Raw genomic sequence first — 72,089 nt, forward strand, 5'->3', positions numbered from 1 at the left:
AATTGAGGGCAAAATAGCCATAACTTCTGTTCCCAATCCGTGCGGTGGCTCAAATAGGCTTCGTTGGATTCCTCGGAAAAATCACATAGGATACAACCCATTTGGTTCAAAATTTGCAAGTCCGAACATGCCTTTTTCTGAAATTATTGAAAAATGTAGGGGAATTGAGGGTAAAAACAGCAATAACTCCATTATCCAAAACGTGCGGTGGCTCAAACAGCCTTCATTGGATTTCTCGGAAAAAATCACACAAGATACGTTCCAAAAGGTTCAAAATTTTCAAGTCTGAATATGCTTTTTCTTAACAATTTGAAAAATTGGAGGAATTGAAGGTAAAACAGCCATAACGTCATAGTTTGAAGTTTGCGGTGGCTCAAATAGGCTTCGTTGGATTTCTTGGAAAAAATCACATAGGATACAACCCATTTGGTTCAAAATTTTCAAGTTCGAACAAGCTTTTTTCAGAAATAATTGAAAAGTATAGGGGAATTGAGGGTAAAAACACCCATAACTCCATTTTATGAAGCGTGCGGTGGCCAAAACAGCCTTCATTCGATTCCTCAGAAAAAAATACGCACGATAGGTCTATTTTCGTTTAAAATTCTCTGGTTCAAATCAGTGTTTTTCTGGAATGTTTACAAAATATAGGGGAATAAGGGGTTAAAAAGGCCCTATATCTCCGTCCGTATGCTTGTGCGGCGTTTGAAACTATGTCCAATCGATTCTCCGAAAATTTTCACAAAAGGAAATTATAATTTTATAGATTTGGATCATGTAGGAAGAAAGATGTTGAATTACTTCGCGGTTTGTACACTTTTTTCCCCATTGTGCAGTGTGTTAGAAAAGGAAAACAGGTAATCAGTTTGAGTTAAACGGAATATAATCGTTCTGCAAAAAGGGCAAAGTGTCAGTATGTAGACTCGCGATTTTATCATCTCTGTGACGAGCTTTACATACAAAAAGTTCTGACCTTAAAACGAACTTTATTGTTTCACAATACAGCAATTTGGAACTTTCTTGCACTTTAAGATATGAAGATTATACTGTTTTTTTTTAAATTTAAACTAACGTATTAGGATGTCATCCCTTGGACGCGAAGGAAATAAATAAAGGTTTTAGTATATTGATATTTTGATAGCCCACTTTTTGAGAATCGAAGGTGGCAGCAAATATCATTTTGCTATTCCAATGCAGGGTGGCCAGCGAGTTTCCGTTTTCAAATTCCCGGTTTTTTCCCGGTTTTCCCGATTGAGATTTCATGGTTTTTCAAAATGCACAAATAATTATGCCCATAAGGTTTTTTGACCAAAAATTAAGATATGTTTATGCAAGTTGAACGTAAAAGTGTGAAATGACCTTATTTTTTTTAGCTAATCTAGAAACGCAAAGCTTAGTCAAATTACAGTCATGGAAACACAGTAAGAAAATAATTCTAGTTGTCCTAACCTTAACCGCAAATTGTTACCTTCTTTTCAGTCATTTGCACCATCTACGCTTATAAGGGAGAATGCTTCATTCTTATTGTTTGCATGAGATAAACTATAATTTTGATATATGCCATGTAAATAATACTTTTAAAATTTCAAGTTGAAATACTGAATTTTACTATTGAAATCTCCTGATTGGTATTACGTATTACATATTACGTATTACGGTATTACAATTCTACTTCTAAAGTTCTAAAACAGATTTCGATTAACCCGTTTAAACATTCAGGCTAAGCCTAAAATTTTATTTGAGAAATGTCTCATATTGGACACTGAATCATGTTTTTGATTGGATACATTTAAAAAAAATTGAATGCGCTAAGTTCTAGTTCTGAATCTCTTTACCTAGATTCTGGTAAATTTATTTAGATTTTAAGTCTGGATTTTCAATCCTATATCAAAAATGCATGTTTTTATTCGATTTTCAAATTAAAAAATTCTATTAGTTTAAGAGAAAAATGTAAACAAGAAACACATAAAACTAAGTATTTTGTAACATTTTTACCAATTAACAGAATAAAATTGTGGCATTTTATTAATTTTTTGTTTACGGTAATTTTCCCGCATGAGACGATTCCTGATTTTCAAAAGTTATAATTGAGCTATGAAAATATGTTCGAAACCAAATAAGATAAGTACTTCGAGGTTATGCCGTTTCTCAGCAATTTGATGTATGATTTTTGAATTTTCATTTTGATTGTTTTTGAAAACTATTAGTGTGCTAGTAAATAAAACACAAACAAGAAATTAGTTTTTTTTAGATTTTTTTTTAAATAGTTTATCAATCAAATAAAAATTCAAAGTAACGATATGATTAATTTTGATTCTTTGATAAAGGTATTGTAAACTCAACTGAAAATAAGTAAAGTCACGTCAAAAAATCTCATTGTTCATTTTTTTTAAGACAACCCCCAATACCTTGGTAAAAAATAGTTTTTCATAAAATTAGTCGACCGAGTTAGGTCTTCATGTATGAATAACTGAATTTTTATTTCTCTTCACACGTTCGTTCAACATTTAAATTTTTGCATCAAATTTATTCGATATTTTAGTCGGACTCTTAACTCCCACAGTTTAAATGTGTTTGTTAGATTTTTGCTAATTTTCTCAAGTTTAGCTTCAGCATAACAGTTTTTCTGAAAAAAAAAGCTCCTGATGCAGATTCGAACATCATCAATTCTGGACTAGTGTATAATAATTCCAATCATATGATAGATTAAATTTTATTTTCAAGACGTGAATTCAATCGAAAACTGTCTTATTTCAACGTATGAATTCACATCAGAACTATAAAGTCGCAACATTTAAAAATTTTGTGAATTCCTTTCACTTTTTTCTTAATACAGATTCTGAAAGTAAGTGATTCCACGATGTTTCTTTGCTCGACAAATGTATGCGCTAATAATTTTTTTTATATATTTCCGGCTTTTCCCTTACCAATATGAAATCCCGACATTTTCCTCGCCTTCCCGAATGGCTAACAATCCTGAAATAAGCGACTATAGATTATAAAGTTTCTGAGAAAAAGTTACGTTATTATAAAATGAATGAATTTAAGGAATTAATAAGTTTTTATATGGGGCAACGTAATCCATAAATAATTTCCCCGGTTTTGATTTGAAATTCCCGTTTTTTTCCCGGTTTTCCCGGTCCTATTTTAAATTCCCGGTTATTTCCCGGTTTTCCCGGTTCGCTGGCCACCCTGCCAATGGCCTACGGTAATGTAATTGTTTAAGACCCCCAAGTGTATGCAAAAAAAAATTCTTTTATTTACATAAACTACCTACAGGTTACTGCCAAACGTCGCATCATGCAACAGCGGGGTTAGATGCAATCTTGCTCAAATTATATTTTCATCTAATTGGATATCAAATAAGCAATTTCAAATAGCTTGGCACCTGTATCGACGAGTTTTTTTTCAGATTTCACAGGAACCCATCTCTTTGTTGATAAAGTCTGCTTCATTTAATATTGGAACAAATTCTTTTGCTCATTGTGGCGCTCCTAGTGGACGGATTTGGAAACTTTTTTCACCCACGTGTCGGGAAATTCATTACCTTTCACCATGTATTTATGTCATAACACCAAACAATAGCATTTTGTAAACAACCGCCATGGAAGCCGAACGGAGAGATCAAATTGTGCACAGTTTTCTTGAAAATCCATTGTTGTCGGCATCGAAGCTAGCTAAACAGCTTAAAATGCCCAGAAATACCGTATGGCGTGTTATCAAGCAGTACAAGGAAACATTGACGACGGCTCGGAAGCCGCATTCGAAGCGTCGGAGTGGAACTGTCGACCGGAAACTGCGTGGGAAAGTCATCAAGGCCGTCAAGAGGAATCCCAATCTTTCAGACCGCGATTTGGCCAATAAGTTCCAGGCCGCTCACAGTACGGTGCGACGAATTCGTCTCCGGGAAGGAATAAGGTCATTCCGAGCCAGCAAACAGCCAAATCGGACGCTGAAGCAGAACAATGTGGCCAGAATCCGTGCTCGAAAGCTGTACGACCAAGTGCTGACCAAGTTCGACGGATGTATTCTGATGGACGATGAGACCTACGTGAAGGCGGACTTTGGGCAAATCCCAGGTCAAAAATTTTATTTGGCGACGGCTCGGGGGGTTGTACCTGCAAAATTTATGTTCGTGTTTGCGGATAAATTCGCCCGCAAGTACATGATTTGGCAGGGGATATGCAGTTGTGGACAGAAAACCAAAGTCTTTCTCACTGACAAGACAATGACATCAGAAGTCTACAAAAAAGAGTGCCTACAGAAACGGATTCTGCCGTTTATTCGTGCCCACGACCGTCCAGTAATGTTTTGGCCGGACCTCGCAAGCTGCCATTACAGCAAAACGGTTATGGAATGGTACGCAACGAACGGGGTCAGCGTAATACCGAAGGACCTCAACCCCCCAAACTGCCCCCAGTTCCGGCCGATAGAGAAATACTGGGCAATCACGAAGCGGAGGCTTAAGGCAAAGGGAAAACTTGTTAGGAACATGACTCAAATGAAGAACTGGTGGAATCAAATCGCTAAAACGGTGGACTAAAAGGGTGTGCGCCGCCTAATGTGCCGTATTACGGGAAAAGTACGAGAATTTCTTCGAAACAGCAATGAATAATTTTTTTTAATTTTTTTTTATGAAAGAGTAAAGAAAATGCTACATTTGTATGAAAAACAAATTATGAATTCGTTAATAAATGACTGAACTACACGCAATTGTTTGTGTTCCAATATTAAATGAAGCAGACTTTAAACGCTCTTGAAGCGTCAAGTCATCTGATGTAGTTAATCTGGAACAAATGTCAATTTGGTCTTTTGTCATCCCCCCCTTCGAAATTTCTCAAAATCCCGAAGGGGAGAATAAATAAAGTTAGAAGTATTTTATGTAAATTTCGAAAAAAAAATTCAAATATTCCAAAGATAACAAGATCAAAAACCAAATTGTGGAAAATGGGAGTTATTTCACCTTTTGTTTTCTTCATTTTATTGAATTTTTCGTTAAAAAAATACATGATTTATAAGTTTTGTGCTATGATATTGTATGCAATTTTGATGTATACAAGCGTTCGTTTATTCCAATTTATTTGTTTTTCGCATTATTTCTTATTAACCCATCCCCCTCGCGATGTTCCAACTCCAAGTGACAAAAGAAGGATTTGAAATTTGTTCCAGCCATTGGTGTAATTTTTTAAATCAGAGAGACCCCTACTTGAAAAAAGATCTTGTGTTAAATCATCTGGTTGAAAATAATCGACTCAAAAACATGAGGGACATTAAGATGGAACAAATAGAATGTAATTGAAATAATCGCTAATGTATTTAAAAAAAACCAACAGAATATTCGGTATTCGGCCGTTCGGAACATCTCTAGTAAAGACTTTAAAAGTCTTGAATAGCAGCTTATCCAATATTATTATTTCTGACAAGTTAAAAAAGCGTTTTTGAAAAAACACTGAATAAACCAAAATATTCCTTTTTAATACTTAGTAAGTCAGTGGCAAAAGTTAGTAACCAAGAAGAATTTCTACCATAATTTTGCTAATTTGTCTTATGAACTAAATGTTTATGAAAACTTTTGTTCTTGGAAAGCCTTTAAAAATGCTCTTGGGAGTTGATATTTTTGACGTTATGTATTTATTTATTTACATGGTTTTCCGTCTCACGACATAACCTAATAAACAATATTCCTCCACTTCAATCGGTCCATGGCAATCGTTTTCCAATTTCTCAAGCATCCCACATCACGCTCCACTTGTTCTAACCACCTCGCTCGTTTCGCCCCTGCTCGTCTCGTTCCTACGGGATTCGCAGCGAACACCTGTTTTGCAGGACAGTCGTCCGGCATTCTCGCAACATGCCCCGCCCAGCGTATCCGGCCAGCTTTCACCACCTTCTGGATACTGGGTTCGCCGTAGAGTCGCGCGAGCTCGTGGTTCATCCTTCGCCTCCACACTCCGTTCTCCTGTACGCCGCCAAAGATGGTTCTTAACACTCGTCGCTCGAATACCCCGAGTGTACGCAGGTCCTCCTCGAGCAATATCCATGTCTCGTGCCCGTAGAGAACAACCGGTCTAATGAGCGTCATGTACAGGTTACATGCCATGCTTCGTGCGAGGGCTTAGTCTTCTCGATCGCAGTTGCTTGTGGTGTCAATGTCAAGATAGACTATCTCCAGCTCGTCGCCGTCGATCGTGACCTTGTTATTACTGGACAAGCAGGTCTTGGACGTATTTATCATCAACCCAATACTTCCTGCTTCGCGTTTCAGATTGTGGTAGATCTCCTCAACCACCATATTAGGCGGCATCCATTAATTACGTAACGCAAAAATGCACTTGTATTGAGCAAATCGGAACGCTGCTACGCACCTCCTATGAAAATTACTTAACGCTGATTGATACCGCCTTTTCTATTTTTTTAGTTTGATTTTCGAAGTTGGGAAAAGAGTTTTATCATAATATTTTTCAACGTTCTTCAAAATACATCCTCTTAGAATCTTTATGAGAGGAAAGGATACAAACTAGCTATAACCATTTCGAAGCTTACACATTTCATCATAGTTCAGAACCAACAACTTTGAAATTGAAATGAGAGCTGCAGCTAGAGTTCAGAATTTCAATTCAAAGATGGTATATATTATTTACTCAAACTTAAATTTGTACTCTGTTTGAAAGCTTCATAATGACTTAAATAATGTCATAATTAATGGATTTTTCACCTTTTTTTCCCAAAGTGGAAGTTACGAACTTCCATAAAAACATTTGTCACATCTATTTTTGAGTTATGCCAAGTATCCCTCTTATAAAATATGGTCCCTTTTTTGAAAAGTTTTGTATCTTAAACTTAAATGGGAGCTCCCCCATTTTGTCCAATTTCGTCCCCCACTGCTTGAAGAAGGTAGGCTCGAGTTTACATAAATTTCTTATTGAAAGAAAAAGATTCGCATATTGGAATTTATTGCATATTGTACTTTATGGAGATAGAATTTTGAAAACCGATCAATAGCGTGAATCGGGATAGTTTTTAGAGTATATTCCTAATATTCTGTATTCCAGCTTCCACTTCCAGCTCCTGATTAGCTTTAGATGGTGTATTTTTTGGAGTCGAAAAAAAATTTGAAAAAAAGATGAAAAGGATAACCATTTTCAAACAACTTTTTTCACCATCCTCGCCCTTCGAAGCAGTTTGAATATCTATCCTTTTTGCGGCAAAATTATGTTAAAAAAATGTTTCGCTATATGCCAAACTCGTGGACATGAGACATTACAGCTTGAAGTTTTTCCAAACAGCACTTGTCATGGTATGAAAAGTATCGATTCTATACAGTGGATTTTTTTTTTATAAATTTATTAAAGCAAAAAATATAAATATTTAAAAAAATATCAGTTGCATCACTAAATAGATTCTCGGCGTTTTTTTTTTCTCTTTGAAAGTCAAATATTCAAAAATGTTGGCAAAAACAAATTTCAAAGTTAACATTTGTCCCGTATATTGAGGCAAGTGTAAATGCAAAGCTTATTTTCAGATGCGTAGAAGTAATGGCGTTAAAATGGATTTAAAATGTATTTCTGTTTGTTTGTTTTATCAAGTTTCATTGATATATCTGCAGTATTCCTGCAGTATAAATTTATGTTTGTTACTCTACTTTTAACGAATGCTGTTCAAAGCAAATGACCTTCATATACAAAGACATTTAAGAATTTTAAATATCCGCTTCAGTTTCAACATCTCAATACCTTTTCTGGTCTTTCCAACATATTGAATCATTTTGAAGATGAATTTCTCAAAAGTTCGACGTTTGCCCTTGCCCAACCGTGTAAGTTGACAGGAGGGAATATTGTTTTTATCACCTCAAGGGTATACTAAAAATTTCTCATAAAAATCAAATTCAAAATTCCAGTATCAGTTCTAAAGCCTCACTTTTCAAAAAAGAAGTGGATCAAAAGTCTCTTTTATGCAGCCATGTGACACAAAAACAATTTTCATATTAAGTACGTACTTGAACTGGTATGTAAGCAGAAAGTACGATGTTTTTTTCAGAATAATTTAAAATAAGAAGCTCCCATTTTCAATTCTAAATTCGTTTAAGTTGTGTATTTGGGCCGAATAACAATTTCTAGAAAAAAACATTTTTTTTTTAATTTTTTGAAACAGAGACAAGTTGAGCGTTTGAACATGCTCTAGTGTTCCTTGAATGAAAATTCTTTTGGAAAATGAATTCCCTCACTTTTGGTCAATAAAAATCAGTTTATTTCACTGATAGGTATCTTTCACTTATGCGCACGTCAGCCCTATCTTATCTAATTTAAAGAAAAGGCTCTTGATCAGTTCATGTGTCGGATCGGATTTTTGTATCTTCTTTAAATTTAAATAGCGCTTGATAAAACTTCAGTTAAGAACATTTTTACATGTTAAACAAAATGTTTCCGATCTACCTCTGTAGAAACATCTTATTCATATTTTTGTTATCAATATGATTCAAATGGGCTAAAAAATTGTATGTAAATTCTTTACTTTCTGTATTTTGTCATACATTATTTCATTAGCATCAGAACTAAATTTATATTTTTTAGACAACAAATGCTATCTACATTAACACGGGCCCTTATTCTGCGCCGCGCATGAGGTGACGATTGTCACCTCACCTCGAGTCACCGTGAGATTTGTCACCTTATTCCCGGAGTCTGTGTGGGTGAAGTGACAGGTGCTCATTTGTGGGTGAGTGACCAAATGAACTCATGTGTCTAACCGGCTTGGTTTGTTTGGTTTTGTAAGCGCTTTCAAACTTTTAAATTAGTTTTTAATTCAACTAGTAAGATTTTCGGTTCGGAAAAGGCTACCGTCGAATTGCACGATCTAAGCAAGGCATTCAAGCTAGATAAGAAGTTCAGAAGTGCAGCGGATGGAGTGAAAACATAACCATGTAGTTGGCTGATACGACGATACCTAGAGGAAAATATGCAAGACGAATGCAGCAGTCGTCGGCTGCTGTCCCGACAAAATGTTATTATATTGTCCCTTGATAAGAAAGGATTTAACAACAAGTAAGATTAAAAAAAAACAGAAATGATCCGAGCTAATCCGGTTATACTTTTAATGCACTTTTCGTAGGGGTGAATTAAAGGTGGCAGGTTTTGTTAGCATAATGGAATGCGGCCGAAAATTGGAAGCAACCGGACAACCTATCGTCTATCAGATGCGGATGCGACCCAGGAAACATGTTCGTCAGAAAGCCTCAGTTCCAGGCTTCTATGGATCCAACTGGAGATGATCACTCGTTGAAAGGATTATCATCAACACCTTCATACCAATATTGTGCTATTATTGTAAAATTTAAATTTGGATTTTGATTTCTAAAATAAATAACTTTATACATGCAGAAACAAACTTTAGATTTGGATTTGAAAATCAGCTCTTTAAATCATCTTCATTACAATCATCTTTTTACAAATCATCTTTTTCATTACAATTTTTTTTCACAGGGTGAAAAAAATTGATTTTCTTTAAAAAGGTAAATAAGTTTATCTGGGTTTTCTAAAAATTGCCATTGTTATCTGTGATGAACTATTTAGAGCCTAACTAAGTTTGCTGTATAAAAAATTTTCATTGAATTTCTATCTTGTCACCACCTGAAAAGGTACCGACAATTATCACCTAAAATCGTCACCCGAATGCGACGATTCTCACCCACGGTGACTACGAGAATAGGGTAAGAACTCACAAAGTTCATCCGAAGTGACGTTCCTCACCTAAACCGACTACTGGAATAGAGTGACTTGGGTGACTCGACTATCATCACGTCACGCGCGGCGCAGAATAAGGGCCACGGACCAGGGATGCCAGGTGGTTTCGTCAAAAATCAGGACAACGCGAAGTTAAAAATCAGGATTTTTCAGGACACCATTTGATTCATGAAAATAATTAGGATTTCTGCTTAAATTGCATAAATAAAGGCACAATACAGGTGCTGTAAACGCCTTAATTTATGCAACAACAGTGTGCAGCTTGTTTGCTGGCATGTAGTTCATATCAAAAAACACCATTCAAATATCATCTGAATCGAAGATTACCATCAATTAAATGGGTTTATCTATTTTATAACATATTTTTTCGATTTTATCATAGTATAACTACGAATTCGACCATATTAAGGAATTTTTCATGAAAATCAGGACAAATCAGGACATTTCAGAGACAAACTTTCAAAAATCAGGACAACTCGACCGTTTTTGAAAAATCAGGACGGTCTCTCGAAAATCAGGACAAATCCTGATAAATCAGGACACCTGGCACCTCTGCCACGGACTAAACATGGAAGTGTTTTTGCAAATCTTTCGATTGGTTTTAGTTCGTTTTTTTGTACGTTTTATTTTACGAGGGATCAACCATTTGTTTTCACCCTCACCAATTGAAAAATTATATCGTACATGTCAAATTTCACTAATTCCACACATTTTTATAAACTTCAACACTTTTTCTTCACTTTTTTTGTCGTTTTGTAGCACTGCTTCCATAGTTGTACTGTTTATCATTTCCGCTCTCTGGGTGTTGAATTTCATGCAATCCAAAAGGATGTGTTTAACTGTGATGACCACGTTGCAGGCATCACAAATTGGTGGTTCTTCTTTTTTTAGTAGATAGTCGTGCGTCATCTTTGTGTGGCCTATCCGTAATCTCGTAAGGATGCGTTGATCATTTTTGTTTGTCACGTCGTTCCATTTCCCGGTAGTTGGCTTTATTTCTCGTAATTTGTTCGTCATGTTGATTCTCCATGCTTGTCTATGCTGTTCCCAAATTTTTCAAAACATACAGGTTGTTTTCAAAACACAAGGATTCTACAGGTGATGTACAAAAAGCTCCGGAAACAGTTCTGAGAAGGTTGTTATAGATAGACCGTTTCTAGTTCTATTAGCTCCTGAGGTTCAAAAATTTCCCATCCATAGAATAGTCTTGAAATAACCGTGGCAAATCCAATTTTTAATAGCGTTTCACGGCTGCCTAAACTGGCTAGAACATTTAGGAACCGAGTTCTGCGAGTGCATTCTTTTTTTAAGTTTTCGATGTGGGTGTTCGCATTTCCTGCCTGGTTGATTTCTTCTCCTAGAATTTTTGCTGTTCTAGCACCATCGGCTGTTAATTTCTTCTGTTGGTAAAAAAAATGTTTTTTTGTTCTTGTTCCTGAACACATGTGCAACAATGTGCTTTTTCGTGCGTTAATTGTGAAGCCATTTTTGTTCGCCCACTGTAGAATACATTCAATTCCGTATTGTAGTTTTTTACGACACACAGCTATAAATTTGCTTCCCACTACTAGCAAGATATCATCAGCGTAAATAAGTACTGTGATATTTCTGGGGATAGATTCAAATATCCCATTCATTACTAGAATGAACAGGGTGGGTGAAAGTACTGAGCCTGAGAATTCTGTTCCCCACTCGGGCTTTTTCTAAAGCCCTTAGAATTCCGGGGCGCCATGTTCGGTCGAAGGCTTTAGCGAGATCTAGTGAGACTATTTCAGAGTGCATTTTTTCGTGCCGATGTTCAGTGATGATATCTTTAAGTTTACTTAGGTAGCTAGTGGTGCCCATTCCACTTCGGAATGTATGTTGATTTGGATGAAGGAAGTTTTCTGTTTCGAGGTGCTGTTACAATCCTCTGTTAATCAGCCTTTCATAGACTGCCGGCCAAAAGTTTGGGATCACCCGCTGAAAAACATGCAAATTTTGATCGTTCATATCTCAGCCGTCTTGGGACATATTGCAAATCTTCTGAACTCATTTGAAAGATAATGAGCAATAGCTATTTCGGAGTTATTTTGCCCATAAATAATGTTTTAGTTTTGCACCTAAAACTTAGCCTAAAGTTAGAGCAATTTCAAAAAAACGCGCTCAATATTCAAAGCCGATCATCTCGCGATAGGGTGGACCAAATTTCAAAATTTGAGTTGCATTAGAATCCTTATTCTATACTTCTCAAAACACAATCAAAAAATTTTGTGCAAAAATTTAAGAATGTACTACAAATTAATAAAATAGACACTTAAGTTATCGTCCAAAAGTTTGGGATCACCCCTAGTATGGTGTATCGACCAAAAGTTTGGGATCATTTTTTCAAAAACATGCAAATTTATCTCATTCATATCTTTCTTATCTAACATCGTATTGCAGATCTGAAGGGTGCATTTGAAAGCTTATGAATTGTTGTTTTTTCATAAATTCATTAAAAAATTATAATTTAAATCCATAACCATAAAAAATTCACAATCATAAGTGTGAATTTTGAAAAAAAAATTAATTTCAAGTAAATTGTTTATGATTATCACTTTAAAATATAATTTTTGTATGAATTTATGGAAAAACAACAATTCCTAAGCTTTCAAATGCACCCTTCAGATCTGCAATACGATGTTAGATGAGAAAGATATGAATGAGATAAATTTGCATGTTTTTTGCCGATACACCATACTGAGGGGTGATCCCAAACTTTTGGACGATAACTTTAGTGTCTATTTTATTAATTAAAAGTACATTCTTAATTTTTTGCACAAATTTTTTTGATTGTATTTTGAGAAGTATAGAATAAGGATTCTAATGCAACTCAAATATTGAAATTTGGTTAACCCTATCGCGAGATGATTGGCTTTGATTATTGAGTGCGATTTTTTGAAAATGTTCTAACTTTAGGTTAAGTTTTAGGTGCAAAACTAAGACATTATTTATGGGCAAAATACCTCCGAAATAGCTATTGCTCATTATCTTTCAAATGAAATCAGAAGATTTGCAATATGTCCTAAGACGGCTGAGATATGAACGATCAAATTTTGCATGTTTTTTAGCGGGTGATCCCAAACTTTTGGTCGGCAGTGTATATTTTCCCTAAACAAGAGGTGAGTGCAATCGGCCGAAGGTTGTCGGCTGCTTCTGGTGCTCCTCCATGTTTTGGTATTGGAATAACTTTGCTTATTTTCCATTCTTGAGGATATTTCCCGTTTTTCCATAAGTCGTTGAACATTTCGATAATAATCGTTTTGCCTTCCGGGGGAATGTTTTTTATCAGGCAGTACGGAATATCGTCCGGACCAGAGGACTTACCAGAACATTTTCTTAAAACGATATTTAGTTCGTTGGTAGAAAAGTTCCGATCAATGCGTTCATTGGCTGGTATGAAAGGACGTGATGAGTATTGATTATCTAGAGGAGGACAATCTATGGAAAACGTTTTTTGAAAGCTATCGGCAATATGGTTGGCGATGACAGTGGGATCATCTGTATAAGTACCGTCTATTGTCATCCTTCTTGTTCTTGTGGATTTTTTGATTCGATTGATAAAATAGATTGTATCCCATTTACCCGAAAACCATTGCCCAGAACGAATTTTCCCCAGAATGATAAATACCCGAAATCAAACCCCAGAATGAACCATTTCCCAGAAATTTTTTTCCCAGAATGCACTATTTACCTGATTTTTTTTCCAGAATGGAACATTTACCAGAATGGCACAAACCCCAGAATTCTTCCTTTAGTTTTTTTTATTTTTCTAATGAATTCTTGTAAATTTTATGTGATTCGAAATTTAATTTTACAAAATAAGTTTTTACATGAAACCACAGATTTGAAAGTTTCCAACTAAGCTTAGTTTAGAACCAATTTGTGTTTTGTTTAAGGATTTGGTACTTTAATTGATTTAATGCTAACCATGGACCTTAAAAAAACATGTTTTGGTGTCCGACTCCTTACGCTGCGCGTTCGAACTTGAAAGATATATTGTCCTTCACGCTGTCGCGTGGCGGACGGGGCTAAGGGATCACCCCTAGCTTTCACGCAGACCTAAGAAGCCCCGGCAGACATAGACAAATGTATTAGGGCCACCGCTTCCGACGGCGGGTCAGCGGCCACCTCGGATTTGGCAGCTTCGGCGGCTTTGTGCCGCCTCGGCCCCTTCATCCTCGTTGGTTGCGGCTTTGCCGCAAAAGAATAGTATTATGTGAACCCAATTTTTGTGGAAAAAATCTTTTTTTTTTTAATTCCAGTTTGGATTTATATGTTAAATTTTCTGGGAGATGGCATTTCTGGTGAAAATTTTTCTGGGAAATGTTTCATTCTGGTAAAAAAAAATTCTGGGAAATGGTTCATTCTGGGGAAAAAAAATCTGGTAAATGGGGCATTCTGGGAAAGTGGATTTGTGGTGATTGGAATTCTGGTAATTTTTCATTCTGGACAATGGATTTCGGAAAAATGGAGTACAACCGAAAAAATACCAATCCGCTGTGTACAATTAAGCAAGAAAAAACACATCTAGGTTGCATATCGCCCCCACATGTATAAAAAATAGGTACTTGGTTGAGAAACAGGCGCTTAATTGTTAAATTTTACTATCCACTTGCGACGACACGTTTGCTTGACCATAGAGACGAAAAACAAACCCCTCAAAGAAAAGAAAATCTCTAAAAATGGATATGACTTTTAAATTTCAGATTTTGGCAAAAAAAAAGTATGTTTTATTTGATCGGCAAAATGTCAATCTGGGTCACATCTAGGCGTCTTTCATAACCATGTGCTGTACAAATGAGCTAGGAATAAAGTAGAAAAAAAATCACATCGAGGTTTCATATCGCCACCACGTGCATTAAAAATATGCTTGGTTGAGAAATACGCGCCTAAACGTTCCCACTGATCAGATTGCTATGCCATGGTTACTATCCTCTCGCGAAGTTGGCTCGCGACGCCTCGACCATGGAGACGAATAACAAACCGCCCAAAGGAAAAAAAAAATCTCGAGAAAATGGATGCCATGACTTTAATTTGTTTCGAAAAACTACAACTTTTGTATGGGAGCCCTCCCTCCCTTAAATCGGATGGGGTTTTAACTATTATAGAAACCATTTCCGGCCCCAAAAATCCTCAGATGCCAAGTTTCACGATAATCGGTTCAGTAACGGAAAAAATGAGAATGTTTTCAATACCTTTCAGTTACTCAAATAAAGAGCGTAAAATATTCTTTCTCCAAGAAATTGCTCTTTGGGCTCCCTAGAAACAGTAGGCGTGTTTGGTTTTGCTAGTTGGAATTTAGTCAAAACAAAGATGGCGTCGAAACACGTGCTGTTTCGACACGTGCTTTGCGAACGCATTGTACGGTTCTACGAAACGCATTTCCAGCAAGGAAAAAAGTTCACGGTGGCACATTTTAAGGAAGAAAATGTACCTGTCAGTACGGTATATCGTATTCTGGGTTCCCTGAACGTAGAACGTGAACGTAGAGGTCGGAAGTGGTCGTCCGGTGACGATAATGACGAAGCAGAGGAAGACATCGTTAAAGAAGCTGTTTGACAACAAGGATGCACCCAGCCTGCGTGACGCCGGTCGGAAATATGGCTGCTCCCACGTATTGATCCATCGTACCCTCAAGATGGAAGGAATCGTCTGCAGGAAGACGACGAGGTCGCCGGAGTACACGGGGGAGCAGATTGAGACGGTTGAATCACAGTGTCGGTGGATGACCAAAAAATACCGCGGGACGTCATTTGTTCTGGATGACGAAAGCTATTTTCCGCTGTCCAAAACGCATATTCCAGGAAATGATAATTACTACTCCAACGACAAGTCATCCACACCGCCTGAAGTGAAATACAAGTTCAAGCACAAGTTTGAAAAAAAAAGTTATGTTGTACATCGGCATTTCCGACCGGGGAATTTCAAAGCCTTGGTTTAAGCCGAGCGGTCTGGCAATCAACCAACAAATCTATCAAGAAGAGTGCCTCGACAAAATCCTGCTGCCGTTCCTGAACGAGCATCACGCGGATGGGAAATACGTCTTCTGGCCGGACAAGGCGTCTTCTCATTACGCCAAGAAGACGCTGGCATACCTTGAGGAGAAAAAGATACCGTTCGCGCCGAATGATCGTAACCCAACAAACTTGCCCCAGTGCCGCCCAATAGAGGATTCCTTTGGCTCACTCAGTGCCCTAGTGTATAAAAACAATTGGAGGGCCAAGGACACGAAGCAACTGACAACAAGAATCCGGAATTGTATCCGGAAAATGGACGTAAGTGCCGTACAACGTTCTTGTGAGAGCACCGCGACAAAGTTGCGTCGAACATCAGACCACGGTTCTTACTCAAACATTCACTTACACTTTTTTGAAGAAAATACATTATGTTATTAATAAAAAATACTGAAAATGATGAAAAAAATAACAATTTTTTAATATGTGATTGAAAAAATTCTCAATTTTTATTTAACACCCGTTAGTTTCCGAGTCTATAGGGAACAGACAGACAGACAAACATTCATTTTTATATCTATAGATAAAAAGAAAAAAATAAATGGAAAGGTTTTCTACCTTTTTAAGTTATGATCGAATAGTTCGTAACTCCTGGCTCGCGAACGTTTCGGCAAAATTCCTTATATAGGATTTATGTTCGTCTCTATCGCATTGGGAAAAATGGGCAAAATATTTTTCACAACTCTTTATTTGGCATGAGAAAACTTTGCAGATAGGAAAAACGTATTTTAAGTTCTGAATGTATTTAAAAACCCCAAAATAGAGGTGGCCCAAGATACCCCACAAAATGTGGCCCACGATTCCCCACAAGCCATAATTTGTAAATTGGTCGCGTTTGTGTGACTTATTGATGTTTCATCAAATTTCCAGTAGACCCGAATAACCCGGGTGGTTAAAGGGTTTGAAATAAATAATAATAATCAAAAATTCCTTTTCCACGTGAAAGAACATGACAGAACTAACATCTGAAGCGTATGAGCATATTTTTGTTATGAACGGATGCATAAATCCATAAAGGTCTGATTAGGGAGTTTTTTCCCTGGGCTTTCAGGGTGCGTCCATACAAAAAGTAATGGTGTAAATTTAAAAATTTCAAGAATTCATTGAGGGTCCTCGGAAAAATTATATTATTTGGATGCACCCGAATAAAGTAACGAGCCGCCAAACATCCAATAGTGTCATATTGATCCTCAAGACGGGTTAGGGTTAAAGGGTCAATATCCGAATTATTTGTGAATATTAGAATTATAGTATATATGTTTTTCAACGTCAGGACGAAAGTTGTTCTGGAAGAAAAGGGATATATTATATAACGTTTCGTCGTTAGGAGGAGCCTTTTCCCTCTGGTTTTGTGAATCTGTTATAAGGTATCGGCTTGTTTTAATGTATCTACTTGTGAAATTGTGATTAGCGTATTCGATTTATTTTGGGATATGAAAGCAAATTGATAAAATAGTGAAAAACACATGATTGTTGTAACTCAAAATCAACTAAAAAAATGTACGTAAAGCACAGTAGCTAGAACGATTATTTCGGAATGTTTAGAGGGCAATATTTACGGGATATGTTTATTGTTGTTTTTTTTCTCAATCAGTACGGAATAACCACCAGAAAAAAAGTAAACCATAACCAACCTCTGAGTACACGCTCTTCCTGACACCGGAAGAAGTCCCACACGCGTACTGTTCCGTCGTCACTGCAGCTGGCAAATTTCGTATCCGATGGACTGAAGCTGTTTTTATTTATTATCGTTTCGTTTTTTTGGGGCAGGGAAGATGATCATTTTTATTCAGAAAACAGGGGGAAAATAAGAAATAATGTACATGTATCGTTATTGTTGCTGTAATATAACAACCACCGCAGAATGCCATCAGGGATAGATTGTGATTTAATGGTGAGATAGTTTTTATTTGTCATTATAAATCTCAATGCACCCCACTTAGTAGTATTCACGTGGTCACGAGACAGGGACTTTTTATTCTCTTAACGGGATTTTTCTTTATTTGATAGAAATAGAAAAAGGTTGCTGGTATATCGTTGAGAAAAGCTAACAGCCTAGGAGGTGAATCCGTTACGCAAAAACCGAATGCAAAACGCTGGGTCGTCTGTCTATGTTGGTTCTTCTAGCAAAATGCCGGCCACATTCCATATCTTCGGTTGGATCTGCGGAGGTCCAGTTGTAGTGATTGAGCCGAGAGTTGGAAGACATCAGGGACAACCCCAGTCACTACTCTAGTGACCGGGTGCGGTAACAAGTCGAAGTAGTTTAAAATTTTATCCTTTGTCACTCTTTATTTTTCGAGAGACAAATGGTCACGCGGCCCTAGGGCGGAAAATTTATTGGTTGTGATTCTTCGGAATTTCATGAAAGATGAAATAAAAAGGCCAGTAGTTTTGTTGGGAAAGATAAAACATTGGCTTTATTCAAAATCATTTCCGATGGGGGGTAGTTTTTTTTTGTCGAGACGGGACTTTTCAGAAAAAATACTGAGCAAACTTTATTCGGTATATCAAGAAGCCAAAATTACAATCAACAGCTTAAAAATACAATCAAATCTATCTTGTTTTTCTTACGAGCTTAAGGCCTTTTTATTTTTATTTCAGTTTTATTTCAGTCTCATATCGGTATCACAGATTCGGTTTTTATTATTTTGGGAGTACGAAACCTATTCAATCCTTTCAGACGACACATTCACACTTAAAAATAAAATTTATAATTTGAACATAAAAAAATGCTTTCATATCCTTATATAGTAACACAAATGCAATCGCCATAAGTTTTTTTAAAAATAACAACACATGATATTTCCGATAAAAATTCGGCATTACAAGGTGATTATGAAAGAGCTTTCTGTAATAAACAAAATTTGATAATATATTTTTTAAATATTCTTATAGTAAAAAGTTTCTCTTTTTTCATATATTGTTCACTCATATTTTACAATAATCACCAGGGTGGTTCTAAGCTGAATGGAATTTTGCTGCTTTCATATTATAATCTGTAAATAGCAAAATTTCAATTAAATTGACAACTCATGGATGACCCTTTATCTCCTTTAAGCTGATTTTTTTAAATTGAAAATTTTTATTAACAAATCAAAAATGTTTCTGGCAACACTTTGCAAAGTTCCTGCATTTTTTTTAATGGAAAATCTACATCAGATAATAGATAATTTCTAGAGAATACAATGTATATTTGTACTCAACGAAAAAAAGGATTATTCTTCATTTTTGAATTTTCCACGTTTTTTATATAGAAGTATTCGCAAGATGGCCAAACAATTTTGACCAATACTAATAACTTAAATGATACAAAAGTTGAACATCTTTAAACAGTCTTGTCAGAATTCAATATGAATTTTTATTGATTTTTATTTTTTACACATATTTCCTTGATTTTAAGGAATGTCATAAAGTTATTCATTTGAGCTGAAATTTCACGATTATTGTTTTGTTATACAGATTTACAAATGATTATTTATTTCCATTGGTTTAACAATTATCAAGGATTAGTTTTTCCTTATCAGCTCTAGTTTTAAATCAATTTAAAATCTCTTAAAAAGTATGTGGATATTTCCAGTGACACTGTAGAAGATTATCAAGTTTTCAAATAGAAAGATTATAATTCAAAAACCAATTTTCTCGAAGATCTCGAGTATTTTTTTATTTTTAAGAAACAAATAACGAACACAATAACCGGGAAACTACGAGTTCGGTTTTTCATTTTACCGACTAGTTATTTACCGAACTTTCTCAAAGTGTTCGTTAAAACTACCGGTTCAGTAATAATATATTTAATTATTTGGTTTTTATTACTGGCTGTTCGATAAAAATCACCGAACATTCAGTAAAAACACCGAACATTCAGTTGTTTTACAATTTGTTCAGAAAATACGCGGTATTTTCTAAGTAATAACTACGAACAGCAGTTACTTTTGTAGATTTTTCAGTGTAACTTTTTTGTTGCATAGGCAATTGTTACTTTGCCTAACTACAGTCACTTGGTCATAGAAGAAATTGCCGAACTAATTCACGTACTCCACATTCTATTAAAAAAAATCTATCTATTTAGGTAGTTCCCATTTACTATGAAGGTTATTCTACTGCGTTCGGTAGTTGAATTATGAAGTGATATGAGAAAAAAAATGAGATTTTTATGAACAAAATCTCAAAACGTGTTCCAGTGATGCCAAAAATAATTGTGATTTTATCTAAAAAATTAATTAAAAACTATGGAACTTTAAAGGGGAAAAAATCGAAAAAAGTTTTAGTTTTTGATGTATGTTTGCCTGATTTCACCCAAAACAGATTACCTTTATATTGATTGGATGGTAGGTTTTGAACAATTCGAGAAATAAGGACCACCTTAATACTCACTTTGAATTTTTATTAGCGTTGATAACAGAAAAACGATGGTAAAAAGTTAATTTCTTCATTTTAAAAGGTTGTTTGAAATTTTTTTTAAATTGTTTTTATTTGCATTGTGTGCAGAAGCGATTCAAATAATTTCCAGTTATAAATTTGTTAAAGACCTTCAAGGCATAATTCAGTTTTTGTTTAATTACTTGATTTACTAATAAGTATAGCAGAAAAGTATCACAAACTTTTGCTTAGTGCCTTTCGGTCTCAACAGTTTAAAGGCAAAGCGGGCGATTTTCATAGTAGGTGATTAGACAACGACACCATAAAAAGGAGAAAAAAAATTCTGCAACGGCAGCAAAAGGTAAATTGCAACATTGTACTTTTCCAAGAACCTTGAGTGAAAAAAATACACATTCAAATTCATCCATTCAGCACAATCATACCTACGTCCGAGGGAAAGAGTTAGGGAAGACACCGTACTTTATTTTGTTTATTTCAGATCCAACCCCCGCTCCAGAGACAGACAACGAGAGACTTTCGAACGAGAACCCACCCATCAACGAATTACTGTCGTTATTCTCGCGGTCCTAAGCCGCGCTTGGCCTCTAGTGGCGTGGTCGTGTCGCAACTTCAGGGACGAGACAGGGACCTATCATTTTTATTGAACTTCTAAACGATCATCATCACCCGACCCGAGAGTAGGGGGCGAGACACACAGCCAGCTTTTGATTTTGATGTAACCATCATTAGTAGTTTTCGCTTTTCGATTGATTTTCGGTTTAACCAGCAATCGGATTTCAGTCAAATATGGGACATTTCAATATACAAAATACGAGTTGTGGAGTAAGAGAATAAAAAGGGTATACTTAATAGTGAGCATTTGGGTGGCGATTAGGCGATACAACAGAATACCGGCCGTCAGCAAAAGCCATCCAACGGTGTCTTCTGGCTGGTGCGACGTCGGGTTCCGATTGCAGCTATCGGTAGGACAGCGGTAGCAGTACCTGATTCCACGGATCGGCTCCTTGTGGGCCTGGAACATTTTCACGTTGTTCATGTTGGACTGCCAGTACTTGACGAAGCCACTGTGGTCTCCGGTGACCATCCAGTTGTCGTTGTGGGACCACACCATCGTTCGGACTGACACATCGTGAGCCTGGAACATAGATGGAAAACATTTAGAAACAAAAATCCCAACACAAAAATATTTTCTCCAGCCTACCTGAAGGATGGTTTCAAAATTGAACGTCAACCCGTTCCACAGGGTAAACTCCCCGGAGCTAGCACCGGTGACCAGGCGCCGCCCTTCGGGAGTCCACGCCAGGGTGAAGATCGGGCAACGCATCTTATTTGTAGCCGTTTTGACGAAACGCGTCGTGACGGCATTGATGGGATTATCCATGTAGCTGGGCGGGGGCAACATTTCCGGTATGTAAATGCACTCCGGTTGCAGTGCCCGCCGATCCCGATAATCGCGCTGCCAGGTGCGAGTCTGTAAAAAAAATTAAAACGTTAACAAAATACACGGGTTTTTTTTACCAACATTCTAGAAATGTTGCTTCCTTCTTCATGTGTTTTTTTTTTATTAAAAATTGTTGTTTTTTTCTGTAGCATCATCACTTGAAAACAGGTTATAAAATTGATGTATACACCCAAAGAAGAGGTTGCAAAAATTCAATGTCTATTTAGCAAATCTCAATGCCGAAAATACGCTGAAAAGTGTACTGCGCTAAGGACATGATTGAAAAAGCACTACTGCAGGGTGGCAACTCAAATTCAATTTTTGATTTCCCGAATTTTTCTCAAGCAAAAAAAAACCGTCCTGAAAGCTGTATTTAACGGTTTTCTACCTTTAAGAAATGTTTAAATTATAATTTTTTAATCAAACCCAAAAACAATGGCATATTTAAGATAGTTTCAATTTTTAAAAAATATTTAATTTTTAGTAGATATGTACCGAATACTCGGTCGGCCGAATACCTCCCAAAAACCGTGAAGCCGAATATTCGGCACACCGAATAGTAGAGCTAAGTATTCGGCCGAATATTTATTTTTAAATTTTTATATAATAACGAATTTGTCAATGGATTTACTGAAATCTATGCAATGGAGCAGCCGAGCCTGAAATTCCCGATTTCTTGAATGATTTTTCGACTTTTTCCCACATTTTGCAGATGGATTTTAAATCCCAACTTTTTCAGCATTTTCCGACTATCCTGAATGAGTTGCCATCCTGCTACTGGTATAAAAACTCGAGCTCTCGTGCAAAATAATTCACAACTACATTCAAGTAAAACAAGAAAATTTGAAAAAAAAGGATATTTGTCATAGTCCTTCTGCCACCGAGGCAATCACCAAAATACAGGGTTGCTAGCGTTTTTTCGTTTTGAAATTCCAAAGTTTTTCCCGGTTTTTCCCAGGTTTTTTCCCGGTTGAAAAAGATGATTTTCCCGATATTTGTTATACTCAATTTTTAATAAAGCATGGATCACTACAAATCTGCACGCATTAAAAAGGGTCTATCTCGGAGCTATATTAACGAAATAAAAATGTTTTGTGCTCAAATTGTAGGATTTTTACTGCACTTTTAAGGAAAAATAATAAAAAAATTATTCCGATGTTGTTTTGATGAAATTTCGTACTTTTCGTGTGGTTACGAGTGGTTCATCTAAGTTTGAACACCCTATTCAATAACCTCAACGGCCATTCACTGCCCTCAGCGGCCATTTTGTTTCACAATCTCTTCATCTCTGTTGCATCCCGAGTCGTCCTACCATTCTTCTTCATCTTCTGATTAACAATTGCCCAAAATTTTTCGATAGGGCGGAATTGAGGGGAGTTGGGTGGGTTGATGTCCTTTTCGACAAAATCCACCCTTTGGCCCGATATCACTGTAGTACCTCTTTGCTGTAGTGGCAGCTTGCCAAATCTGTCGAAAACTTTACTGGTTCTTTGTAAGATCTAATAAAAGGAAAAAAAAACATTTTTCAGGCACTCCTCCTTGTACATTTCGGTGTCCATGGTCTTGTTTTTCACAAAAAAAAACGGGGTTTTTCGACCGCAGCTCCAAATATCTTGCCAGATCAAACACTTTTCTGCAAAGTTATTGGCAAAATCGAATTTGAACTTGATGGGGACATCACTCCGACCAGTGACTTTGTAAAATTTTTGGTCAGGAAGCCTCTCAAAATCAGATTTCGCGATTTTTGAACCAGACCACATCGGGTTTTTTATCGTGGGTGTTCAAAATTAATTTTCGTCTCGCGGCTTCTATCACGTGAAACTTTTTTGGAACAAAACGAATCGTAATGAAATTTTCAGCACTGATAGAGACAACATTTCCAAACAAAGTACTGTCAAAAAATTCCAGATCCGACAACTAGGAGCGCTATGGTAAAATAAACAGTGCGTCCAGATTTCTGATGATCCATGCTTTATAAAATCATAGTAAAAAAAATCAATGTAAGGCCCCCAAATTTTTTAACACTTGTTTCCCAAAACTTGTTAATCGGCAAGAAATCATGACATTCACATTGATGTCTTTTAATTTGTGGTCTTTTCGTGTAAATTGCGGGTTTTATAAATTTTTGGAACGAATCCAACGAAATGGTCACAATTTCAACAATTTTGGAAAAGCAATTCCGGTTAACTTGATCTTGAAATTATAATGTGTTTCTTTTGAGCCACTGTGAAAATTTAATTTTTTATAGAATTTGTATAGAAGTGTAATAAAATTAAATAAAATCAGCTGATCAACTTGAATAGGGATTTATCTTACAAAACTTGAAATTTCCAGTTTGCAGGAAAAATATATTTTTTTGTACAAATCTAACACATGTTTAAGAAAAAATAGTTTTTTGTATACAAAACATAAATTACTTTAGTAATGTCCTAGGTATTTGAACTAAAGATTCGTGAAAATATAGAAAATCGTGAATAAGACAGAGCTAAATTTTAATCGTATGAATGTTAAGGTCACGGTACACCTCACGTTAAAATGGTAATGAAAAATCTTATTTTATGAACAACTCAAAAAAGCGACAAATACTGGCTTTGTAACATGATGGAATCAATGAGGAATAGTGAAAACATAAATTTTGAACCAGTCTCGGATTTTAAAACCTATTGAAAATGTTTTAAATTTGATTCCCACAATATGAGGAAATTTCCGCGATGCAAATCGGGGGAATCGAAATTAAAACATTTTGAAGAGGTTTTGAACACCAAAACCAGTTCAAAATTCATTTTTTAACTATTCCCCATCGATTCCACCATGTTACAACAAACTTATGTCGATTTTTTGAGCAATTGTCGAAATAAGATTTTTCATTTTCATGTCACCTGAGGTGTATTGTATTCTTAAGATATTATTTTGTTTCAGGGTAAAGACATTCAATTTTGATAGGAGCTTGTTTTCGACACAATTTTTACATAAGACGTATATTCCAGTGTAGGAAACTTTGAGCAAATTTAACGTAGGAAAATGAAAAATAAAACACTGGCGATATAAGGCTTTGTTCCTCAGGCCAATTCAAACACACAACAACAACATTAAAAATAATATATATTTTTCTGGTGATAATAATTTTATGAAACATGTATATGACGTCGGAAACTAAAACTGATAGTCGGAAACTAGATAACATAAGAGGTTATTAAGTATATAGGTAGGTAACACGCGAAAAAAATCAGTGACGAGAAATACAGAAATTTGATACTTTATATATTTTTCAGAAACCAAACCAAATGTACAAAATTGGAATCATTGAATTACCGAAGTTATTTAGCTTTGGCGATTATAGTTTCATTATCAAATTTGTAACATTTGAGTTATACTTGTGAGTGTAGCACATTTGCGGAGAGCGAAAAAACAGATATCTCATATTTGCACCGCAATTAGTTAAAAAAGCGATTTAAACTCCGTTTGTTCACTAATGAACAAAAATAAGCGTTTATGAGGTAAATCAATGTCGAGACTGTCAAAAACTACTCTTATGTTTCGAAATTAATTTAAAAATATTTTTGAAAATCCATGCAAAATTTTCAAACATGACTATTTTCCCGGTGAGGTGATGAAATTCCCGGTTTTTTCCCGGTTTCCCGGTGACGCATTGAAATTTCAAAGTTTTTCCCGGTATTCCCGGTTTTCCCGGTTCGCTAGCCACCCTGAAAATACGTACAGCGCTTGTATTTTGGAAGCAAATTGTCCTGTAAAACGCAGTGAGTAAAATGCACTCATTGCGTGTTAAAACGAAAATTTACCACCGAAACACAATCTTTGAACCGCCATAACTTTTGTGTTTTATTTATTTATTTATTTATTTATTTAATGTCTTCGAAGGATAATTTCGCACAGACTTATTGAGCTAAAAATTGTCTTAACCTATTTTTATACATTTGTTTTGAAATGCCAAAATCAAAAATGCTGGCACACTCACTGAAGTAACGGCTGCACGTGTCCATTGGGTTGAAATATCCATACGTTGTTCGGTGAGCGGGAATCCAAAGGAGCTGTTGAGTTCGAAGTGGGCGTGTAGGAGCAAATAGATGGACATTTTGTAACAACTCACTATTTTCGATGTTGCCGCTCAGAATGTCATATGTGAAAAGACACTGTAAGAATTTCCTTCTACGGGACAGCGTTTCTAAGTGTATAAGGTTACATCGGTGTTCGTAAGGTGTTGCGATTTCTGGATTCCATCCTAATTGCCGTAGAGCGAAGCGAATAAAGGCTCGCTGGACACCTTCGATGGATTGGCTAAGAGTTGATTGATACGGGGCCCAAACAGGAGCTGCGTACTCGAGAATGCTTCTGACAATCGAGCAATAAAGAGCTTTGTAAGCATAAATATCGTTGAAATGAACAGTGTTTCGACGAAGAAAGCCAAGCATTGCGTACGCCTTTGCGATTGTGGTGGCAACGTGTGTGTGGAATCTCATCCGACTGTCAAAAATTACACCTAGGTCCTTAATTGTGTCGACCCTTTCCAAAGAGCAATCATTCATGACGTAATTATGGAGAAGCAAGTTGCGTGATCTTGAGAAACTCACTAGTTTACACTTTTCCACATTCACCAACATCCCGTTCAACTTGCACCACCTTAGAACAGCGTCTAGATCATTCTGCAGTAAAATACAGTCAAGTGGTGTCGTGATTTGGCGAAAAAGCTTTAAATCGTCTGCGTAAAATAGCTTTTGTGAGGTCAGCTGATAGCACAAATCGTTCACGAACATGATAAATATAAGTGGCCCAAGATGACTACCTTGGGGAACACCAGAAGGTATCACGAAGTTCACAGAACAGACGGAGTTTACTCGGACGTAAGCTGAGCGGGAGTTTAGATACGACTCCAGCCACTTAATAATCCATTCAGGGAGTCCCAAGTGTCTGAGTTTCTCTATCACAAGTTTATGAGGCACTCGGTCAAATGCTTTAGAGAAATCTATGTAAGCTACGTCAACTTGTTGACGTCTTTCGAGCTTTGGCAAAACGAGATTAGTGAATGACATCAAATTGGAGGTGGTTGACCGTTTTCTCATAAATCCGTGTTGAGCATCGTCAATTAATTGTTTAGCGGATGGGTAAACAGCATTGTACACTAAAATCTCCAGAACTTTTGCTAAACAGTTGAGGATCGAGATTGGCCGATAGTTTTCTATACAATGTGTGCTGCCGCTTTTATGTACTGGTGTAATCGACGCCGTTTTCCAAACTAGCGGGAATGTTCCGGAAGACAGAGATAAATTAAAAATCCTAGTAAGAGGCATCGCTATAGCAGATGCACAATTTTTAAAAAACAACGGTGGCAGATTATCAGGTCCTGGTCCTTTGGAGGAGTTCACTGCAGTCAGTGCATTGTAGACATCAACAACAGATAAAACAAGTGGAGGCATGTTTACGCTGTATGACGGTAAAGATGCTGCAGACGGAGGGAGAAGTCCATTATCATTATGGAAGACCGATCGAAAAAATTCAGCGAACAAATTTGCGCAATCCGTGAGACATTCTGCGGTTTTGCCGGAGTAGGTAACGTCAGTAGGGATCCTATTCGTATTTTTGCGGCTACGGATATACGACCAAAATGCAGCTGGATTAGTTTTGAGTTCGTTTTGAGTGCGATCAATATATTGACGGAAATAGAATTCCTGGGTACGTTCGTACTCTTTTTCCACTTCCGAAAGCATGAGTTTGTCCTCATTTGATTTTGAACGGAAATAACGTTTTCTTGTTTTGCGTAGGCGGTTTCGCAACAGCCTGAGATGCTTATTCCACCACGGCTTTCGGGTTGTCGATTCAGGTTTTGTTATTTTCTTAGGGACAAACATTGCTAAGGTATCATATATGTGTTCATAGAAACAAGAAACGGAGTCGTCAACGTCTGTGTATGTTAGCAATGTGGTCCAGTCAATTTCTTCAAGAGCGTTGGTCAAAGCTTCGAAGTCACAGTTACGGAAGTCATATTGTTGAGATACAACACGCTCGGGGTAGCTGAATGCATAGCCATTGTCAAGTTTTAAAATAAACGGTGCATGGTGCGTGTCAATTCTTAAAAGTGCTGACGGTGAATTGCAAACATCGAACGAACTTGTGTCACTGACGAAAGCGAGGTCAAGTAGTTTACCATGAACATTATAGTTGTCGTTTATCTGTTTTAATCCAGAACCTAGAATTTTCTCAGCAAGAATGCATTCGGATTCAGTTGATGCGTTGTTTGGGATGAAAGCGTCTACATCTTCATCCAAGGTCCATACAAGATTCGGTAGGTTGTAGTCCCCCAAAACCAAAATTAAATCATCAATAGAGGCTTTGTCGGAAATTCGCTGAATAGCTTCGGCGTGAAGGTCATAGAAAACAGGATCACTATTGGGGCGCAGATACACTACACACAAAAATAATACCTGATGATCCAGTACAATACGGGCAATTACTTGTTCCAGTCGGTTACAATGGACTAGGTTGACGGATTTACAGACAATGTCATGTTTAACAGCAATGAGTACTCCACCACCACGGCTTAAATTGCTGGATTCAGGATTACGATCACATCGAAAAACTGTGTAGTTGGCGGCAAATTCGGCATTGTTAATTTTGGGATGGAGCCATGTTTCTGTCAGAACAACGATATCGTAATCACATCGTTGAAGCGCGAGCATAAGATCGTTAGTTTTTGTTCGAATTCCACGGACGTTTTGGTAGTATATCAAGAACTCGCGCTGATTGGCATGACTGCGCGGATCACTGATTGGTTGTGTACGAAGTATTGCAGGCTGGGTATGAACGATATCTTGCACAACGGAAGTCGTAGAACCATTTACTGGGGCAGAGAAGTTGTCTCCGTATTCCCGCTCGTGGTCAGATTCAGCGATATTGGGTCGGAAGTTTTCGATAGAGGCTTCCAAAAAACCCTACGAGGAGCAGTGATCGACTTGAACTCTCGGAACACAAGTCCAAGAGGCCAAGTAGAAGGCTTCATAGCTTTTTCCTTTAGATTCAAACTCATAGAAATTTTGTATGAAATGTAGGAAAATCCACTGGTGTCCCTGCCACGAGGAACGAGCTTAACCAGTTTTAAGTCTGAAGTGGTCAAAGCTCCTTGTGCAAGCTCCAACACTTCTGCATCGGTTACTTCTGGAGAAATTCCTGACAGATACAAATGGAAACAATTCTCTTCGGAGTTTTCTTGCGGTGGTGCAGAATGTGCCGTGTCTGTACCGCGTAAGAGCTTTGCCGGGCGACGGGGCGTTGAGTCATTAATTTCGTTATTTTCTTCAGACTCCCTACCTCGCTTCACTGAAGCGGGTTGGCCCATTCGAATATTGGTGAATTCCGCTCTACGAGAAGGTATTGGTGTATTTTTTGCTATTGCGTCAAAATTTTTCCGCAATTCTTGCAATAAATCATTGCGAACATGATTGCAAATTTCAGTTTTGATCTCTTCAAGAATTCGTGCGTTTGAGCTTTCGACGGACAGCAGAGCATTGCGAAAACGGGCTTTTTCCATCAAGGCTTTGCATCCGCGGCATCTCCAAGTAACAAGATTATTGGACGATACGGCTGCAAGCATTTGCTCATCCAGTCCTGAACATCTCAAACAAAAGGTGACGGAACAGAAAGCTTGACATTTGACTCTTATAGTTGAATCTGTAAAACTTACAGAGCAACTTTCGCAACAAGTGGACATGGTTCCAACAGAGTTTTTGACAACACTTCTTTTGAAGAAAGTGATTGAGCTACTCACTCATAGATGGCGCTTCGGTCGATAAAAATGTGCGCAGGGTTGTAGAAAGTTGAAGCAAAAGAAATTGACGTTTGTTCTCTGGGTTACCTTGTTCGCCTCACGGTGTATCGGGGTGTACGGTGGTCCGATGCGGTCAGCGACGATGGTGGCGGGTGGTGTAGGGATTTGTTGCGGATGATCGGAAGCGAAATAAAAACACAGGCAGCGAAGGTTGTTTTTATTCTAACCGATCGAGGTTTACACTTTTACAGTCGGTTTACGGGACGTTTTGTGGCTTCTGTACGGATTTCGGGTTGAATGGTGAGTGTCAGGTTGCGAGCAGGATACGGCAAATGGCTGTTTATGCGATTTAAAATCGGCGGAGCGGATGGATGGCAGGTATTGGTGGCTATTTTATATTTGATTATCTACGCTGCAAGTCGGTGATTTTTGGCGAGGTGGGAGAGTGGGAGGGTGGGCAGAAGTTTCTCGAACCACACTCCAGCCAGTTCGTATTTTTACGTTAATCAAACCTTTTCCTTGCGAGCGGGTGATGGACTGATGGCGGTAGCGATGATGTGGTCGGTTATGGTCTTGGTGGTATGATCACTATGGTTTTTAGAAATATTTGCGGTTCGGGAATCGGTAAAAATTACGGAGCGAAATATTCACAAAACAATTTCTTAACAGTGTTGCCGGTTCAAATTTAAGTTCAATCGAGTTGCAGTCTTCAGGTGAAATGTGAGTCTTAATTAAAATTTTAATAAAATCAACATAATTAAGCAATTGATTGGTACGGTGAGGCATTGGTATTAAAAACGTTTTACGTTAGGTACACACTTTGGTCAGTTGGATACAAAATTTTTAGACAAAATTTTTTTTTCTTGAAAAAAGCTTGCTTATTTTGATACAAATTTGGTTCATTTTTCTTTTTTTACGTGTAGAATTCAATCCAAACAAAATTTAAAAAAAAATATAAAATATATAAGTTTTGTGAAAAGTTTTGGACCCAGAATTTATATAACATCAAATCTTTTGAAAGTGGACTTTTTTCAAAGATCGCATTTGCGGAACCTGTAAACATGTTTTTTTTAGTCGGTCCCATACAAAAGTTTGTTCCTCACATCCTACATTAACCATTTGGAGGGTGAGCCCCCATAGATTCCCACACATTATGCAATTTTGGGACACCCTATTGCACACTTATAAAAAAATCTATTCGCCTTTTTAAAGAAATTAAATTTAAATACTCTGGAATTTAAAAAAATCAAAAAGGATCATACTTTTAGATGTAAAATAGAAAGTTTAATACGTTTATGCTAGAAACAGGATTTGTTTACAATTGGCGCATATGCCCTTTTCAAAAATCGGTATCGAAATGTTTTTTTTTTTTTTGCTTTCGAAGCTACATAGGGGAGAAGCAGGCTATATGCGCCTATTAAGCAGAATACTGATTTAATCAAATATAACAAAGGATATGTGTATTAAAACTAGAAACATGTTATCAGGCAACTGTTTTTTACATTGAAGTAATTTTTATGTTGACATCGCCTTCAGTTTTCAGTTAAGTGTTGTTTAAATTCTCGAGCCTCAAACCGTGCGGGCTAAATGTGCCTATTAATGTTGTAGGCAAAATTTCTGTTTTTCTGTGAATATTTTCGTATAATTTCATTAAAAATGCTAGAAACTGATAACTTTCATACGACAAAGCTGAAGTTTTATGAAAATCTATGTCTTTTACAGTTTTATGGAATAAAACGAAAGTTAGGGTTACCATATTCTTGAGGCACTTCATCCATAGGAAAAAAAATATCAAATCTGTTCTTAGATCTTCAATTCTCTCTTAAGATGTTAATTAAATTAGACAGGCTTGCTAGCGATTTTTCGTTCTGAAATTCCAAAGTTTATCCCGGTTAAAAATGATGATTTTCCCGTATTTATTATACTCGTTTTTGAATATAAAATTATGGTGAATAAAAAAATCAATGCAAAGCCCTCAAATTTCTAACAATTGTTTTTCAAAACTTGTTAACCAATAAGAAATCAAGAAAAATCTTTCGACGTTTTTTTAACATGTAGTCTTTCCGTATCAAATTAACAGGTTTTCATAAATTTTTGGAACAATTGTAACGAAATTGACATCTATTATTGTTTAACTTCAACAATTTTGCAAAAACAAGTCCGGCTAAAAATGTGGTTTTCTGAGCCCCTGTGCCACAATTTCAGCTTTACTAGAATTTGTAAAGAGTTGTTAGAAACAATTGTATAGTTTGTATAAAATACATCGAAACATAGCGTCAAATCAGCTTGCAACTTGAATAAGGATTTGTCTAACAAAACTGGAAACCATCAGTTCGCAGGAAAATATTTAGTTATTTTCCAAGTGCTGAATTTTTGTTTTGTACCAATTCAAAGACATGTTTTAGAAAAAAAATTGTTTGTAACAAAACAAACAATAACTTTAGTAGTGACATTTGAACTTAAGATTCGTGAAAATATAGAAAATCGTGAATAATACAGGGCTGAACTTTAATGTTTGAATGCAGATATTATTTTTTATCAAGAAAAAGACCTTAGATTTCGAGCTTGTTTTTGACACAATTTTTACATAAGACGTAAGACATATTTATATTGAAAAAGGCTTCGTTCCTCGGACCGATTCAAATGATATAAATACACAACAAGAACAATGAAAAAAAATATCTTTTTCTGGTGAAAAAAAGATTCCTTTCGTCAGAAAAATGTAACTTTGCTTAAAAACGTCTTACGCTGCCAAAATATTTGCTTTTTGCATAAAATAATGTTATGAAACCGGAACTACCGGAGGAGTGGAAGGAGGGGGTAATATGCCCCATCTACAAGAAGGGCGACAAATTGGACTGTGAGAACTATCGAGCGATCACTGTCCTCAATGCCGCCTACAAAGTGTTGTCCCGAATCCTACTCCGCCGCCTAACGCCACAAGCAAACAGATTTGTGGGAAGTCATCAGGCCGGCTTCATGGAGGGACGGTCAACGACGGACCAGATATTCACATTACGGCAAATCCTCCAAAAATGCCGGGAACACCAAGTCCCTACGCACCATCTATTCATCGACTTCAAAGCCGCATACGACACGATCGACCGTAACGAGCTATGGAAAATCATGGACGAGAACGGCTTTTCCGGGAAGCTGATCAGACTGATCAAGGCGACGATGGATGGAACGCAGTGCTGTGTGCGGATTTCGGGTAAATTGTCGAGTTCATTCGAATCGCGCAGGGGGCTTCGCCAAGGTGATGGTCTATCCTGCATGATGTTCAACGTGGCGCTAGAAGGTGTTATTCGACGAGCGGTGGGCGAAATGCGGAGCACGATTTTCAACAGATCCAGTCAACTTATCTGCTTTGCCGATGACATTGATATAGTCGACAGATCATCTGCGGCGGTGGAGGAAATCTACCGCAAACTGAAACGCGAAGCAGGAAGGATTGGGTTGATTATTAATACGTCCAAGACGAAGTACATGCTGGCCTGCGGATCCGAGACCGACCGAACCCGCTTGTCCAGTAATAACAAGGTCACGATCGACGGCGACGAGCTGGAGATAGTCGAAGACTTTGTCTATCTCGGCTCCCTGGTGACCGCAGACACCAGCCGTAAGATCTGGAGGCGAATTATCAGCGGAAGTCGTGCCTACTATGGACTCCACAAGCAACTGCGGTCGAGAAGACTTAGCCCTCGCACGAAGTGTAATCTGTATATGACGCTCATTAGACCGGTTGTTCTCTACGGGCACGAGACATGGATATTGCTCGAGGAGGACCTGCGTACACTCGGAGTATTCGAGCGACGAGTGTTAAGAACCATCTTTGGCGGCGTACAGGAAAACGGAGTGTGGAGGCGAAGGATGAACCACGAGCTCGCGCGACTCTACGGCGAACCCAGTATCCAGAAGGTGGTGAAAGCTGGCCGGATTCGCTGGGCGCGAATGCAGGACGACTTTCCTGCAAAACAGGTGTTCGCTAAGAATCCGGTAGGAACAAGACGAGCGGGGGCGCAACGAGCGAGGAGGTTAGACCAAGTGGAGCGTGATCTGGCGAACGTGGGGTGCCCGAGAAATTGGAGAACGGTTGCCATGGACCGAGTGAATTATAGGAATTATGTTCGTCAAGTTATGTCGTGAGACGGTATACTATGTAAATAAATAAATAAATAATGTTATGAAACATGTAAATTGAACATTGAATCATTTGACGTCGAAAACTAAAACTGGAATGTAGTCGGAAACTAGATAACATAAAAGGTCATCAGAAACATTAAGGCCCTAAGAAATCTACGCCGAGAAACACCAAATTTCGACACGCTATACTGCCGTTCTAAGCAAGATTGTCCCATGTCGAAAAACGTGCAAACGAGAACAACGCGATTGAAATATCAGCTATATTTCAAATATTTCTCTCAAACTAACAATTCTTTTTACAATATTATCTGCCAAAAAAAATTACATTCCCTACAAAAAAAAGCAAATTAGAGCCAAAAATGCTCCGTGTGACACTTTTGCGTAGAATCAGAAAGTATACCGAGGCTAGTTCTACGAAAAACTGTCACACGGCTACAATTTTTCTATCATTTTAAAAGCTCGTATAGTTAATCTTTTTCCCAAAAACTCAATTTAAACCGTAATTTGAGAAGTACGTTCCATTTTGTTTATAAAAATGTATAGTTGAGTATGAATACTGTAAGTAGTGCCTACCGAAAAGTGTATGTGAAAATTTCTCTGAATAAAACACTCAAGGCTTCTCGCTCCTCCTCCGCCCTTTATTTCAGTGTTCTTTTCAGTGAATAACATTAAATTCAACAGTTTAAACTCATTTTAAGAATTTTTTTGATAAAATTTGCATTTTTCATAGAATTATCTCTAGTGAGACATTCTTGCGTAGAACTATCAACATGGAGACAATCACCTTGATGAAAATTTCGTATAAGTTCAGAACAAAGTATACTTGTTTGTGTTTTTATTCGAAAGTTAACATTAAAAGAGACCGTTTCCAGCAAAAAAGTGAAAATAACTCAAAAGTCACATGGGACAGTCTTGCTTGGAACGGCAGCTTAATGCTTTTGCTTAAACAACAGTCACCAAAAATGGAGTTCCAAAAAGTTATCAATGTTGCAAGAAAACAGCAAATATATTAATAAAAATTGATAAAACGTACCAGAACATGTTTTCAATTCATTTTATGACCGATACACTGACTCATCTGTGAATTAGTTTGGAAAAAGTATTGCGACATTTTTTCACAAAAGCACTGTTACTTTTTACCAACATTTTTTTAATTTTTCACTTTCAACGGGAATTTGTTGAGAACTATTGTAGTGATGCAACGAACGACAATTGATAGTTTTTAACATATTACCTATTTTTCTAGCACATGTGAAACTTTTTTTGTTTTGTTTATGGGGTTATGAGCGCCTGGCTGACCCGGAAAGGAAAAACAGAACGGGGGACAGAAGAGGAATATTTTAAATGAGAGTAGAATAGCTTAGAAAAGGATAGCGGCAACAGACCCCGAGGGTTCTGAAGCACCAGTTAAGAATTAGAAGCGTTAAGATAGTGCTCGACGGACTAGGACGGTTGGTGGGCCCCATATGAACTTCGAGTTAACCCAACCTTCAATTCAACCGAGCAATAGCAGTATGGTATCAAATAATATGATATCATATGCTAACGCCTCGATATCGTTGTCAGAAGGGTTCACTATCTTACCGTAGTTGAACCTACCTGTCACCTAACCTTACTCGTTTCCATAAATTTGGATTGTTGCTAGTTTGATTTAAAAATAATCATAGATTTGCTAAGTAAAAATGTATTCAAGTGATTGATTCTACGCGACTACACGGTTATTCGATAACTCAACAAGGACATCATAAAAACAGAATCTATAAAAGGTATCTCTTAAACTCATCAAACGATGAACTGTAAGCTTAAATAGCTTTATTGGATTCGTCAACTTATCAACGGAACAGGAAAATAACAGTGCAGTTCTTTTAAACCTCATCACTAATTGTGGTCAACTTCTCAAACAAACTTTAATACTCAATCTACAAAATAGGGGTTCAATTCAAATAAACCGTGTGCCTGTTTTTAAATGCCCGAAATGAATGATCTGAACTATCTATTCATTCTTGCTTATCGAAATCATATTTTCTATTTTAAACTTTGATTTATGAATTTCAATCCTAACCGAAAAATGTATAGATCTACCAAAAGTAAATAAATAAATAAAAACAAATGTCGAAAGTGTATTACAAAATGAAATACCATATTTGTCAAAACAGCATTTCCGTCCAATGAGCCTCTAGTTCTTGTAAAATGCTTGATTTAAGAATAAGCCAACGAAATTCATAAACCGCAAATGCACACTTTTTAGAGCATTGGGGAGGCAAATACCAGTACCATTACCTAATACCTAACCTAGCAATACTTGAAATATCCTAATTCTATGAAACTAAACTAGCTAACTACCTTACCAAACAGATTATGCCCTATTGAAAAGTTTCACTTTATGACGGCATTTTTTTTTTTTTTTTTTTTTTTTAATGCGGCAGCTTTATGAGAAATCACACGGCCCTTTTGAGGCCAAAATTTCTCACCGCGGGGGAAAGCTGGGTAAATGAAATGGGTAGGATTTGGAGGAGACCGCAATACACCGGGCGAATTAGGAATGTGTCCCACTTAAACTCCGGTTGCTCTATGACAAGTCAAACCCTGGCGAACCAGGACTGGGCTTGCCAATGAGCCGTATTACGAGCGAGGGTATTTTATATCAGTTGTATAGTGTGTAAATGTGTAACATTGTGTCAAGTGAAGTCTTTGTAGGGTTGTGGATTGTTGTCCCAGTCAGTGGTATTCTGTCATATGAAGTGAGCAACAAATAGTAGCCTTTGTAAGGCTGAGTGATGTTGTCACAGTGAGTAGTATTGTGTCATTTGAAGTGAGCAACAAATAGTAGCGTTTATGGGCTGAGGTTTGATGTCACATTGAGTTATATTGTTTCATGTGAAGTGTGCAATAAATAGTAGACTTTGTAAGGCTGAGTGATCTTGTCACAGTGAGTAGTATTGTGTCATGTGAAGTAAGCAACAAATAGTAGCCTTTGTAAGGCTGAGTTTTGTTGTCACAGTGAGTAAATTATGTCATGTGAAGTGAGCAACAAATAGTAACCTTTGTAAGGCTGAGTGATGTTGTCACAGTGAGTAGTATTGTGTCATGTGAAGTGAGCAACAAAAAGTATTTTTTATAGGGCTGAGGTTTGTTGTCACATTGAGTGATATTGTGTCACGTGAAGTGAGCTACAAATTGTAGCCTTTGTAAGGTTGACTGATGTTGTCACAGTGAGTAGTATTATGTCATGTGAAGTGAGCAACAAATAGTAGCCTTTATAGGGCTGAGGTTTGTTGTCACATTGAGTAATATTGTGTCATGTGAAGTGAGCAACAAATAGTAGCCTTTGTAAGGCTGAGTTTTGTTGTCACAGTGAGTAGTATTATGTCATGTGAAATGAGCAACAAATAGTAGCCTTTGTCAGGCTGAGTGATGTTGTCACAGTGAGTAGTATTGTGTCATGTGAAGTGAGCAACAAATAGTAGTCTTTATAGGGCTGAGGTTTGTTGTCACATTGAGTAATATTGTGTCATGTGAAGTGAGCAACAAATAGTAGCCTTTGTAAGGCTGAGTTTTGTTGTCACAGTGAGTAGTATTATGTCATGTGAAATGAGCAACAAATAGTAGCCTTTGTCAGGCTGAGTGATGTTGTCACAGTGAGTAGTATTGTGTCATGTGAAGTGAGCAACAAATAGTAGTCTTTATAGGGCTGAGGTTTGTTGTCACATTGAGTAATATTGTGTCATGTGAAGTGAGCAACAAATAGTAGCCTTTGTAAGGCTGAGTTTTGTTGTCACAGTGAGTAGTATTATGTCATGTGAAGTGAGCAACAAATAGTAGCCTTTATAGGGCTGAGGTTTGTTGTCACATTGAGTAATATTGTGTCATGTGAAGTGAGCATCAAATAGTAGCCTTTGTAAGGCTGAGTTTTGTTGTCACAGTGAGTAGTATTATGTCATGTGAAATGAGCAACAAATAGTAGCCTTTGTCAGGCTGAGTGATGTTGTCACAGTGAGTAGTATTGTGTCATGTGAAGTGAGCAACAAATAGTAGCCTTTGTAAGGCTGAGTTTTGTTGTCACAGTGAGTAGTATTATGTCATGTGAAGTGGGCAACAAATAGTAGCCTTTGTAAGGCTGAATGATGTTGTCACAGTGAGTAGTATTGTGTCATGTGAAGTGAGCTACAAATAGTAGCCTTTATAGGGCTGAGGTTTGTTGTCACATTGAGTAATACTGTGTCATGTGAGCTACAAATAGCAGCCTTTGTAAGGCTGAGTGTTGTTGTCACAGTGAGCAAGTAGTATTGTGCTACGTGAAGTGAGTAACAAATAGTAGCCTTTGTAAGGCTGAGTTTTGTTGTCACAGTGAGTAGTATTGTGTCATGTGAAGTGAGCAACAAATAGTAGCCTTTGTAGGGCTCAGGTTTGTTGTCACGGTGTGTAGTGTTTTGTGTAAATAACCCAACCCAATTCCCGGTCAAACAATCATTACTGATCGGACCTTTAACTGATTGATTGAACGTTTGTGAAAAGCCCTGGGGCCAGCACCGTAATACCCGGCTTCACCTCAGTTTTAGTGATCGGATGGTGCTCCTAAGTATCGCAAAATGGTGATATTTTTGCAAAGGAATAATACTTAGGCGACAAGGCATACCCAATTATATCCAAGTGATATAATTGAGCCTTCAACCATGCCCAGGGCACTTTATGACGGCAAATTGTGATATTTTCACTACAAAATTTTCCCATTGTTCAACGGAAGGGAGGGCAAGTGTTTCAACTCCCATTCATCTTATCAGCATGGATCATGAAAAATTGGGACACCATTGACTGCCGCTGCCGGCAAGTCTGTCCCATATGCAAAAACAACGAACCGAGAAAAACGGCTTTAAAGATTTTTATAAACTTTCGTGGATTTCTCGGTTGAAACTTTACCTTTTCTATTTTTTTCTTCACAGATATTAAGATAATTGTTGTAGAATTTCGTCCAATGTGTTTTTGCTTTGGAAGTTATTAATGCAGAGGAGAAATAATGATGGGACAGCCTTGCGAGTAAATTTCGCATGCGTATTAAATGTACCCGCAAAGATGTTCCATATTTGGCTTTTCTTTGGTCCGTTGACCATTTGAATCTTTCTATCTGCGCTGTATCATTCACTTTACTGGTTGTTAACTGATGAAAATAAGTTTGAAATGATGTTTATGACATCTAATATATAAAGATGAGTTGGACTATATATGTTTGTATGCACCTTATACAAATCCACACCGCTTAACCGATCAGCCTGAAATTTGGTACAGTTATGTGTTTGAACCATGGTAAGGTTTTAGTAATAGTTTTGAGCCCCTCCCACCTAAGAAAAGGGACCCTCCCATACAACTTTCGGTTTTATTCACACAAACCAAAAGTCATGGCACCCATTTTGTCAACCGACTTTTTTCCCCTTGGCGGGTTGTTTTCACGATCACCATGGGTCGGACATTAGAAACGACCGTCCAGAGTTCACATGTACTGGAAAGCAAATCAAAGCTTGCTGAGCATTAAAGATTTCAAAGGGAAAATTTTGGCGGGTGTTTTTTGTACATTCTACTGCTGAAGGCACGTGGTACTGGTACGAAATTTTTGAATGCAATAATGAGCTTACATATTGGATTGAAAATTACAACTAGCCTGTTAAGTATTTATTGACTAGAATTGCAGTGGTTTTCAAAGTGCTCCCTATAGCCGCCCGATGGCTTTGAGAGCCTACAAGGATACACAGTGAACTGAGAAGTGAACAGTGAATAACTATTTGGACTGGAGGCTGAAAAACTAATGAACAGCGTTTTCATAGACTCCAGCTTTTAAGAACCAACCATTTTCATATTTTTAGGATTCCTTATAAAGAAAGAAAAATTAATAAGATACAGAGTTATACGTTGAAGGCTGCAATTTCAATGCGATTTTTGATAGCCGCCGGGAAATTTAAACGGGGGAGTAGAAATTTTATTAGATAATTAAATCTGAGGTTTCAAGCTTTATACAATTCTATTTCATTGACCAATTTATAACTTTTGATTTATTTTTGGCCATCAATGTGTTCAATTCTACCATCCAGTTTGAAAAAAATTGGTTGGTAGTGCGAGTTCAAACAAATGATATCAAAGAGTTTAAACATTGATTACTCTTCAAAATAATTAATAGAATGATTGTGTCCGAGGATAAAAAACTTAAATAGAACTCAAATAAGACCATTTCTATAACATTTAAATGGTGATTTTGGTTCAGAGATGATTTATTTTCAATAACTCCAAGAAACTTTTAGTAAAACTTTCTACATTTAAGAAAAACTAATCATAAAACGTGTTCAATTAAAAAGCGAAAAAAGCACACATACAATTAAAAACATGCAAATGAGTCTTAAACATAGTTCAACAAGATTCGGAAGTGTTTTCTGGAAATTTTTATGTGAATAAAACTTAAATATACCATTGTACAAGTAGATCATCCATCTTGAAAAGTGGGATAATCTCCAAAAGAGATTTTCATCGAATGGAGGATGGGAAAGATAGAAAATTATTTTATCATTTGCATTTAAAAAATTAAATGCCAAATCTATTCGAGCTTCTTAGAAAAAAGGTGGGTTGAAAAAAATTTTCGTGATAGGGAAAGGGAAAGAAAATTATTTTGAAATTCAATTCATAATCCTTAAAACTATAAGCTTCTTCTAAAAAAATTAAATCGATAAACACAGTGAATAATCTCATTAAAAACTTTTAAAAGACTTACAAAACTTATGTGGCCAAACATGGGCCCAATTTCTTAAAATGATGAATATAAAGCTTCCAACATTTCGAAAAATCAAACGACTCATTTTGATTAGTATCTTTTGTGAACCCGAGCAAGGCCGGGTAAAATCAGCTAGTATTTAGATAAAGATAACGTAAGTTTATCGTAAGAATTGAGTAGGTCTAAAATAGAATGAATAACAACGTTCCGTGAATAAAACAAGGTATCTTCTGGAAAGTTTTTCGGTCGATTATCTTTTTAGAAAAACTATAAATGCCTAGATGTCCCTACTAAAAAGGGCATCACTTTTCATCGATAAGGCCGATAAATTTAAATAATAACACTATTAATACCTACAAATTAATGCTGAATCAGAAACAGCAAAGCATTTAATGAGAAAAATCAATACAATTTGACTTAAGCGTGTGCTAACGTAAGATAACGTAAGTTTATCGTAAGAATTGAGTAGAATTGTCAGAAACAGCAAAGCATTTAATGAGAAAAATCAATACAATTTGACTTAAGCGTGTGCTAACAGGTACGCGTATTTTGGTTCACAGATTTTATGAAAGTCCAAGCAGCAAGTAACAGCATGACAAAAACCTAAAAAATATGGCTTTGTAGCTGACTATTTTTCATTTTTTTACAACGAACAATTCAATAAACCTCAAGCGAAATAAAAAATTAGTTTGGTGTAATTTATCCATGAGGCTAAACTTAGCTTGTAAAAATTATGGAAATTGTTATTTTTGACTTTACTAGACTATTTTATCTAGTCTAACTTTCGTAATTTTAATGAATACTTATTTTGTCGCACACATTGTATGAATATTTGTAAAATTGACGTAAATTATTTTAGCAATTTTAAACCATTCTGTGAAAAAAGACATGTCGGACAGCTTTGCGGGTATATTTCATATGGGACAGACATGACTTGGTATTTTTTCATAAATTTTGAGAACAAAGTTATGAAAGTTTTTAGTCTAAATTGAAGAACTAACTGTATTTGAACGATTTCTGAGATAAACTGAAAAATGACGAAAATGCATATGGGACACATGCCTTCTAATTTGAATCATATTATGATCCATGCTTGACAAGATGTGTGCAACGACCCTGTCAGGACAATGATAGTGAACCATCATTATCACACGGATGCACACCGCCGTCGTGACCCATGGGAACCCAGGGTACGTAGGAAATTCACTAGAGAACAGTGTCTTGTAAATTCTAGTAGTCAAAGTTTGGTACCATGTCAGTTTTTGTTAGATCCACAATTTAAGGCTCAAAAGGTAAATTTCTCATTTATAGAGATTTTTGGCTAAGAAAATGATGGGACCTGATGTTTTCTCCCGTTTATCCAGGTTCGACTGTATTTGTAAAATTAACGCGAAAATGTTACGTCAAGCATTAGGTGAATTCCCCCAAAAATTATTAACTACATATTCATTTTTTAATTTAATTTATAAATTATAGAAGATAACACGACGCAACCACCCTACCCTCGGTACTAAGGAGAAAGTTCAAGGACGTTTGACCTACCTCTAGCGCCTTTATGATGGCGGCATTGTAATCGACCGTCTTACGCATCACCGATTTCCTCAATCGCTTGCCATCGAAGTCGTCCTGCGTCATCGGAGGACCCCCGCGGAAGCCATTGAAGTGGTGATACGGCCGATGGTGGAAAAATCCTCCACCATGGGGCTTATTATTCTGCCCTTGCGGGTTCTGATAGCTGAGGATCCGGTTAATGGGCGGGGGGTTGGCAAAACCCGTTGCCATCGGATCCGGTGGGGGTTGGGAAAATTCCATCTTCCGGAACCAAAAATACCACTATTTTTCTTCCCACACGACCAAACACACTACACTATTTTTTATATTTTCGCTAACCCGTATCCGAACTGTAGCACAATCCAAGTGGAATTCACTAGTTTCAACACGTTTTTGACGATTCTTTACGGGTAATAAAATAATCAACCCCTTCAGCTGCTGCCATCACTAGTTTTTCATTTTCACCATGCATAAGCAAACCACCAACCACGCAAATTTTTATTCGCACCGAAACGCGACAAACTCCATCATACCGGTATCAATAATTACTTCACTCGATTCACTATAGTTTTCCGCGGTAAATAACACTATTTTTTAAAAGAATTACAACGTTTTAAGCGCAAAAATTCGCAATTTTTCCTTACTGCAACGAACCGACGAAGCAACGCGTGAACGTAAGAGCGACCATTTTTTAACCACTTGACGTTTCGGCACAATCCGCTCGAGAACACTGAACGAAATCGTCAGATTTTAATTGGTTGATGTTTCGTTTCGATTCAAAGCGGTTTTTTCCTGAGGTGCACTTAGTCGAAATCGATAGTATTTAGAATGTATTTGTTATTTCAATGCTCCATTGTTTTCAGCGTTATGAGAGAGTTTGTCCTGTGTTTCGAAATGCTTTGTGTAAAAAACGAAATAAGTGACAAAAACTGACTAATTGTTCTTGGGGCCCAGAACGCACCATGAAAGGTTTTCATACAATCAAGAGACAATTTTTCATCATTTTTTCAACAATTCGACCGTAACTTCTGCTTGTTATGATCGAAAAACAAATTGTTTTAAACAGAGGAATGGCATCCCTATCCTTTATCATTGGATTTACCTTATACTATCAACTCTGAAGTTTTAAACAACAAACCTGGTTTGAAAGGTTAATTTATAACGTTTACAACAATATAGGGTATTTACCAGGGGGGTGACATCCCTATCCTTTGTCATTGATTTTGACAACCATCAAAATTACGGGCCCACGATTTTGTGGGCCCATAACAAACCTGACATTTTGCTGTCAAGGAACCGGACTAGATGTCAAATCCTAGAGAATTATGAATGATTGCACACTAACACAACAATCACTCTGGTTCCTCATTGGTTGAATTTTTGACTTTTTCAACTCTGTACTGCTTTGAGAGGAAAACACCATAAACGTTTCTCCCGATAGATAGAAAAAAAGGAATAGATTCTTGTTCGCAAGAAGAACCAGATTGCCACCCAATGTGGTGGAAAGAGAGGTGATGAGAAAGAAACGTTGCAAAAGTAGAAGTAAAGTTTTTTCTTCGTAAACATAGTTACCATGACAGAAGTGACGTCACTACCGACCATTTTCGCGACGCATTTTGCCTATATATAGGATAAATGAAGCTCCCTGACAACGACGCGTCGCGAAGCAGGGCTTGTTTGTGTTTATTTTTCTTTTTTTTTTTTTCTCCGACGTGCAATAGTGTGCGTTCCTTTGCGCCACCTTTGTAAAAGTGTACCTCATTGATTGCCACCCCCCTGATATTGATGCTTTCCAAATAGAATTTCAATTTCAAAGTTTTGAGATGATACTTTCCTTCAGTGTACAAAACAAATCGTTGAAAAGGTATTCGTCCATTAGGCCGACACAAAACAACCGGTAAAATCATTTGTCGGCTTCCAATTTCAAACAGGGCTAAACCACGATTTCTGTTGTGCTGTTAACTGTAGTTTAGTGAAAGTTTTTTAAATTAAAAAAATAATTCTTTTTTTTCTTCGGTATCCAAGTATCGGAATTGAAGAGGATTTTTTTGCGGATTAAGTTTTTTTTGAGATTGTTCGTGTTCGGAAAAGTGTATAGTGAGGCCGGAACGAAAAAAGAAAGGGAATTGTGCTAGTGTTACAGCGAAAAAGACGCTTTGCAAGCCGAAAGCAAAAACATGGCGAACTTCAAAGAAGCAGGAAGAAATTAAAATGGCGGATGTGAATTCAAGTGTAGCGCTGCAAGGGGGAGCACGCAGAAAAAATATGGCTGCCGGAACAGCACATAGTGCAATTATGACGGACAGCATTGTTCAGCAGGAAAGACCGAAAATAAGTTACAATTATGAAGCAATTGACCAAGGCCCGTATCGTGTTCTTATTGAACTTATAAAGAAAACTAGTGATGATGGGGATTTGAAAATCAATAAGCTTTCATTAGCTGTTTTTCTCCAAAAAAGTTGCTACAAAGGTCACGTCACGGATATCAAGCAGGCGGGAAGAAATAGAGTGATGGTGTTTCTGACGAAATATGAATTGGCGAATCATATGACTGCGGATCCGGAACTGCAAAAACGAAACTACCGAGCTTTCATCCCAAAAAACTTTATCACAGTTGATGGAGTTTTGGCGGGCATCCCCATGGAAATAAGTATGGAAGAAATCGTCGAAGGAATGGAATGTGACGTGCCAGTTTTGAGTGCCAGGAGGATGAATCGTTTTGTTGATAACCCAAGCAACCAGAATTCCCTTAAAAAGGTTCCATAGAAGCTTAATCAGCTCTCGTTTGTGTCTGAAGAGAATGCTAATCAGCCCAAAATTTAAGTTCTTAAAGCTACTTCCAAGTTCGTTTAGGGGGCTGTAGAGAACGCTATTCAGCTTCTAAGAGAATGTCAAGAAACTTCTACGCGCCGAAAAAAAAATCCATTTGACAGATTGCTCTGACAACCACATGTCAGATTGCTAGGCTGCCGGTCTATCATGGTCTATCTCATTGATTTTAATTATATTGTTTTGATTACAAAAGCTGCTTACACGCCTAGAGAATTGAACCGCTGCCCTCTAGGTTGCAATGAAACTCACCAGCCTCTCGACCAATCCAGCAATAGCTAATTGCCACTGAAATAATTAGTATTTAAACTAAATGTCATTTGAGATGATTGAGTGGGTTGGTCAATAGAAGGTACCTTATTTCGTTCAAAGGACTTTCAGTACACAATATGAATCATAACAAAAATTCGCATCATCAAAAATTTATTCGAATATCTTATTTAACATTTATAAGAAAAATTCGAAAAAATCTTGAATTCCATTTGTAAATATCAGTACAGATATAAACAAAACAAATACCATGACAAGAAATTGACAGACATTTTTGACATGTCGCTTAGAATTCCCATATAGGTTCTTTAAAACACCTTCAAGTATCTTAATGGTGCGCTTTAGAATGTTACGCGAACGTTATCGACCTTCCTGAAAAACATTTTTGACATGTCGCTTAGAATTCCCATATAGGTTATTTAAAGCACCTTCAAGTATCTTAATGGTGCGCTTTAGAATGTTAAGCGAACGTTATCAACCTTCTTGAAAAACATTTTTGACATGTCGCTTAGATTTCCCATACAGGTTCTTTAAAACGCCTTCAAGTATCTTAATGGTGCGTTTTGGAATGTAACGCGAACGTTATCGACCTTCTTGAAAGAAGTTCCATTAAAAGCGCTTAGAAGTTCCGTTATCGATAGTTTAACCTTTCTAAGGGCGATGGAAGTTCCTGAGTAACTTTTACGCGACAAGAGTCACCTGAGGTTCCCGTAATACATTTTTTCAGCCAAATGTGAACTTCGGAGTTCGGAGTTAAGTAAAAACGCGACTTTTGGTTGCTTGGGAAGGAGCCACAACCAACACATCGGGTCAGCGTAACCTTCCGAACCAATGTACTTCCACGAACGGCAAAGCTATTTTGCTGCTCGGTAAATATTCGACCATTTTACAGCAAACCAGTTTTATGTCAAAACTGTTTGCGATATAATCATGCTACACAAAATTGTAGAAGCCGGCAAAGATGTGGAAAATGTACTAAGATACATGATACGGAAATGGAGTTCGAAAGATGCAATGCAAAAACAAAATGTTTGTACTGCAGAACCAATCATGCTACAACTGACGAAGATTGTCCAGAAAGAAGAAGACAAACAAACATTCGTTCAATCATGGCACGCAGCAACTTGAGCTTCGCTGAGGCTGTAGAAAAGTTTCCAATAGTAACCCAAAACTTCTACCAAGCTTTAACGGAAAGTGCGGAAGATCCAACTCCAGCTGAGTCGTTTGCTACTATGACTGCTGGAAAATTTAGCCGGAAACAGGAAGTACGACATAAACCAAAGGAATTGCGAATCGAGAAATGGAGTCAAACATCGGGAAACATATAAACATCTATCAACCAAAAAAACGAAAGAGTGAGGAATCTGTCCCAGATGGTTTTGCTTTATTCAACAAGTATAAAGTAGGAGAAGCAGAAAAATGGAGAACGGAATTGCGTGCAATCGCCAGCGGAAGAACACCGGAAACATCAAGAATAAGAAACGAATTCAACATGCCCTCCCCAACACCAAGGAATCAAGGTCTACAGGTTTTAGCAAAAGCAGCGTCGTTACAAGATCTACACCAGCAAAAGAAAAAATCAGATGAGGTAAACGAGATACACTACACACAAACGTAAGTAATATTTACACTATTCAATGAAACTACTTCAGTACAATATTCAAAGCTTAAATAGAAACAAGAAAGAACTACAAAGAATTATCGATCAGGGTGGCTATGATGTTCTGTTATTAATGGAAACCTGGACAAAATCAGATACAGAGCAAAGCAAATACAAAATACCTTCATATCATGGTGTGCTAACTTCGCGCTCCGATGGATATGGAGGATCGGGAATTTTTTTACACAACAAATACAACTACACTATTCCTGACATAAACATAAATTCGGATAATATTCAGTGTACCATCATACATATTTCTTCGCATGATTTAGTCTTAGCATCTATTTACGTGACCCCATCTACTACAGTACTAGAATTCAAAACCATTATTCAGCAAATTTTTGATTTTTTGAATACATACAAAAAAGTCATAATATGCGGTGATTTCAACAGTCACCATATAATATGGGGAAATGATACGTCGGACAACAAAGGAAATGTGCTGTTAGATATTATTAACGATTCCGATTTACTGATTCTCAACAACGGTAAAAAAACATTCGTTCCTGTTGAAATTAATAGAAGCCCTTCTGCGATCGACTTAACTTTATGCACGGCAAATTTATTTGGAGAATTATACTGGGAAGTTTCTGACAACAGCATTGGCGGAAGTGGTCATTTGATCATTGATATTGAAGTGAAAGGTATGGAGAAACAGAATTCAAAGTACGTGAACAAAAAGAAGGTCCTACAACAAGTAGCAGAACTAGAATTTGAAATAGGAAATGGCATAGATGACTTAAAAACGGAAATCTTAAGAATTATCAAAATGAACACAAAAAATAGTCGATATACTCCTAAAATCTGGTGGAACAAGGAAACTGAACAGGCATGGATTAAAAAATCGGAAGCTAGAAAAACTTTTAATCAATTTAGCACACTTGAAAATGCTATAAATTATAAAAAGGCATCGGCAATTTTTTTAAGAAAGAAGAGGGAATCGCAAAACAAAGCACTTGAAGATTTTGCAGGCAGTATTGATCCGCAGACTAGTACTTCTGAATTGTGGAAAAGGATAGGTCGTCTTACTGGTAAAACATTCAAACGCAAGGAGAATAATCCAATCAGTGATAGCATAGAACTTGCTGAAAAATTTTTCGATATCCATTTTGGAAAGGCTGAAATTGATTTTGATGAGCCTGTTAGCTGTGGACCCACCTGCAATTACAATATTATGGATGACTCAAAATGGACTCGTATTCTTAACAAGAAAAAGATTAGATCTGCTCCCGCAGACGACAAAATTTCTTATGAAATATTAAGAGAAATAAGACCCACCGTTAGAGATGCAATCATACAAGAAATAAATACCATGTTCATATCAGGTCACCTTAGAGAACAACTTAAAGAGATAAAAGTGGTAGCCATCCCGAAAGCCGGCAAAAATCAGGCTACAGTTGAAGGAAAACGACCTATTTCACTGATACCAACTATCACAAAAATGGTAAATTCGGCAGTGTTAGAACAAATCAAAGACCATCTCGATAAGACAAGTTGCATCCCTAATACTTCGTACGGTTTTCGATCAAATGTTTCCACAGCAACTTGTGTTGGGTACCTTGTAAATGAAATAAAGAAAAATAAGAGAGAAAAATTCAAAACAATGGCTGTTTTTATAGATTTGTCGAATGCATTCAGTACGGTTGAATTAGGCAAATTGCAGGAAATCATGATAACCAAACAATTTCCCGGAGAAATCATCACTTGGATAACTAGCTTCCTCACTAACAGAAAACTGATTTTGGATACATGTGACAAGAAGATAACACGCCGAATCTGTAATGGTCTACCTCAAGGAGATGTCTTGTCGCCCACTCTCTTTAATCTATACTCAGCTAAAATGCACGAAATAGATCAAGAAGGAGTAGTACTTGTACAGTACGCAGATGATTTTTGTGCATTGGTTAGACACGAAGACTTCATCGGTTTAAAAGAAACTGCTCAAAGCTACATCAATCAGTTTGTGACCTTATCCGAAAGCCTAAACTTTAAAATTAACCCATCAAAGACCAAGACAATGATTTTTCATCCTGGACGCGAATCGATACAAATTATTATTAAAAACACTCCTGTTGAAAATGTAAATGTATATAAGTATCTGGGTGTAAACATAGACCGATCATTGAGTTTTAGATCTCACACAAGGACGATTTGTCTGAGAACCGTAGAAAGATTGAATATGTTAAAACTAATCTCGGGTTTTAATAAAAGTTCACATCCTCAAAGTCTGTTATTAGTATATAAAGCACTTATAAGAAATGGATTAGAATATTGTGTATCAACCCTGAGAAATGCAGCAAATACTCATCAGAAACAGCTTCAGATAGTCTTGAACAAAGCATTGAGAAAAGTTACAGGCTGCAGCAGGTCCACACCAATAAATACGTTACTTGCCATATCTGCTGAGGAGCCTTGGTTGATAAGAAGTGAATATTTAGCTAATAAAGAAATTGCCAAAAGTGTCGCATTCCGAAATACGGTCCATGATCAACTGTTAGAGTCTGCAAACGAAAATTGGGATAGGAAGAAACTTTCGTATATGGAACAGATATATATAGAAAATCGACATATATTTGAAAAAATAAGTCCAATTCAAAGAAACTTCAATACTAACCAATGTGTTGCCATTACCACCGACATAGGACCAGAGAAGCTGGTCAAAGATAAAAATAGCACGCGGGTTATGAAACAGGCAGCCCTATTCACTATGAATAGTAAATATCAAAATAGACCTTCTATCTATACAGACGCTTCCAAACAAAGTAACAGCTGCGGGATTGGAATTTTCATTCAACAATCCTCTCAAAAAATTGCTTTGAAACTAAACAACGAAACTTCTATCATGACAGCAGAACTTCTTGCCATAGAGAAAGCTTCGCAAATAATTGAAAACAACAATATTCTTAACGCTGTTATATATACAGACTCGAAATCCTCATGCCTAGTATTAAAAAGCAGTCTGGCTGGTCAATATAGGAGCAAAGTTGCTGAAATAATATTAAACAGATGTACGAAATTCAACATCGCTCTACAATGGATTCCGAGTCATGTTGGATTGATCGGTAACGAAATTGCTGACGATTTGGCAAATACAGCAGTCAACACAGAACACAGTATAGAAAATCCCATACTTTTAAAAGATGCTATCACCTTCTTTAAAAATACAAAAGAAAAAAAGACGAAAAAATGGTACACTGACTACACAACTGTAGAAAACAAAGGAAAAAAGTTTTTTGAAATTCAGGATGAATTTCATACAGAACCGTGGTTTAAAAACCTCCCACTGGATGGTTTTGAAGTTAAGATGCTCAATCGAATTATGGCTGGTCACGATTACTCGAAATATTGGTTGCACGTTATGAGAATCGAAGACGACGAAAACTGTCATATATGTAATCAAAAAGAGACAGCAGAACATCTGATTTTATTTTGCCCCCGATTCGATCATGTACGAAGTAACTTTACGTTTGACGGAAAATATGGAAGGATAATTGATTTGCTAAAAACAAAAAACATAGATCAACTGAAAGAAGTAGTTAGTTTTATAAAAACTGCTAAAATCCACATTTGATATGTAACACAACAAAATGGCTGTGAGGAGTGGACACCAAGTTCGTCGCCACTACCATATCGGCCGGCCTGTAGACCTTTAAAGGAATATTATTGGATCAACACATGAGAAAACATCGAAAGACTGTCTATTGACTTGAAACGAAGCACATGGACATATGGTCATAGATACCGGTCCATTAAATATCAGCAGCCCATCTGCTGAATCCAGAAGAAGAAGAAGAAGAAGAAAAAAATAATTTAATAATTGGATGTAAATATATTTTAAGTGGTTAATGTCATTCGAGTGCTAGCAGAAGAGACGAGCGGATGTATTCGAGAGCTAAGTTTTATTTTCCGAAAAATTAACAACCAAGTTTTGAAGAAAATAGCGGGAGAAAATTAGTTGAAGTGTTGTGACATAAAGTAGCTGTGAAATAAAGAAAAGTTATAGTGCTTTGTGACAATAAGCCGATTAAATCGGCGAAAGGACGCCTAGGCGGCTTGACCGCCATTTTTTTCCCTTGTGTTGAGAAAAAAGCCAAAATGGCGTCCGGTAGTGTGACGTTATCAAAACCCAAAAAAGAGCCGGAGAATTTTGAATATAACAACAACGATACAGGGCCGTATCGAGTGTTTGTCGAGTTAAAGGAGCAAGGAGCGTCAAATGTCAACATAAACAAATTTTCACTGGGAGCTCACCTGAAGAAAATCGAAGATATCAAGGGCAATGTGCAGGAGCTACAACAACTTGGAAAAAATAAAATCATCGTGAAACTCAACAACTACGATAAAGCAAATAAACTGGTGAATTTGATCAATACCGACAACAGCATATATTGGGCTTACGTTCCCAAACATGCTGTCAGCATATCTGGAGTGATCGCAGACATTCCACTAGAAATCACCGAAGAAGAAATACTGAACGACATCGAAAGCGAAGCACCGGTAATCTGTGTCAAACGACTTTTTAGATACGATGAAAATAATGAGAAAATCTTCAGCCAAAGGGTAAGTGTTACTTTTCGAGCTTGTGTACTCCCCCGCAACGTACGACTGTTTTGTTGCATCACCCGAGTTCAACCGTTTCTACAGAGATCTAATTTCTGTCAGAACTGCCTGAGATTCGGACACAAAACAGAAAATTGCAAGGGTCGAAAAAGGTGCCACAAGTGTGGTATCATTCATAATTCGGATAAAGAATACGAGGAGTGTAAGTCGCAAATTAAATGTGTATTTTGCAAAACCACCGAACACGTCTAAGGAGCCATTAACTGTCGTGAAACTATTCGCCAAAAAAACATTAAAAACACCATGGAATACCAAAATCTAACATATGCAGAAGCCCAGAAACTAACCCCTATCTCTACGATGAATAGATTTGAATCTCTCAACCAAACATCTTCTTTCCCTGCCATCAATGAAACTTTTGCTAAAGTAGTCTCGAAGTCCAATGAACTCAAACAACAATGGTCAAAAACAAACGAAATGCGTCCCAAATTGTTTCCTACTGTCCCTCCAAAACAAAATAACGAACCAATAAAAAGTGCCCCTAAACGAATCCGTAACGAAGAACCAACCGGAGTCTATCACGATAATATTAATTTATCCCACAACAACGGTACAGGCTTGAACAACCCTCACAAAACATCTGACACCAATACATATATAATGCGTAAAGTTGCTGAGACGAAAAAAGAATTCCAGTTAATGATGATGAATTTTTACACCGAACTAGTTGGCCAGGAAAATACTGATCCTGAATCAGTACAGAGATTTAAACAGCTTGCAAAAAAACATCTAAAACTTGACACCACATTCATGTAAAATGCTTTAAAAATTTTCACCTTACCAGAAATTTGACATTATTCCTTAAATAGACGATTCAACTACAATACCCTTTATTTTGGTTAGTTATTGAGAATCTTAATCATACTAAACAGCCTCTATTATGGATAGTAACAAAATCCTTCAGTGCAATATACAAAGCATTTGGAAGAACAAGGATGAGTTACAAAGGGTACTTACTGGCGAAAACTATCTCGCTGCCTTGATATCTGAAACATGGTCGGAAAAAGATCAAGAGAATACCAAAAAGTATAAAATTAGTAAATACAATTCCATACTGTCCTCCAGATCCGATGGGTACGGGGGTGCAGGAATTTACCTTCGAAATGACCTCGGTTACGTCCAAATCCAACTACCACCAACATCTAATTACATTCAAGCGGTTGTCATAAGAATTTTAAAACCCAATATTGTTTTGGTTTCCATCTACATAAGTCCATCTACAGCCGTCAAAGACATGGAAGAAGACCTTAACAGAATACTCACAACATGCCAAAGCTTCAGCAAAGTTATCGTTGGAGGTGATTTCAACGCACATCACCAACAATGGGGCTGCCACAAAACCGATCTCAAAGGACAGTTACTAAACGATTGTATAAACGATTTCAACCTGATCATCTTGAATGACGGTTCACCGACTTTTATCCCAATCGAACTTAACAAAAGGCCATCTGTCATAGACTTAACATATTGTAACCCAAGCTTCCATCCATACCTAAAATGGAGCATCAATAAATTTAGCATAGGCAGTCATCATATGACTATTGACATTACCATTGACCAACCCATTCAAAACAACCATCAGTACATCTACAAAAGTAAAACAATATTATCCGAAATTGAAAAACTAACCGGAAATGAAATCGACAGTCTTAAAACGTTGAATCATCAGGTAAAACAAATTTCAAAAAAACATCGCAAGAAAAATAAATATCAACCTAAATTTTGGTGGTCTAAAGAGGTAGAAGAAGCTTGGAATGCTAAAAAGGAAGCCAGGATTTTGTTCAACGCCGTGTCGTCCATTGAAAACCTTGTGAATTACAAGAAAAAAGCTGCAACATTTCTCAGAGAAAAAAGAGCAGAGATCAAACGGAAGCTGGAGGAATTTCCGGCCCAAATAGACCCGTCAATGAACTCTAAAGAATTGTGGAGCATAATCAACCGCTTCACCGGAAAACGAAAAACGAATAATAACAACAACATTATCCACGATGATTTCACAATGGCCAACCAATTTCTAGACATGCATTTCGGACCAACAGATGTACTTTTAGATCACTACAGCACATACAATCCCAACTATAATTTATTAAACATCAAAATATGGAATTCATTCCTCAGCAGAAAACGCAAAAAAACAGCCCCCGGCATCGATGGCATCACCTACGACATGTTAAAGTCACTGGGAAATGATGCAGCTAACAACATAATCGAAGATTTAAACAAACAGTGGCGAGCTGGATCACTTATCGAACATCTCAAAGAAATAAAAGTTGTAGCAATCCCGAAAATAGGAAAGGATCAATCAACAATTGAGGGCAAACGACCAATTTCCTTAGTACCTTGTGCTACGAAATTGCTAAATAGCGCCGTCCTTGGCAAAATAATAACTTTCGTAGACGACAACAGTATCATCCCCAACACATCCTTCGGTTGCCGAAAAAATCTATCCACCACAACAGCGGTGTCCTACGTCATTAATGCCATCAAGCGCAACAAAAGGGAAAAATACGTATCAGCAGTAGTATTTATAGATTTATCCAACGCATTCAACAGCATAAGAACCAAAAACTTAGAGGAAATCCTTATACAGAAAAAATTTCCACCGGAAATAGTGAACTGGGTCACACAATTTCTTACTAACCGCAAAATTATAATACTCGTCAATGGCGAACAAGTAACTAGGGTTATCAGCAATGGCCTCCCCCAAGGGGACGTGATGTCACCAACCCTATTCAACATATACACTGTAGACTTACACTCCTCACTTCCTGATGACGTGCTTATGACCCAATATGTAGACGACTTTAGTTTGATTGTCCGTGCAAAAACCTTCGAAAACTTAAAAACCAAATGTCAGGAAGCCACCGACACATTTGTGCAGAAAGCAGAAGACCTCGGGTATAAAGTAAACGCCGCTAAAACAAAAGCCGTCGTTTTCCGAAACGGTACAAATCAACTGCAGTTGAAAATTAATAGAGAAACTGTCGAAACTGTTAGATCACAGAAATATTTGGGAGTTATGATCGATGCCTCACTTGGATTTGGCGCCGAAGCTAAAATGGTCAGAAGTAAAATAAACGACAGACTGAATATGCTGAAAATTATTTCCAATATCCGATCAGGCACACACCCTCAGACTTTGACGCGCGTCTATACTGCCTTGATAAGAAGTGCAATCGATTACGGCGCAACCATTTTTTGTAACGCCCGAAAGACAAATCGACGAATCCTGGAAGTGGCTAACAACCAATGTCTCCGAAGAGTCACTGGTTGCACTCGAAGTACACCCCTAAACACACTTTTGGCGATTGTAGTGTATAGTATCTATAGCGTTTGAAAATGGATAAATCGTTTTATCCGGCGAGTTTGTATCACATTGTGTGTTTCTCAATATGTTCAACAATCGAGGACCAGCCTTGACACGGAATACTGTGAATTTTGTAGCTTCATCTGTTACTCCCGCCAAGTTAAGAGAATCGATGAGTAATTCTTTCCAAATTTCGAAATCTTGTCTTGTTATTTCTTCTCCTTCGATAGACGGCTTACATTCACCAATAGCCAACGATGTTATTGAGATTTGGTTCATTGAGGAGAGGAATCGGGACTCGTCTGCATTGGTGGGCGGATGTTGGGTACTAGAAGCAATACATCCGTCTGAAAAATCTCTTTCGTCATTGTCTCTAACAGGTTTCAAACTAGTTTGCAACGCTCGAATCGATTCCCGAGCTTTCTCGAGCTCAATGACCAACTCCTTATTAATGGATCGGATTTGTTCGAGCTCTTTTTCAACCGATTCAAGTTTGCTACTCTTCTTCTTCTTTCTGTTGATAAAAAAATAGAAAATATATAAATAAATGTATTTTTTTTCAACTCAGTAAATAAAGGCGGTCAATCAGTTTTGTTTAAATTGAATTAACACGATAATGGAGTTTTTTTTTCTTTTTTTTTTTTTTTCAATGTTACTGAACCAGATTTTAATTTTTATTAATGATTCATTCTTATTCTTTTTTTTTTTTTTGTTGATATAGGCTTAATTTTTTTCACTGCCTTTTTTCTTTTCCTTCATGCCAACTCTTTTTTTTTTAATTACTTTTATTGTTACTGAATAGGTTTCTTTTTTTTTTTTTTTGATTGATATAGGCTTAATTTTTTTCACTGCCCTTTTTCATTTCTTCCATGACAACTCTTTTTTTTGCATTTTTTTTTTTTATTACTTTTATTGTTACTGAATAGGCTTCGATTTTTTTCACTGCCATTTTTCTTTTAATTTGATCCGTAGGCTTCATTTTTTTTTTTTTTTTTTTACTGCCTGTTAATTTGTGTTCCGATTGTCCGCCATCTTTTTTTTTCCGTGTTCAACAAATCAATTTAATTTTATACGAAAATCAAGCATCATTCCTTTTATTTAATGAGACCCCTGGTACCCCGAAATACTTACCTAATGGGAGCATCGTCTACTGCGCCATTGTCGTGACGGGTTTTACGTCCAGAGCTCATTCCAGTGTCCTCTATATCTGCGACGTCTTTACTCGGCTAAAATGTCCAAAAAACTGAAGATCCAAGATCCAACGTGTTTTACTGAATCCTCGTTTCTCTCTCTCTAGGAATAAAACTATCTCTACAAACTCTACAGAGAGAGAAAGGAATCTCTGACTCTCATTGGTTTGACAGGAGTAAAACGAATTCTTTTTTTTTTTTAATAGGTGCACGGTAAACAAAAGATATTTATATTTGTGTGATAACTTACCGCTTTTATAAAATAATTATTTCTGAGATTTGTGCTGCAATCGGTTAGTTTTATTCTTATAATTTCGCTATAGATACTATACACTACAATGTAGTGTATAGTACCGGTTGTAGAATTATTGTACTGATCATCAGGATAAAAACAAATTATATAATTTATATATTTATTATCCAAATACTTCAAATGGTTAGTAAGATTGTAAAACAAACATTTCTTTGCTAAGCGTGTAAAAACGATAAGAAGAGTTTCTCACACAAGTGAGAGAGAAGCAAAAGAGATCGAGGGGTTGGTTTCGCGCACATAGCTAGATCGGGAAACGTTTAGAACTCAGTTTATAGGAGAATTCGCATGAGGACGCACGTGTTTTGCACTTGAGCAGCAAGTACCGTCACGACAATGGCGTAGCAAAAACGCTCCCATTAGGTAAGTTTTCCAGGATCGGGGGTTGGTAATAAGGGTTCATGGGGAAGATGTTGTAGAATGGGAAAGTAAATAGATTGCGATAGTTTTGGTGAAAAAAAGGGAAATTGAAGGATTAGGCAGTAAAAAAAATTTGCGAAGACAAAATGGTGGTCAGCAAAAACTGAATATTGAGGTAAAAAAAAAGGCAGTGAAAAAAATAAAGCCTTGATGAATTTCAAACAAAATAAGCGAAAAAAACAGGCAGTGAAAAAAATTAAGCCTACATTAGAAAATAAAAAGGCAGTGAAAAAAATGAAGCCTACTGGAAAAAAAAATGAAATGCAAAAAAAATAGGCAGTGAAAAAAAATAAAGCCAATGGAATGCAAAAGAAAAATGGCAGTGAAAAAAATAAAGCCAATGAAATGCAAAAGAAAAAAGGCAGTGAAAAAAATAATGCCTGATTAAAAAAAAAAAGTTTCTTTGAATCAATAAATGGAAAAAAAAGTAACAATAATTAACTAAAAATAGTTATATATCGAGAAAGCAGTAACAAAAACACTCAAGTTAAGTACCAAACCTAACAAAATTTTACATTATAGAGAGAAGAACCGAAAACAAACCGTACGTAGTTGAATAGGAAGAAAAAGTGCTGCATTATTGTTTAAAAAAAAAAAATAACCAAGATGCATGAAAGTCATTAAATAAAAAAAAATTAAGTTTCAGAAGGTGCATTCTAAGAGGCATTTTTTTTAAATTAAATTAAAATTAATTTGTGAGAGAAAAAAAAAACCCCAGACAAAGTAAAAAGTGGTTGAAAAGTTTTAAGTTTACACGTAGGCGGAAAATTAAAAAGAGAAGAAAATACAAATGTAAAATTAAAAAAAAAAACAAATTTTGAAACAATGGGAACTGAAAACTAAATAATGTCAGATAAAAAGACACTAAATAACTTAATAAAAGATCAAATGTCGAATAAGCAGTATAACAAAGACGAATAATCTAGTGCAAGGAATTAGAAAAAGACACGAAACATTGTTTGGTTCAAAAAATAAAACAGTGAAATTGTAGCTAAGCGTTGAAAAATTAATTGGATATCCAACCAACCAAACAAACAAATAAGTCATGAATGTAAAATTGATGGGATAGAACCGATCAGTTTACGCATTTAACGTTGAACTGCGGATAAATAAAAAAAAATTTGATACCATAAAAAGAATTAAAAAGTGAAAAAAGTTAAACAATTCAAAAAAAAAATGATTTGAAATTTATGACTATGCTAATTTAAAAAAAAAAAACAGGAGAAACGAACCAAATAACGAAAACAGTACGATGAGTAAGGTGAAATTAAAATAAAACAAATCAACTTGAGTAATACAAATTTGAAAAATATAAAACTAGGATTTTATGGCACAACTGAACAAACATTTTAATAAATGGCAAATTGAACAAAAAAACATAAATTTAAAAAAGAAAGGCAAATTTATTTTAAATAAAAATTGTGGGGCATAAAATAAAGAAAAGAACCTGAATTTAAAAAAAACCAAACATTTTAAATACACCTTCTCGTACAAACTTTGAAACAAAAGGAACTATTTTAACGACATAGAAAAAAATGAAATAAATTACAAAACGCAACAAAGAAAAAAAAACTGTATCGACGTGTCGATAAAATATCGAATAAGCAGTATTACAAATCCGTATAATCTAGTGCAAAGAATAAGAAAAAAATTCTAAATATTGTTTGGTTAAAATAAGAAAGAACAATGAATTTGTAGCTAAGCGTTGAAAAAGGAATTGGCTATCCAACCAAACAAACAAATAAGTCATAAATGTAGCACTGATGGAATGGAACCGATCAGTTTACGTATTTACCGTTTTCAATGTAAATGATCTGCGGATACAAAAAAAAAATTGATATTTTTTAAATTAAAACAATAACAATACAATAGAAGATCAATGAATATTAATCAACAGCACGGACATTGATTTTAAATAAAGTGATTGCGCAGTTTTTTTTTTTGGAAGAGGTGATTAATATAATCATGGATTTTCTAAAAGGTATAAACATAAAGAAATTTGAACCTCAATTTTAGCTTTAAATAATGAAATTAATGGTCGAAATAGAACTTCAAGCCATATTGAAGGAAATTATTTTTTTTTTATATTTTGCTCAATTTGAATGAAAATAATAGTATGATTAAAAAAATCCCTAAAATTATCTCTTGATAATGAACCAAAAAAAAAAAGGAATTTTATGACAATATTGTACGAAGCGTTTGAAAGAAAGTGTTCAAAGACAGTGAAAAGAAACTCATGATTTGAATCATCTTATAGAGTCACAAAAAAAAAAAAAACTTTAGCGAAAACTCTGTGAAGCGTTTGAATGAGAGATTAATAAAAACATTTGTGAACTAAACATTCTGTTAATGAAGCATTCAAGGATTGGAAATAGTTTTATTTTTAAGAGAGAGTTTTGTTTATTGTGAAGTATTTAAACAAGAAATTTTAGATCAAATAAACTATTTAAAATAAAAAAAAAATGGAGATGCAAAAAAAGGTAAAAAAAAAACCATTTTGAAAAAGTTAAGTAAAATACATCTAATGCATACACAACCGGTCAATCTCAGTACAAACAGTTCACAACTCCATTTGATTGAAGCTGAAACTATTTGAACTGAAACCTTACTGAAATAACTGATTTTTTAAATATTTTAGAACGTTGTTTCCATCAAGAGGATTTACTGCTTAATCATAACCACAAGAAATCACACTTCATATTCATATTTTTAATTGTTTATCGTTTGAAATCAAATTCAAGTTTTGATCAAAATTACGGGAGGAGTTGTTTCACAAACAAAGGACTTTCAAATTTATGATTCCAAGTTTTTTAAAAAGCATAAAAAAAAGCAATAGCATTATAATGATCAGAAAATTTTAGAGGCGAGGGATAATGTAGTGTATAGTACCGGTTGTAGAATTATTGTACTGATCATCAGGATAAAAACAAATTATATAATTTATATATTTATTATCCAAATACTTCAAATGGTTAGTAAGATTGTAAAACAAACATTTCTTTGCTAAGCGTGTAAAAACGATAAGAAGAGTTTCTCACACAAGTGAGAGAGAAGCAAAAGAGATCGAGGGGTTGGTTTCGCGCACATAGCTAGATCGGGAAACGTTTAGAACTCAGTTTATAGGAGAATTCGCATGAGGACGCACGTGTTTTGCACTTGAGCAGCAAGTACCGTCACGACATTTCGCCTTCTTCGTCAACGTCCTGTTCCGAAACATCATCAGCATATTGCTGACATTCGCTTACCTTTTTTAAATCATCGACTTTTCTTGTATATTCTATCCCATTTTGACTCATGATCACGACTTTTGCTCCGTATCGTGTTATAACAGTATACCATTCTCTTGAAAATGTAGGATCAGTTTTATGTCTTTTTTGCTGTAGCAATCGCACTTTATCTCCAGCTGATATATCTGAAAATTTAGCTCCTCTGTTCTTATCCGCATACTGCTTACTTTTCAGTTTTGCTTCCGCATCTCTCTCTTGTAGTTCTTCACTATCAACCTTATTTGATCCTACATCTCTCCAAAGACTCGGGAAGGTACCACGGAACTTCCATCCGACAAGCATCTCAAAAGGAGTGATATACAATCGCGAATGAGGAACCAAGGTGTTATGGTTATGTACGTATTGCTCTAAAGCAGTACGCCAATTTTTTCTTTCAATTAGAGCTGCTGACAGGGCCTTGATAACACCCTGGTTCTGCCTTTCTACCGCCCCATTCGTTTGGGGACATAGCGGTAGAGATTTGAGTATGCATACACCTTTTTCTTTCCAGAAGCGACAAAAATTTGGGCTGCTGAACGGGGGCCCATTGTCGCTCTGTATCGCTTTGGGAAGACCCCATCTTTTGAAAATATTACAGAGAGCCTTATTCGTAGCTTCGGTTGTAGTGCCTTGCATTTCTGTTACATGAAGATACCTGTTGTTGAAGTTAAATTGATTATTTCTTGATTATTATTTTTCGTAAGTAAGTAAGTAGTATTATATATATATATATATATTTTATATGAGTATATATTTTTTTACCTTGAATACAAGTCCACTACGACTAGGAACTCTCCTGAGCCGCAACCCGGTATACAGAGAAAATCTATTTGTAACGACTCCCACGGCCCATCTGGCAATTGTCTACTTGTCAGTGGAATCGGTTTGTTCTTTCTAGCCAAGAGTGCACAAGGTTCACAGCTTTTCACGAAATTTTCGGTCTCAACTGACATACCTGGCCACCAGAAGTATTCTCTCATTATTCGCTTCATACCAACCTCACCAACGTGACCGCCATGAGCTAAGGATAAGGCCTTTTTGCGCAGTGCGTGAGGTAAAACAATCCTGTTATTTTTTAACACTAATGCTCCGAAGACATGTAGATCCTTTCTATGGGGCTCGAACTTACGCAGCTCACTCGTCCAAACATTTGAGTTCACGGCGACAATCAATTGTTGTAGTTCTGAGTCTGTTTCTGACGTGGATTCAATTTCAGCCAAACTTATCTCCATTCCTCCAATATCGAGTGAAAACAAGAAATGACGATCATTTGGTTCTTCAAAAGGTGTTTCTTGAGTATGAGCTACCAGTCGTGACAAAACGTCCGCAACATTTTCTTTTCCAGGCACACGTTTGATCGTAAGATCAAAGGGTTGTAGTCTGAGAGCCCACGATTCAGCTCTGGAAATGGCTCGACGACCAATTCTATGATTTCCACCGAAAATAAATTCGTTGGCTTCCGAATCGGTGCGAACGACAAAAGATCTTCCTACTAAATAAAATTGGAAACGTTCGACACCCCAAACAACGGCAAGAGCTTCACGATGGGTTTGTGGGTACTTAGCCTCGGTATTTGTCAACGCCTTGGATGCACAGGCTAATATTCTCGGGATTCCTTTATCATTGAACTGGGTCAAGACAGCTCCTAATCCCACAGCCGAGGCGTCCACATATAATTCCAGCCTATCTGTTGCGCTGTAGTACCCAAGCTTTTTGATATCACTAAGCGCTTTCTCAGTAAGAAATTTAAATTCCTGTTCCTCATATTTTGACCAATAGAAATGATCTGAATTCGCTAATTTACGAAGATGTTCTGTTCTGTCTGCACGTTTCAACAAGAACTTGTCTGTAAATGTAATTAACCCCAGGAAGCTTTTTACTTCCGAGCACGATTGAGGCCTTCGAAAGTTTTTAATCGCAGATAGCTTTTCCTCCTCGATCTCCCAGCCATCCGGTGTTAAAACAAACCCCAGAAATTTTACTTTCTGACTGCAGAATACGCTTTTTGTTGCATTAATTCTGACATTGTGATCTCTAAATCGACGTTGAACAGCTTCCAGATTGGCATCATGTTCTTCCTTAGATCGCCCAAATACCAAAATATCATCTAAATATATTTTTGTCCCACTGCATCCTTGCAGGATCTTTCTCCAAACTGCTTGACTGGTTGAAGTGAAACGGTTATTTGGCCTATAGTTGATAGGATGATAACGGGCACGAGGATACGGCTGATAAACTCCTGGGTTAAAGAACCGTGGTCTTTCATAATATGCGTTCGGGTTGTTTAATTTAACAGCTGTGTTCCTATTCCAAGGATTGCCAGTAGGACGAAATTGTGAGTTTACTGAAGCGCGCACTCGTGCAACAGTTGTCGTTTCCATTTGAGCTGTTTCGTGTTTCATTGAGACGTGTTTTTCATTCATCTGTATAACTTCTAATTCCCGAATTTTATCTACAAACTCAGCGAAGGTACCCTTGCGTGATTGCATTTTAAGTGCTGTAGCTCGAATTTCTTTTCTTATGGCATTTTGAGAAATTACTTCGAGAATTTCATGTAACTCTTTATTCTCACCAAAATCACAAAGCCGGGCCGCTTCCCCAACCCGTCTCACATATCGTAAATCTGATTCCTCTGCTTTCTGTGACGTCATCGTAAATCTTCTGCGTTGTAACATGATATCAGTGTTCGAAACAAAATATGATTTTAAGCGGTCCATAGCGTTTGAAAATGGATAAATCGTTTTATCCGGCGAGTTTGTATCACATTGTGTGTTTCTCAATATGTTCAACAATCGAGGACCAGCCTTGACACGGAATACTGTGAATTTTGTAGCTTCATCTGTTACTCCCGCCAAGTTAAGAGAATCGATGAGTAATTCTTTCCAAATTTCGAAATCTTGTCTTGTTATTTCTTCTCCCTTGTTGACGAAGAAGGCGATAAATCTATTTCACATAAAGTTGATGATTATGGTATGGTCGAGCTACCTATTGATCCATCAGAAGGTGTCACAGAAACTCATCAGCAGGTCTCAAACAATAGAATTCGGAGAGAAATCAAAAAACCTGTTCGATATGACGATCAATTTATTTACAGCGTGTTTGAATGACTAATAACACAGATATTTTCAATAGAATCATGTATACATAAAAATAAAAAGGTATTGAAAAATAATAATAAATAAATAATTGAAATGATAAAACAACATCTTTGTGAATTATGATTGAGCTGAAATTATTATAATTAAAAAAAAAACTAATGGTAAAGTAAATGGTAATATTAGAGGAGGGGAGTATTGTAGTGTATAGTATCTATAGCGAAATTATAAGAATAAAACTAACCGATTGCAGCACAAATCTCAGAAATAATTATTTTATAAAAGCGGTAAGTTATCACACAAATATAAATATCTTTTGTTTACCGTGCACCTATTAAAAAAAAAAAAAGAATTCGTTTTACTCCTGTCAAACCAATGAGAGTCAGAGATTCCTTTCTCTCTCTGTAGAGTTTGTAGAGATAGTTTTATTCCTAGAGAGAGAGAAACGAGGATTCAGTAAAACACGTTGGATCTTGGATCTTCAGTTTTTTGGACATTTTAGCCGAGTAAAGACGTCGCAGATATAGAGGACACTGGAATGAGCTCTGGACGTAAAACCCGTCACGACAGCGATCTCTGGGCAAGTACCACTAGACACACGACATGAGTACACGACAGCTAAGGTCATAATAAAAAATCTAGCTTATGGGACGGCAGTAGCCGAACAACTAATTCAGTTGAATCCCAACTATAACAACGAAAATGGCGATCTTTCCTTCATGGAAAGAATATTCTTACAACACAAGGATATTTTCGATCTCATCATGCCTATGACTAAACACAATCCAGTCAACATAAGTATATTTGATACAATAGATGGATTGACTGCTGCTAAAAAGAATGTTAGTACCCAACAACTGAAACAACAAACTCTTTTCACCATGAATGGCTTACATTCAGGAAAGAACCGGATCTTCACGGATGCGTCCAAAATTGACGGTATCTGCGGAATAGGCATTTTCAATGAGTACAGCAAGCAAAAATTTTCATATCGACTTACCCATGAGACCAGTATCTCTGAAGCTGAAATAACAGCCATCGAAATCGCACTTGACAGCTTAAACACATTCGATTCGGAATTTGTGCTGTATACCGATTCCTTATCGGCATGCACCATTCTAAATAATGCAATTGAAGAAACGATGATTCCACAACAGCTCCGCAAAATAATACAAACGGCTCACAACAAAAAAACCACCATACAATGGATACCAAGTCACTGCGGGATCAGCGGAAATGACTTGGCAGATAGCTTAGCTAAGCAAGCTGTCATCAACCCCACATCCCCAAGAATTGACAACCTGCTGAGTATCAACGATGCGTTCTGGAGAGTTAAGCAAATTCAACTTCAAACTGCCAACAATTGGTACCGAAACTACGCTAACGAAGAAGGCAAAGGTAAGACCTTCTACCAAATTCAAGACTGTTTAAAAGAACGCCCTTGGTATTATAATGTAAAGCTGACTAACATCGAAGTGAGACTGCTGAACCGCCTCAAGTCTGGACACGATTATTCACCTTACTGGAAACATAAGATGAAAATCATCGACGAAGACAAATGCGATTTATGTCTCTCGCCAGAAACCAGTGAACACCTCCTCCTGCACTGCCCAAAACTCAAGACACTACGAGCAACATTCAACTTTAACAACAAATTTCAAAACCTCGTCGAGTTTTTAACTCCAAAAACATCAACTACTTCAAGGAACTTTGCAAATTCGAAAAAGAAGCCAAATTAAATCTCTGAAACCAGCAAAAACGCTTAGAACCGTAGGGCATATAGTCCAGACACTAGCCCTCCAATAGGAGCACCCAGCTCCGAACAGAAAGAAGAAGAAGAAGAAGAAGAAGTGGTTAATGCGATGGAGGTGGAAAAGAGATAAGGTAAGTGCCTTTTGAAAAAACAACAATAAAATATTCAATTTTGTTATTTTAAACTATTGATGGAATGTAGAACTTATCGCCAATAAGGGGCCGTTCAGATACCACGTGGACAGAAAAATGAGATTTTTGACCCCCTCCTCCCCCTCCGTGGACAAGCGTGGACATTTGGCAAACCCCTACCCCCCTCCCCGGATGTCGACGTGGACTGATTTGAAATAGTTTTTTTTAAATGCCTATAATTTGACAGTTAGATAACACCACTTTTTGCCTTTTTGTTATTTTCATGGCTAATTTTGAAAAAAAAAAACTGAATAATAATTTCCTGATATGAAATAATATTAAAAATTTTAAATTTGTAATTCATTATATTTATCACTGTAGCTACTAATTGTTCAAACTTAAACTAGAAAGCTTTGCAAATTTTAAGATTTAGATTTAAACATCTTTATATTTATTCACCTTCAGAAAATATTTTGAAAGTAAGTATGTCCACGTGGACATGACCTAAACCCCTACCCCCCTCTCCGTGGACAAGCGTGGACATTTCCATACCCCCTCCCCCCCTAAGTTGTCCACGTGGTATGTGGACGGCCCCTAAGATGGGCATCAGGCAAACTCGAAATAAGTTAGATTTGATTGAAATATGAATTCAATGAACTACGCTTACGCTATTTTCTATATCTGGCTTAACTTGTTCAAACCATTTATAGCTCAATTACTTTATATCATAAAAACTATAACTACTTATTAATTGCTTTAGCAAACAAGTTAATTAATTATTGGTTTGCTAATTGTTGATTGGATTATATATTTGATATTAATTTACCAAATCGTTAACGACGCTAAATTTGTTTCTTTCCTGTGAGTGAATTATACTAGAAACGTTGCCTCATGATCATTCGATTCAAATGGAAAACGTGTATTGAAAAATTTAACAATTGCTTTCGGAGTGAAAACGGTGAGTGCAATTTTTTTTTGCACAGATAACGGAGTATGGCCATAAAAACCAAAAAACGAAACAAATAAACTTGTCAGCCCAAACCTGAATCCATTGATTCCGAAATTGATCTGCTGTAAGGTAACGTTTGGTATATTGGGCTCTACTTCGAGTAAAACATTAAATGAAATTTTCTCTACTCGAAGCAAATGCTTTCAATCAACTGAAAATTGAAACTAAAAAAACAACAACACGTATTGATTCGCATACCCTAACTTTTGTAGGTCAGTGCCTGGAGATTCTGGATTTCACTAAATTTTCGCGGGCTGGCTAACCAAAATAAAAACCGGTCCCGCATTAAGAAGTAAGAGATCCTAATAATTAATGATGATTTGGAGGAAGAAAGGAAAGGTAAAATATTTTTTTCTTGGCTTGAAACAGCCGCAATCCCTGTGATTAAGGGCAAAATATATTTGAAAAAAATAATCTCTTTTCCTACAGATTTTTCACATTCCAGTTTTCTACTTTCAAACTGAAGTTTGTAGTTAAGCAGAACTAGGTTTCCAGGATAATCGGATTTTACCTGTTTCCGTAAAGGTGTCAAGGTTGCCCTAATTTGAAACAACTGCAAAAAATAGTTTTATTTGCAAACTTAAAATTGTTTTAAAGATTTATTTTGTTTTAATGTTTTTACCCCTCTGTGCTTTAATAATAAGTCCCAGAAATCCAGGACAATCGTGTCAAAAGCAATTATGATGACCAATCCGAAACAACCGTTATCCCCGAAACCAGTTTCGGAAACGATAATCGCAATGTGCGATTTTGGGCCACTTATTTACTGAGTACAGAAACGCATGGGTCATTGGCTTACACAAAGTAAAGTTTATTATAATTTCTTAATGCAGTGAAAATCCGCTCATTTCTTAATAAATTTTAATATTTTTGACGAATACAAGGAAAAATAACTAATGAATTTTGAATATTTTTTTTGCCTATGGATTCTTAATATGAAAGTGACCTTTGAATCTGAATTTTCACTCTATATTCTTAGTTGAATTCCGAATTTATACATTTTATTCAATTATGAATCTGATGAATCACGGTTTTAAAGTATTAAACATTGAGATTTAATCTCAATGTTCAATATTTTAAATCTGAAACTACATATATACTTGAGCATCTTCTGATTCTATTCGCAAAATGTTACTGAAACTGATCTTTGAAGTTGGATTAATTATTCTTTCGATAATTATATTTGTTGTTGATATTTTCTAATACGTTGGCATAAGTTTACCTGGATGAAATGTAGCTACTACAAATCTTCTCTATAAAATTTCTTGAAGTTCCTTGAAAAGAAATTCAGAGCAAATTTCATCCTCTCAATAAATTTAATTATTTTAAAAATATTGACTGTTCGAACTTTTTTAATTTCCTAAGAAACGAGATTATGAGATTTAAATAAAAAAAAAAATGATGCATTTAACTTACAGTACAAACACTTCAACAATATATATCGTCAATTTTCTCTACTCAAGTCTATCGAGAAAAAAATTTGATTATAGTTCATCGTTTTATTACATAAAATTATTATTATTCTTGAAAGGCAAGCTCGCACTGCAATTCACGAACCACGCATGGTTTACATCTATATGTACAACTCTCTACCACTTCATTATAGTTGACCCGTGTTGAACAAAAATTTGGTATGTGATGAAAATGTTCTTGAATAAAATTCTACCCGCTCATTTTCAACATCATTCATTTCATTATTTTAAAAGCTGCAAATGCCCTGCCAAATCATGATTTTTTGTGCAAATTTATTGGCAAGAACAAATTTAAATTTTGCCTTCTTCTTCCTTGCTATCCGTCCAAAATATTTCATAATATTCTTATCAAAGCCGTTTCAAATAAAGAAATTACAAAAAAAAAAATTCTTACTAGTTCTACTTATAAACAAACAATTGAAAAAATTTCATCCACTTAAGCTCCAATGTTTTTTTTTTTCGTCGAGCTTCGGCGTTTCTTCCGATTGTTTTCACCAAATGGATCCATTTGTCGACTTCAGCAGCTATGAGCAGGATAAAACTCACCAATATGATACATCCCAAAGAGAAAAAACCATGAAAAACTAAAAATTCTTTTTCAAGCCTTTTTCCGAACTCCGTAGAATATTTTCATATGATTTTTTTTTTCACTGAAGAAATCCATACTTGCGACTTTAGAAGCATTAAATTAATCTCAATTTTTTATCACAAAATTTTTTTTTTTTTTTTTGTAAATTCTTTATTTGAAACGGCTCATACCTTTAGGCTTTAAGGAGCCAAACTCGTTTTGTTTGATAACAATTGTGTGCTTATATCTAGTTCACTTTAAAAGAAAAAAGAAGATAGATAGGGAAATATGAAAATAAGAAGAAATTATAGACGAAGATCAATAGCTTTTAGGAAAAGATATATTTCGAACATGTAGTCCAAGTCTCTCACCCCCAGCACATCTCTCACTGGAACATAGGGTGGTTTTCCTCGGGCCCGAAGGGAGTCTATGAAATTCGTTCTGGCGACAAGATGGACCTCGCACGACCAAACAATATGCTCGATGTCATGGTAACCTTGGCCGCAACTACACAAATTGCTGCTAGCAATATTCAAACGATAGAGTACCGCGTCTAAGGAATAATGATTGGACATGAGACGGGAAAATATACGAATAAAATCTCGACTCAGGTCCAATCTATTAAACCATGGTTTAAGGCTTACCCTTGGGATAATCGAGTGCAGCCACCGACCCAACTCATCCTCGTCCCATTTGCGCTGCCAGTTGACAAGAGAGTTTCTTCGAACTAAAAAGTAAAATTCGTTGAAGGCAATGTCACGCTGGTACGTGTCGCCTTCCATCGCCCCCACCTTTGCCAGAGAGTCTGCCTTCTCATTACCCTCTATCGAGCAATGAGAGGGAACCCAAACAAAGGTGATGATAAAGCGACGTTTTGATAAAGCACTCAAACTATCCCGTATCTTCTCGAAGAAGTATGGCGAGTGCTTTCCCGGTTTTATTGAGTGGATTGCTTGAACAGAACTCAGACTATCCGTTACGATAAAGTAGTGCCCAACTGGCCTTGAAGCTATACTGTCCAAAGCACAATGAATAGCTGCTAACTCTGCTATATACACAGAGCATGGTGACTCGAGGCTGTAAGAGGCGCTAGATATTTCGTTGAACACTCCAAATCCTGTTGATTCCTCTATAAGTGATCCATCAGTAAAGTACATTTTATCAGCATCGACGTGTCTATATTTAGCTTCGAAAATTCTTGGAATCAGAAGGGAGCGATGAGGGACCGGGATTCCACAAATTTCCTGCTGCATAGACAAATCAAACTGGACAGAAGAATGATCGTAGTCTGGGCTACAAACACGAGTTGGAGAGAATGAAGAAGGGTTTACCTGCATTGACATGAGGACATGGTATATAGACATAAACCTGATTTGAAAATTTTGCTCAAGTAGCCTGTCAAAATTTACAATCACCAGTGGGTTCATGACCTCACACCTGATGAGGAACCGAAGTGATAGTAGATTGAATCGATCTTTCAAAGGGAGTATTCCTGCCAAAACTTCAAGACTCATGTTGTGCGTTGAGGGCATACAGCCCAAAGCGATGCGAAGACAACGGTATTGGATACGCTCGAGTTTGAGGAGGTGAGTTTTGGCAGCTGACTGGAAACAGAAGCTACCATATTCCATCACTGAGAGAATAGTTGTTCGATACAATTTTAAAAGATCTTCTGGATGGGCTCCCCACCAGGTGCCAGTGATTGATCGGAGAAAATTCATTCTTTGTTGGCATTTTCCTTTCAGATACTCAATGTGGGCTCTCCAAGTACACTTGGAATCAAACCAAACCCCAAGATACTTAAAACACCTCGATTGAGTGATCGTTCGGCCTAGAAGTTGAAGCTTAGGTTGAGCAGGTCTACGTTTCTTAGAGAAAACAACCATCTCCGTTTTCTGAGGAGAAAACTCAATCCCAAGCCCCAAAGCCCAGGATGACAATCTGTTTAAAGTATCTTGTAAAGGTTTGAGCAGATGAGACTCAGTAGAACCTGTGACAGACACCACGCCGTCATCTGCAAGTTGTCTTAGAGTGCAGCCTTCAGAGAGACAACTGTCGATGTCATTTACGTAAAAGTTGTACAAAAGTGGACTCAAACATGAACCCTGTGGGAGGCCCATGTAGGAGGTTCTTCTAATTGCAATATCTCCGTGAGCAAAGTTCAGATGTTTCTCACAAAGCAAGCTGTATAAGATGTTGTTCAATAGAGGAGGCAGACCCCGGGAGTGCAATTTGTCTGACAACACCTCTATTGAAACTGCATCAAAAGCTCCCTTTATGTCTAGAAACACTGAAGCCATTTGCTCACGTTTTGCGTACGCCATTTGTATCTCTGAAGACAGCAAAGCAAGACAATCGTTTGTCCCTTTGCCCCTTCGGAACCCAAATTGAGTATCTGAAAGGAGACCATTTGCTTCTACCCATTTATCCAAACGAAACAAAATCATTTTCTCCATCAACTTGCGTATACAAGACAACATCGCTATTGGACGGTACGAATTCGCATCGGACGCTGGTTTTCCGGGCTTTTGGATAGCGATAACTCTCACTTCTCTCCACTCTTGGGGAACAATGTTGTTCTCCAAGAATTGATTAAATAAATTTAAAAAGCGAAACTTGGCGGCGTCCGGAAGGTTTTTCAACAAGTTAAATTTGATTTTATCAATTCCCGGAGCTGAATTGTTGCAAGAGAGGAGGGCAAGTGAAAATTCGACCATCGAAAAGGTGGAATCCAGACCACACCTATCAGGAGGCACGTTCCGGATTATTTTTTGTACAGGTGTAGAATCTGGGCAGACTTTCCGTGCAAAGTTTAATATCCATCTATGTGTGTTTTCTTCACTTTCATTTGTAGATGATCGATTGCGCATGCTTCGTGCCACTTTCCATAAGGTACTCAAGGATGTTTCCCGTGATAAACCACCCACAAAATTCCTCCAATACGCCTTTTTCTTCCCTTTGATCAATTTTTTGAACTGATTCTCAAGGGAAACATATGATTCAAAAAGGACGAGGGTTCCATGTTTTCGAAAATCTTTGAATGCTTTTGATTTGTCCTTATAAAGCTTGGAACACTGCTGGTCCCACCATGGATTTGGGGGCCTTCGAAAAACAGATGAATCTGGGATGGGTTTTTTTTGAGCGCAAAGTGCACTTTCATGGATCAAACGAGAAAGAAAGTGATACTCCTCCAAAGGAGGTAAAACATTCATAGAATTAATGGCATCTGTTATTTCGTCCGAGTACTTTTTCCAATCGATGTGTCTTGTAAGGTCATATGCCATATTTGTTGAATTTGAAGTGCTGGCCCCATTGGTGATTGTAATTTTGATTGGCAAGTGATCACTACCATTGGGATCAGGGATTACCTTCCACTGGCAATCCAATGATAGTGAATTTGAGCAGAGTGAGAGGTCAATTGCACTTGGTCTTGCAGGGGGTTTAGGTACCCGTGTTTTTTCACCCGTGTTCAAAATTGTTAAATTGAAACTGTCACAAATGTCATAAATAAGAGTAGAACGACAATCGTCAGTTTGTTCTCCCCAGACAGTTCCATGTGAATTGAAGTCACCCAGGATCAACCTTGGCTCAGGAAGCACTGAGCACAGGTCCTCTAGGTGATTTCGATCCACTGCAACTCTATGAGGCCAGTACAAACTGACAACGCATAAGTCCTTACCTCTTATAGTTATATGACATGCAACAGCTTCAATTCCTCCTGATAAAGGGAGGTGGATTCTGTAAAAGGAGTGGCGCTTATTGATCCCCAAAAGCACCCCTCCATAAGAATCGTTGCGATCCAAACGGATAATGTTAAAATCGTGGAATGAGATGTTTGATTGAGAAGAAAGCCATGTTTCTGAAAGGGCAAAAATATCGCAACTAGTTTCATAAAGAAGAAATTTGAACGGATTCAGTTTAGGAACTAAACTACGACAATTCCACTGTATAACAGTGATATCCCCGACCTCTGGGCGTAAATTAGCCATCGAGAGAGATAAACATTGAAATGAGGGGCCAAGTTTGCATCAATTGCTTCAAAAATGTCTTTACTACAGGAAGCATTGTTGTTACAATGCTTTTGATGGATTCAGAAACGTTGAAAAACGAAAAAATTCCATTCAGAATGTCAGTCAACTTAAACAATCCTGGCTGGGAAGTTGATTCTGAAAAAACTGCATTCGTCAAAGGGGCCTTTGAGGTCCCTGCTGGTGTTGCATCATTCTGTGGTGAAAAAATCGTACGGAATCCAGGAGGATTTTGTTTTTGTTGTTCTGCAGCATTCGGCTTTTTAGGGACACTGATTGGAGGGCTCATTGTAGGGATTTTCTTGGGTATTTTGGGTGTCTTGGGAGTTGTTTTAGC

At 36.8% G+C, this 72,089-nt stretch overlaps 2 protein-coding genes across 2 annotated transcripts; both read right to left on the bottom strand.

Annotated features, from left to right (window-relative positions):
* Positions 1-17,044: 17,044 nt before the first annotated feature.
* On the bottom strand, positions 17,045-42,531 carry LOC129753623 (pre-mRNA 3' end processing protein WDR33-like). The gene is made up of 5 exons (XM_055749455.1): positions 41,813-42,531; positions 21,360-21,629; positions 21,142-21,293; positions 17,410-17,507; positions 17,045-17,061 (listed from the first exon to the last, which is right to left on the bottom strand). The coding sequence occupies exons 1-5, from the start codon at positions 42,080-42,082 to the stop codon at positions 17,045-17,047; spliced, it is 807 nt and encodes a 268-aa protein (XP_055605430.1). The 5' UTR covers positions 42,083-42,531.
* Positions 42,532-54,492: 11,961 nt separating this feature from the next.
* Positions 54,493-55,878, bottom strand: LOC129753624 (uncharacterized). Its single transcript, XM_055749456.1, has 2 exons — positions 55,642-55,878; positions 54,493-55,024 (listed from the first exon to the last, which is right to left on the bottom strand). Exons 1-2 carry the CDS (start codon positions 55,698-55,700, stop codon positions 54,493-54,495), a joined length of 591 nt encoding a protein of 196 aa, XP_055605431.1. The 5' UTR covers positions 55,701-55,878.
* Between the last annotated feature and the right edge of the window lie 16,211 nt (positions 55,879-72,089).

This window comes from Uranotaenia lowii, chromosome 3, assembly GCF_029784155.1.
Source record: "Uranotaenia lowii strain MFRU-FL chromosome 3, ASM2978415v1, whole genome shotgun sequence".
In the NCBI taxonomy this organism is placed as follows: Eukaryota; Metazoa; Arthropoda; class Insecta; order Diptera; family Culicidae; genus Uranotaenia; species Uranotaenia lowii.

Coding starts and splice junctions, on each gene's coding strand:
- LOC129753623 (XM_055749455.1), bottom strand. CDS start 42,082: ATGGAATTTTCCCAACCCCCACCGGATCCGATGGCAACGGGTTTTGCC. Junction 21,630..41,812: donor CCATCATAAAGGCGCTAGAG/GTAGGTCAAACG, acceptor TTTTTTTTACAG/ACTCGCACCTGGCAGCGCGA. Junction 21,294..21,359: donor ATTTTGAAACCATCCTTCAG/GTAGGCTGGAGA, acceptor TCTATGTTCCAG/GCTCACGATGTGTCAGTCCG.
- LOC129753624 (XM_055749456.1), bottom strand. CDS start 55,700: ATGAGCTCTGGACGTAAAACCCGTCACGACAATGGCGCAGTAGACGAT. Junction 55,025..55,641: donor GTAGACGATGCTCCCATTAG/GTAAGTATTTCG, acceptor TTTTATCAACAG/AAAGAAGAAGAAGAGTAGCA.